General features: G+C 51.3%; 5 protein-coding genes across 6 annotated transcripts in view; 3 read left to right on the top strand and 2 right to left on the bottom strand.

Annotated features, from left to right (window-relative positions):
* qsm (Zona pelucida superfamily protein qsm) overlaps positions 1-7307 on the bottom strand; it is a 24143-nt gene extending 16836 nt beyond the window's left edge. For both annotated transcript variants that reach the window (XM_037226833.1, XM_037226834.1), the window contains exon 1: positions 7144-7307. In XM_037226833.1, coding sequence (XP_037082728.1) covers positions 7144-7204 — 61 coding nt within the window. In that variant the 5' untranslated portion in view covers positions 7205-7307. The remainder of the gene's footprint in view (positions 1-7143) is intronic.
* A 10317-nt stretch (positions 7308-17624) lies between these two features.
* LOC119102745 (chaoptin) lies at positions 17625-28328 on the top strand. Its single transcript, XM_037226203.1, has 8 exons — positions 17625-17771; positions 18836-20932; positions 21253-21353; positions 24020-24215; positions 24402-24490; positions 25818-26022; positions 26837-27065; positions 27253-28328. The coding sequence occupies exons 2-8, from the start codon at positions 18859-18861 to the stop codon at positions 27569-27571; spliced, it is 3213 nt and encodes a 1070-aa protein (XP_037082098.1). The 5' UTR covers positions 17625-17771; positions 18836-18858; the 3' UTR covers positions 27572-28328.
* A 4036-nt stretch (positions 28329-32364) lies between these two features.
* Positions 32365-40256, bottom strand: LOC119102744 (protein OSCP1). The gene is made up of 8 exons (XM_037226202.1): positions 40182-40256; positions 36592-36707; positions 35670-35824; positions 35086-35250; positions 34427-34586; positions 33931-34084; positions 33528-33579; positions 32365-32499 (listed from the first exon to the last, which is right to left on the bottom strand). Exons 2-8 carry the CDS (start codon positions 36701-36703, stop codon positions 32365-32367), a joined length of 933 nt encoding a protein of 310 aa, XP_037082097.1. The 5' UTR covers positions 36704-36707; positions 40182-40256.
* A 17317-nt stretch (positions 40257-57573) lies between these two features.
* On the top strand, positions 57574-63076 carry LOC119103305 (gamma-secretase subunit Aph-1). Its single transcript, XM_037226777.1, has 6 exons — positions 57574-57658; positions 59359-59488; positions 59830-59949; positions 60241-60338; positions 60749-60999; positions 61714-63076. Exons 2-6 carry the CDS (start codon positions 59376-59378, stop codon positions 61894-61896), a joined length of 765 nt encoding a protein of 254 aa, XP_037082672.1. The 5' UTR covers positions 57574-57658; positions 59359-59375; the 3' UTR covers positions 61897-63076.
* Positions 63077-67571: 4495 nt separating this feature from the next.
* LOC119103751 (EEF1A lysine methyltransferase 1-like) overlaps positions 67572-70470 on the top strand; it is a 3259-nt gene continuing 360 nt past the window's right edge. The window contains exons 1-4 of the mRNA XM_037227386.1: positions 67572-67609; positions 67903-68210; positions 69455-69605; positions 70016-70225. Coding sequence (XP_037083281.1) covers positions 67929-68210; positions 69455-69605; positions 70016-70225 — 643 coding nt within the window. The 5' untranslated portion in view covers positions 67572-67609; positions 67903-67928. The remainder of the gene's footprint in view (positions 67610-67902; positions 68211-69454; positions 69606-70015; positions 70226-70470) is intronic.

Genomic DNA, 70470 nt, shown 5'->3' with positions numbered 1-70470 from the left:
AAGGCATGGCGGTACAATGCGACGCACGCGGCATACTGGCCAACACGCTCGCAGTGTGGGAGGCCAACGGGACAGAGGAATCAGCGCCATCAGAATGGCGCCAACCACGGGCGGGTGCCGCACGCTTCATGCATATGTATGCCAACGATATGCATCAACTAACTCACAAATTAACTGAATACCGATATCAAACGGTGACTTTTAAAGTGGGTGGCACAACCCACTTCAATAACTGTTAAACGGCTGTCAAAATAAACAACAGTTTATCACTTCTATGCTAGCATCAAACTCTGAAGCCTATGCCGGGTGGACTCCTGCTAAACTACACCTACGCCTCGTGGCCACAACGGATGGCGAGCGCGGGCGCCGCCACAGCTCCGGACGCGGCTGTTGGGGTCCGTCTCTCCGCGGGCCGCAGGCGGGGCGGGCCGACGCCTGTGCTCAGTGTGCAGCGGGCCCAGCCGGCGCCGCCGCCGCCGCCAGACCGGTTCGCTGCAGCGAGCGGCGGCCGGGTGGGCGGCGAGCGGCGCCGGGCCGAGGCCGCGGCCGGCCGGCCGCCGCTCTCTCATCGGGCTGGCCGCGGACGCTCACAGTATCCCGGGAGCCGCGCCTGCGCTCGAGACCGCGGGACGGCGGACTTAGACTACCGGCGTAGAAAAAGACAGGTGCCCCTGAAGTCTGAGAAGTGCGTAGACCGTCTTTTACTTGTTGGACCTGATATCTATTTTTTAGAGAGAAATATGGCATCTGATGAACCGGCGTGGGTGCAGTGACAGTTCTCAGTTCTTGCCATGTGGCGTTGACAATCCTCATCAGTACGTTCATAGCCGCTCCTGCTTATATGCTAACAAGCCAAGCCATGCCGTGATGGAACAAGTCGTCCTTCAGACTCCGTCACTTTTGTATATTTGGCCACATTGCTCATGGTTGATGTCGCATGCTGGTGCAAGAAAAATGACCATCAGATTGTCAGCAAAATGGCCGCCCGTTGCTCAAAGCCATCCACAGCGGATGCACATGGCTGAACACAAACACCAGACATCTAAGTAATAAACGAAACAAAGGCGTAAACAGGCCTTCACGGCTTGACGCGCCGGATCCAGCCGTGAAACGAATCCAGAACTGGTGAGCAGGATGAGATTTGGCGGGGGCGAGGGTCCGGTGCCTTCTGAGAAGCGTCACCGGCGCTGGCGTCCGTGGGAAGCGCGGGGCCCCCGACTCGCGAGCGGCACCGCGTGGGCGTCCCCGCCAGGTCCGCCCCGCCGCCTCCAGCTCGGCCGCTCTCAGGGCCGCTGACGACAGACGCGGATGTGACCCGCTCGCCGCTCGCACGAAGTCAGTCATCAGCGAGCGCTGCAGCCGGGCCGGCGGCGCCTCTCCGCCCGGCGGCTGGCGGTCGGCGCCGGCCGCCGGCGGGTGGCCGTCCCTTGACGCCAAACCGGGCCACAGAGCGCGGAGGGCAGCGGCAAAAACACGGGCGGCACGGCGTCGTCGTGGGTCCGCGAGCCGCCGCCACTGTCACCCGGCGCGTGCCGCCCGAAAAACGCGGGCGGCCCACCCAGGGCCGCCGGAGCGCGCCGGAAGAGGCGACCGCTCCGGGCGCGCGGCGGCGCCGGCCTGCCCACGCAGGGCCTTTGTCCATGCGAGCGATGCGGAGGCGCTTGTCGTCACGCGCTTGCAAGGTCTCGGGGTTAACTACCAGGCCGCTTTCGGGTTTATCACTGAGGCATATTAATGCAAATTGTTCAACGTAATAGCGGGGTATGGAAAGCTTGATTCTGAGGAAAAAGTCTGACCGTTGGAGGTTTCAGAGCGCAGAGACGCATTTCATTTATTGACACAAGGCGTCGTACCGGCCACCAGTGTTACCCACGAAGAACCGTTCTTTGCTGTCGCTACATCCAGGCATAATGGGGACGCCCATTAGTAATTTGAATCGAGACGGCTTATTTCACAGGCGACAGACCAACCGGAGACTCGTCTCGGAGTCGGTCGCTGCATACGCCGCGGAGCCGGTGGGAGCCCGGCCCGCCGACCGGGTCCGTCTGCAGTCAGCTGTGCAGCTCCGAGCCTCGGTCAGCGCTCGGTCCCGGCTGTGGGCCTGACGCAGCTCCGGCCAGTCATCGGACCGGACGCCGAGCCCGCGCGACCAGGTCTGTTTGTGGCAGGCCGCTGCACCGGGCCTCCGTCGAGCTCAGGCTGGCGAGTGGGTAGGTAAAGGCAGGCCGTGTCCAAAACTGTCCTTAGAGGTGGGAGCAAATGGATTTTGTTTCAACGCTTCCGAATTTGAACCGAACTCCTGCGAAATCGCTCAACATCTAGTGTGAGTCCCTTGGTTGAGGGGAGGACCCATCGACCCCTTGTTCCCCCTGGCTATGTATCTGTGGTTATCTGTGCAGCACATGCTAACAAGTCAAATGTATTTATGGGCACTCGTATGCACGCACATTTCTGGGCGAGATTCTGAGAGCGCAGGATATTTTGACGATATCATTTGCATTTGACGGCTAAGCCTCTGCAAGAAAAAGCAGGGCGTATTACAACACAAGCATGCGTTACGCAAAAACCCTTACATCCAATATTTCTTGCGTCATATGAATCACGACCGATTACGTGACTAGGTTTGGAGGTTCGAGGGCGGGTAGGTACGTACAGGAAATGACATCCTACAAAAAGTACGTGGATAAACAAACGCCGGCCAGTTCACGCAACGATGGTCAGCCCAATCGCTTGAGGAACTGTGGTAGCTCCGCAACACGATTTTGGACTCGTCTGTTTCAAATAAAATCACCATAAAATATGTTTCATGACAAAAAGTCACGGACATGGTGACTTGCCGGGGGGATGCCGATGGCCAGGCAAGAACAGCAGGTGCAGATCACGGGGAATCCGCCGCATGTGCCCTGCACGCGACCACGAGTTATGGACTGCAAATCCGACTGAGCAGACGCATCATAACTAAGCAGCAGCTCCTTTATAGGTCCGCTGGGCTTTCACGAGATGCATCCCATGCAGAAGAACGGTAGAGTGTCGGGCAACGTCAACCAACACAAAGGCATGCCATGAGGTGGAACGGCAGTGTCGGGCAGCGTCAACCGACACAGAGGCCTGCCGTGAGGTGGAGCGGCAGTGTCGAGCAGCGTCAACCGACACAGAGGCCTGCCTTGAAGTGGAACGGCAGAGTGTCGGGCAGCGTCAACCGACACAGAGTGTCGGGAGTAGCCATGAAGTGGAACGGTAGTGTCAGTGTCAACTAACGCAGAGGCATGCCGCTAAGTGGAACGGTAGTGTCAGTGTCAACTAACGCAGAGGCATGCCACGAAGTGGTACGGCAGTGTCAGACAGTGCCAACTAACGCAGGGGCATGTCACAAAGTGTACGACAGTGTCAGGCAGCGTCAACTAACGCAACATGAGGCTGGCTCTTCACCAACTCCCAGCTGATCTTTGTTCCGGTCGACCAAACAATGTCATGTATATTCTGCAACTTGAAATCGTTGTCAGAACAATTGCAATGGGAGATGTGATCTTACCAATGATGAGCTGAAAGCGCCAATGAAGGAACGCTCATGACACGCAACCCAACTGCATCGTCACATCTGGTGTTCGTTTCCTGTTCCTCGAAGCAGAAGCTCTTTAATTTCGCTTCTAGCGGACTCTTGAAAGAATAGCGACTGCTAAAAACATTTTCGTGTGCTGTTGCAAGGCGAGAAGATTGATAATGCTTGGTTACAAGGCCGTATGCTGTTATATGGTTGGCTTTGGGCCCGTGGGAAAGCGACCCTCTCTGTTATCGAAGTGAAGCTACCAGACTGACTTTTGCGTTCCTTTGCACCGCATGGTCCTCTGTCGGTTGACACCGCCCGACACTGTCGTTGCTCTGCGCAGCACGCCCCTCTGTAAATTGAAATTTCCCGACATTCTACCGTGCTTCTCCACGACATGCCCATCGCCACATCGTAGTCAAGCTATAAAGAAATTATGCCTTAATTGTTGTTCGTCTGTTCAGCCGGAGTTGCAGTACGCAGCTGGTGGTTGGACTCGTGGCTCAAACGGTGCATTCTCCATGACATACACCCCTCGTCCAGTGTCGTCCGTGCACTGTTCCAAATAAGTCAGAATAAAAAAGACGCCTTGCTCGTTATACAGCCAGCGCAAAATCTTCCTGGTGATAGCCTTACACAATCAATCATCCAACAGTGGACAACAAAGCCACCATACCGTTCTTTGATGCGCAGATCACCGCGGGCGAACACTTGGAATATCCTGCAATAGCAGCAGAACCGGCAGGGAGCCCTCGAAGCTCAACTCGGAGATCTCGAAGGCAGTCGGTAAATTAATACCTAAAATGACTCGGTCAAACAATGAGACTGTAGGTCTCAATGGCCATTCAGGTAGTGTCATGGGGGCGTTATCCATTAGATCACAGACTCTGTCTCGCCCTTTTACATTCAGAGGTTAATTTCTTTCTACGTAGATAAGACAGTAGTATTAGCCTTATTTTTCGGAAAAAACCAGGGAAATGGAGATAGAGTTGGGTTGATATTTCAGCAACATGATTTTATCGAATCAATAGCAGAAATCTGGCTTCCGCTATTGTTTCGATAAAGGCATGCTGCCGAGATATCAACCCAACTATATCTCCATTCTCCTGGTTTTTCTCCGAGAAATAAGGCTAATAGTACTGTATTATCTACGTGGATAATGTTCCTCGCTTAAGCACTGAACTTCTTTCTGCGTAGCCTCAACTTGACGACTTAAAGCTGCTGGGGTTTGGGTTTTGAGTCACTGGGTTTTAGAGCACCTCTATTTCTTACGATTGCTGTTTGTCTAGTGAAAGGCTTCTGTAATACACACCAGAGAGACGCAAAGGACGAATTCTTCGCTGCTTATAATGCATTAATTCTATGACATAAACCTGCAGTGACAAATAGACCCTCTTTGACCAGAAGACTGCAGCGGCTAAACTAACACAGCCTCATGGGGCTCGCGCGTGTACTATTGTTACAAAGGAAGAAAAGCAACTGATTTTGTCTCTCCTTTTCCGGCTTTATCCTGCGCCTTCTAACGTGTTACCCTCATGCCACAGCTGTAGCATAGGCTCTTCACTACATATATATGCGCTGGTTACGCCATCCGGCGATTCTACCGGGATTTAACCTGACACTCATACCTGTTGACCATGGCAACCCTGACGACACCAGTGATATGCATTTGCTAAGAGAAAATGCAACTTCCTGGCCCAGCAGTCTTAGCTGTCTGCTGGAGTTAGGCTCCAACAGGGCGCGGCGCGGTGTTGCTGGAGACTGCAGCTGAGACTGCAACGCCCAAACATTTTCTGGGGATTCCTAGAGGTCATGTGTTCGACACATGAGATTGAACTGACATTTTGCTTGAGGTCACTTCGTGGTGTTCTGCATATTTTTAAGCATGAAAAGGATGATGAAGGAGCACCCTCATTCTTGATTCGCATTGCTATGAACGTTGCAAAAAGCTGTCCTCGTTTCATTAAGTTGTCTCACGTTTCACGCGCAGGAGAGACCCCAAGCACACAGCACTTTGCCCTGGCCTTTTTGTCAGGCATGACTGCACAGGATATTTCTTGTTAAGTGGTAAGAAAGGGCAGAACGCGGCCAGGTTGACCCTGTGTGGTCAGTTGCAAGCTGACATTCCGTGTGAATCGGGCCAAACAACGCTGCGGTTCTAGAACTCCGACCCAGTGTCGCTGGATTACAAACACGCCTCTTGTTCGTAGACCAGGGAGGTGGCATGGTTGTCTTACTATTCCCAGGACATAGGAAAGACAATGTCACGGGAATCGGTCAAACATCTGCCTTTGATCCAACTTGCACTGTCATCGCTGATCCCCCGATTAATCTTTTGTGTTTCGATATTTTCAGATTAAGAATAAGAATACATTGACTAAAAAGAAAATGTTGCGGCTTCCTATTACTGTGTCTCCCAAATATTGTTCATGATGATACAGCTGAGCAGCCCCCAGATGTACATCGGTGTTAACGCCTTGGCAGCTGCGCAGAAAAGCCTGGACTCTGGGTTAATTCAACACGCCTGGTGTGCCGCTGTCCTGGTTAATAACAATTGCACCAAAGGCCTGGTTTTGAAAACCTGAGTAACGCAAAGTACGCATGGTTAGTCTATGCTTCTCCTCAGATTTCACCAACTTTTCTAGCAAAGCTGAGGGGGAGGGGGCTGGAGCCCAAGTTGGAGGGCTGGAGCCCCCCCCCCCAAACTAAATAGGTCACTACGCCCCTGATTCACTCCATGATGCCGGATGGAGGCCTATGGCCGCATTGGATGAACTGCAAAAAGCATTCGACCTTCCCTCTTCTTGGGGCGTTCCTATCCCCCGGATTTCGTGCACTGCCGTCTACCTTCACAATGTGAACACAGCATCGGCTACTTTCAAGACATACGGGCAGGTATGTGTGCAGGTGTAGGTGTGCAGATGGTGTGAGCGTCTCCGTTAACGATTTGTGACAGCAGACTCATTGACATTAGGTGTCTTCTAACCTCATTGGTCGTTGTGTAGCGCAGCTCCATCATTTTACATCACATTTTTCGCTGTAATACAGCTTCAGTCACCTCCCGAGTGACGCAAACATTTTTTGCAGAAAATTGTGACGCCCACAAATGTCTCCGCACCGCATTGTGCAGATATCACGGGTGTACACGGGGATGGACAATGACATCCGTGCTCAGAGCAAGGGTCCTGAGACTTAGTGTGCCCGAAAAAAAATGTGCAGGCAGGGTTTACATCACGCCTGCATTGCAAAACCGCGACCAGGCTTTGTTACCTTCGAAATATTGCTGCTTTCTCAACAGCAACATCCCTAATCATGAATATGCAGGAATCTGAATCACTCCATGAACTATTCATTTGAAAAAGCCATTGCTGATTGACGCACTCAATATTCTGGTAAACAGCTGCGGTTCATGCTGTCTTTGTGCTGGCGTCATGGCTGCAATAACCCTGACCAGCGCGGGGCCGTGCCCGCATGCAATCCGTCAGCCTGCACCGTGCAACACATGCAGGCCGGTCGTTGCAGCGCAGGCCGCACTCGGGGTCAGCCGAGGTGAAAGTTGCAGGTGTCCATCTCGTCCTGTCCCGGTGGCAACCACGTACCTTTGCCATGGGCCGCAGCTGCGCACAGCCCGACAAACAGCATGTGCGCGAGGGTGATCATGGCTGTTCGGCGGGGGGTCCGGCACGGAGCTGGTGATCGAGCTCTCACAGACACACAGGCACGCCGTTACAAACGCGCGCCCATTCCGCCGCGCAGCTCCGGAGCGACTGTCCGCGCAGCTGACCACAGCAGAAGACCGGCGTAAGGCGCATGCGCGAACTGGCGGCCACCGCGGCGCTGAGGTTTTGTGGATCGAGCAATACCGGCGCCTGGGAGGCCGGCGCGGCCGGTGGGGCGACAGCTGGCGGGTGGGAGATCCACGCGGCCCGGCCGCCGCCTCCGATACGGTGCAATAGTGCGTTACCGCTGTGTGCGAGCCGCACCCGTTAGCGGCGACAGCGCCGCGCCGCCGGCCGCAGCGCGCATCAGTTCCGAATGTCGCACGCCGCGCTCGATACGCTCACACCATTGCGGCGTGGAGCGCGGCGTCGGCTGACGCCACTCCTGCCTGCTGGAATGTTGTGGATGCACTCGCAGCGCAGCGGTGGACGCCGTCTGAGGCTGGAGCATACGACCGCCTGCCTAATGGGCAGTGGCGAACTTGAGGCGCCGGCGACCGGCGATGGTTTTCCGCTCGGATGCAGCAGCGACAGCTCGCTGACAACGTGGATTGCGGTACGGGTGGGATACGAGCCGCTGTTGAGACCTCGGCCGCGGCGCGCGTGACCCTGTCGCTGGGCAGGGCTGAGTCGCGAAGCCGTGCTTGGCGGCCGGAGAGCTGCGACGTGCTGCTTATCCGGTGACTGTCTCCTGTCTCTACATTGTCTAGAGAACAGCGTTCGCTTTGGAATGATTTGAAATAGTGGCATGCCCACAGGCTCCAACGCTTATAAACTGTCCCTTGCCGAAAGGCTGGGGTTTACTGTGTTCCTAGCTATGACTCGCCGTATCCAGTCCTTACAAGTGCCGGCACTGCGGTAGCCGTGGCTCGTCTTTTGTACAGCACGGGGTACAGCCTTTACAGCCGTCTCGTCGGACTGCGGCCATTCCGAACAAAGCAGTGGTACGGTGGATGGCTCGCTCACGATCTTACAGTAACCGAATCTCATGCAATTCTTCCTCGATGGGCTACCGGGACGAGTCCACAGTGACTGGCTGCTGGAGAATGGCCCGTTAGTCGGCGCACAGACTATAGGTAGTGAGAGAGTTCTGGGACAGCTTGGCTAAAAGCACATGAGTGGTGAGAATGGGGCCTGCCGAGAAAATGTGCCATCATTAAATTATTTCTTAAAAAGTGATTCGCGAACTTGGTCACTCGCAATGTGGGCATGGGTTCCATGCGGCTGGCGACACCGATAAACCGTTTGGAATACCTTTGAACACCTTTATGAGCCGAACAGCCAACCATCTGATGAGAACAACAGTCAGGTTTTAGCGTAGATTGTATTTAACAGCTATCCACAAGAACCAGTAAGTTCATGCCGGAAGTCAACGTTAACGCGCACCCGGGTGACCCGTTGAGTACCCTTCGCTCGGGTGGGGGTCAATTTGACCGTCCTGAGATCTCAGGAACTAAGTGGGCTAGAGATACCAAATTTACAGGGTGCCTTGGGCTGTACGTGAACTCACTTAGGTCAAAGTTTGAGGCTCTTAGGTCACGACCTCTGGGTCAAATAAAGTCAACAAGGTCAAGCTCAAAACTGGTCTCCAAAGTTTCCCCAGAGCCTAGATAGCTGTTCTAAGCAAAAATTAAAATGCTTCATTAAGGTCGTTGACCTATTTTACCTTTGGAATGTCATGGTGACCGGAATCATAGAAGACTGCCTTGAGTTTTGCATCTGAATAAGCGACAAAGATTTCGTTAGGCGGTATGTTCCCAAAAACGAAATCTTGATCTGGGCTATTCTAGGTCCAGTGACCTACTGTGACCTTTGAGAAGTCCATGAAAGATATGTTTTCCGGTTCCTGTTATCAATAAATTCGAAATGAGCACCAGAAACTACCCCATACAGCAACCCCTAGAATAACGAGATGGAATTGTTTTGAACTTGATCTAACCTTTATACCTGACCCTAGATCAATACAATTTGGTCATTCAATTGTTGTGTCGCCTAAGAAAGTATCTCACAGATGTATGGTCCCGTCTAACACTTCGTTGTTCCATCAGACTGAACGATTCCCTAGAAATTGACTTCTCTGATTCCGTGGCCAGACTTTAACACGCGCCCGGGTGGCCAGCTAGATACTCTTCGCTCGGGTGGGGGTCAATTTGACCCCGTATGAGCCCAGGAACTAAGAAAGCTAGAGGCACCAAATTTACAGGGTGTATTGGCCTGTACGTGAAATCATTTAGGTCAAAGTTTGCGGTTCCTAAGTCACGACCTTCAGGTCAGATAGAGGCAAACAAGGTTAAATTTCAGGTCGGTCTCCAAAGTGCCCCAGAACTTAGATAGCTTTCTAAGCAAAAGGTCACATGCTCATCTAGGGTCAGTTACCTTGTTTGACCCTTTAGAAGGTCGTGGTGGCCAAAATCATACAAGACTGCTCTGAGTTTTGCATTTGAGTAAGCGACAAAGATTACGCTGAGCAGTATGTTTCTCAAAACAACATGTTGTCCTGGGTCATTTTAGGTCAATTGCCTATTCTAACCTCCAATAAATCCATGGAAGATGTTTTATGCGGTTCCCGCTGTCAATGACTTCGAAATGAATGCCAGAAACTATCCCATACAGCAAGCCCTAGAGTAATAAAACAGGTTGGTTTTGACCTTGATCTGACCTTCGTACCTGATCTTAGGTCAATGTGATTTACTCATTCAATATTGGTGTTGCCTAAGAAAGCATCTCAGATGCATGGCTTTGTCTATCACTCCGTTGTTGCCTCAGATTGAACGATTCCCCGGAAACTGACTTCGCTGAAACCATGGCCTGATTTTGACCTGCCATAGGTCAGCGACCTTACAAGGTACATCTAAATTTTGGACGCCAAGCAATTTATTATTTAACTGTCTGCAGTTATGCAAAATTTCCCGCGGTTATGCCGCGCGTTGGGAAACCATTCCAGAGAAATCCCAAGGGGGGGGGGGTAATTTGACTCCCACCCGAGCGCGTGTTAAATTTAACTTAAACGCCGTTCTGTAACGAGGGGCGGCACTAAAGCAAAAAGCAGCGGTGGGGCGATAAGTTTCTTTTTTATTTAGCACAATTAGCAACAGTAATTCGCAGTCTCCAAAAATGTTAAAGCACCTTGGCATTGCTTCCACTGCGGAGGCAAAATTCAACGAGTGGAGAAATGTCTAAAGCCGTTTGGAGGCACTACGCCTTCACATCAACTGGGCTGAAATAAGTCCTGGGTGAGGGCTGGTCAGAGCCTCTAAAACAAATTCATGTCCCGTGGTCGTCCCATTTTTTTTTCTTGCCTGGATTTCGCCGACGACTTCAAGCGATGAGTTTTGTTGCATTATTCCAGACAGAATTAAGGTCAGAAACTTAAAACTTTGTCGGACAAAAACAACGCAAGAAAAGCTTTACAACAGGGGCAGTGGTCAGTCACAAAACAAACAGTCACAAACCTTCAGATATTCCGCGCCCGAACCCTGTTCCCGCCCGTCGCCCATCGGCGGCCGCCACCCTGGCCCGGCTGCCGCCCGTCGACGCCGGCCGCCACCCACGTGACTGGCTTGCACTTTCCCTCACCTTAAGTAACCAGTTTGATCCTTTTTTGTTGCACGACTAAGGTGCAAACGTTTTTTGGACAGTGCATGTGTCTGTCGAAAGCCTTTAGCGTGACCCAGCATTCTGGGGAAACAGGAAGTCGCGGTGCAGGTAATGCCGACGTGTCACTAAACCCTCCTAAAATTACCATATAGCTAACTGATCACTTAAGTCGCTATTTCAAATGCCTTCGAAGCTGCGGGCATCTCTGTTATCTTCATTCTGATGTTGTTTGCCTAACAGAAATAAATTTATTTTAGGCGCGTCATAAAACGCCAGAGAAGCGTTGGCCGTTTTCAGTAACGGTTGATGCCGAACCGAGCATAGAATGTTTGGCATGCTGTTTCAGGCTTGACGTTCAATGAAATGATCAACGCGTTTCATTGAACTTCCGGCTAACAGAATGGAGCTAATTATCCCAAATCCTCATGCGTTGGCCATGTGCCTCTCATTCGCCCAAGTTTGTGATTCGGTGTTAAATCATCGGAGCGTATATTATCCCACACCTTCATATCTATGCCGGTCCCCGCAGCCATGTCCGCGTGGCTTGGATGCCGACCCCAACGCGTGGTAGGCATCTGGCTTTGGGTCGCCGAGGCGGTGGATTGTTTGCCCGGCAGATGCCAGTTGGCGGGAGGCGAACGGGTCGTCACAACTGTACCACAAGACTGAGTCAAATGGTTAGAAGACACGTGAAAACGCTCCCCGGACAAGCGCAGGTTAAACAACATGTGCAAATTGGCGAAATGGCAGCCTTAAATAGCCATATCTATACACCGTTCTTCCTACAGCAAAGAACAAATCGAAAAGTGACAATAAAGTATGGCACTGAAAGGAAGGAATATACATTCTATAAATATATATTCTAAAACAAGCACGACTTAAGGATAATCATGGAATGGCAAAAACTTTTTTAAAATGTTTGTTAGTGTGTGCTCAACAAACACCGCGCGGCACTTGCGGCTCATGGTACTTTACTGTTTTTAGTCCCTGACCAAACAGGTGCGTTCCCGAAGCGATAATTTTTCACGGAATACCTTTCCACACTCATGGGTGTCTGACCTTTGTCGGCGGCCGCGGCCGCTGGCGAGTGCCGGCACGTGCTCGGTCGTGCCGGCACTCTCCTAAAGACTCACTCTGAATGAGCCGTGCGCTTGAAATGGCTGAGAACCACGTGGCCGGCGATGAAGAGATGGTTAACATTTAGTTACGCCCTATGAGGTGAATGCACAATGAACAATAGGCACTGATTTTTCAGTGAAAACCAAGTATTTAACATTTAACAGTCAAAACGTAAAATGTATAGTTGGCTTAGTCAGGCTTGATATGATACGTTCAATGTTCTTCTAGGAGTTTCATAGAATATCCAGAAATAATGTATATGATGATATAATATGATATCATCACCATATCATAATCATATAATAATAATCATAAATGAAAATAAGATAATCGTAAATAATAATGAATAATATCATATCAGTCATATATAAAATTATATATAGAATATGCACGCATATATGTACACATAATGTATATTGGTACGTATATATATATATATATATATATATATATATATATATATATATATATATATATATATATATATATATGTGTGCACATATAACTATCATTAAAAGCAGGCATTACACGAAACGTCTATTTGTTCCTGAAATACTGAACTACGGCCAACGCTATCGACACACATATCCTGAGCTGCATTATGCTCAATAGGTAAATAACATAATGATGGTGCCTGCGAGAAACGACCGCGAGCTCGGGGTCACTTCAAGTAACGCGTGAGGTTTTGAACCAGGGACGCAATAATTGTTGTTTTACGAAGGTTGCGTGAGACACCAGCGTCACATCAGACGCCTAGTTTTTTGTTAATGGCCGACCACCCCGAACGCCTACGATGTATCCATCCTGAACATCACGGTCCTATCCTGAAGGCACGGTAAGTGGGCAGGCAGAATAGCCAAGGCAGTGCACAGTCATAACGTGTCTTTCGGTACTAAGACGTGGCGGATTTCGTCCCAAAATATATCCATTCGACCGCCGTACATGGTAGTGAATGATACTGTCGTTTGCAAAATGAAACAATCTTACCCAGTGCGTATGGAGGAAGTTCTGATAGGCTGTATAAATCAACATCTCGTATTCACTGATCGATTCTGAAAAGGTAAGGGAGTCGGCTCCCATTGCCGGCCCAGTAGCCTTGAAAAGTGAAGGCGTGGCCCCCTGGGCCCCGGTTCCTACACCCGTGCCTAGACATACATATAGAATTGTCATGCCGTGTATACCATCATTTCAAACCACAGAGGCTCGTGGTGTCAAAACAGGACATAAGTGTATGCGTACAAGACCCTAATTCAGTGCCTTGTATTCCAAGATGCCATAAATACGTTGGTAGGTGGGAAAACGAACGCATCTCACCCTGGTAACCTATTTTTCACGCCAAGCCCCAGTCATAGACGCGTATGTAGAACGATAACGGAAATGTAACGATATGATCGGCCACCGTACGAGGCGCTAGCGGTCACATGATTAGATCTCAAATGGAGGCGCGTATGTCAACCACGAAACCGGAAAATTGACACACGGAGTCCCAAGGCAATTCCGTCCGCGTGTTAACTCAATGTAGTAGTTCCAAATACTCCCAGCTCCCCCAGGTGTTACGTATCATTTAACCCATCGTCTGATATGCCTGGGGGGGGGGGGGGGTTGATACGACCCCGTAAGTTTTCTGTCTGTGAATATCTCTAGCCTCTGGGACATTCACTGGGCTTGTTTTGACGCCAAAATGTTTCTCTCGCATTTCCGGCTTCCGAGAAGCGACGGTTTCTTAGGAGCGCTGCACGGCGCTGCACGCTCGGCGCGGGCTGAGAACGGAGCGCCAGCGGCATCCAATGAACCCTCGGATTGTACGCGGCGGGCCGATACTGCTGTATTAGGGGAGCCCTACATCATAATAATGTGCTCAAAGTGCATACAATACATATCATTGTAAGTAGAATCAAACAAGAGATACGCTTGCTCTCGTTTCATGGCACTACCGTACAGGGCTGGGGACATATGAACATGTTAAGATGGAATAGCTCAATTTTTGGGAAATTTGAAATTTGGCCTGGCTTAGGGGGTCAGTTATTTACCAAGTGACATAAAACTTGCCGCCCATTGTGTGATAATTATTGATACAAATCCACGGTTTGCCTCTGTTGGGTTTTATCGTTCCTAATTCAGAAACCCGACATCAGCTCGCGTTATGAAAAAAGCCCATCCAAGGCTAGGGTTAGGTGTGCACTACTTTTCGGCGATGCCTTGTGTCTGTCAGCGAGGGAAGTCGTATTCAGCTTTACTAAGCCATTGCGCCATTGTTGAAATAATTTTTGAATAACCCAGTCATTTCGCAGCAAAAAAAGCAATGACACACCATGATAAATGGTTGAACTGCCTACCTAATACTATACTACATTTTATTATATGTAAAATATATCATGTAATGCATATAAAATTATACAATTAAAATATAAACATATCACACTTACATATATTATAATAAATATATAATTAGAATACATATAATACATAAAATTATACCATACTTGATCGACGATACCTGAGAAAACTGGTAGCAATCAACGCACAAACAGTATTTAACAACGTTCAGGAACTCTTTTTCATCTGGAAACTCCAGAGACTTCAGGGCCTCCAGGAAGTCTTTGTTTCTTCTACAAGCGTCATATATGTCGGGCCAACCAGGAGCTCTTCGCTGCTTCTGGAAATGCAGTTAGACATTATGAGCTTCAGGAAATCCTTGCTGTGGTAACGCCGTTCAATGGAATAGAAACGCCTCCGCTGCTCATGAAAATGGCATATCCCGGCATGCATCTCGGCTCATCTCCTGGTGGACACTCTCTGAGCGGGTGACGCTCTAGGCGGTGTCCATCAGCCGTCGTCCTTCGTCGGCGACCACTGACAGACGGTCCTCTCGCCCGAGCGCCGAGTCGGAGCCGTCGGAGCGGACCTCACCGGCTGCGGCGTCCAGCCATGCACCCGGCGCCGGTCGTCCGGCCGCCTGTCCGCGTGCAAGCGGCCCGGGGTCGGTCAGTCGCGCCGGGGGGGGGGGGGGGGATGAGGAGGAGGTACCGCTGGGGCTGACCGGCTCGTGACGTGGCCGCGGTCTGGTCCCGGCGTTCGGAGACGTGTTGCCCCAGTCGTCATCGACCGCCGCTCATCACTGGAACTTCCGTTCAGCAAATCACGGTAACGCTGCTGAACTGAGTAGGAGTCGAGACGAGAGAGAGAGAGAGAGAGAGAGAAGAGATCAGAGAGAGAGAGAGAAGAGAGAGAGAGAAGAGAGAGAGAGCTAGAGAGAGAGAGAGGAGAGAGAGAGAGAGAGAGAGAGAGAGAGAGAGAGAGCGAGAGAGAGAGAGAGAGAGAGAGAGAGAGAGAGAGAGAGAGAGAGAGAGAGAGATAGAGAAGAGAGAAAGAGAGAAGAGAGAGAGAGAAGAGGGGAGGCGAAGAGATAAGAAGAAGAGAGAGAGAGAGAGAGAGAGAAGAGAGCAGAGAGAGGAGAGAAGATAGAGAGAGAAGAAGAGAAGAGAGAGGGAAGAGAGAGAGATGAGAGAGAGAGAGAGAGAGTCAGGGAGAGCTGAGACTCTCTCTTGGTTTGGTTCTAGGATCTGAACTTTCGTAGGAGAGCTAAGCGAGAGAGAGCGAGAGAGAGAGAGAGAGAGAGAGAGAGTTGCGGGCAAAGGACATCTTGTGTCTACCGATTCGTTTGCGGTAATTAATGCTTAGTGAAACAGAGTTCACTATCAAGTTGCTGACAAGTGGGGAAGGCTCAAGCATGCTAACACTTAGCAAAAACAATCATGTTGCAATGGTAACACACTCCGTCCAGTTGTTGTCCAGCAGTCCGCCAATGTCTGCAATGGCGCCGGGTATGGTTCATGACATGGTATGACATGATGACACCATTAGCGGAGAGCTCCGATCGCAACATCATAAGCCACAGGTACAAACACGGAGGGGAAGGCGATAGTATGAGGATCAAGCTGCGCGTGTGGAAAATCAGAGATATGGGGTACGGGGTTCGATTCCCCGCGGTGCCCGCCCTTCCTGTCAGGGTGACAGGCAGGCGGCGACGTAGAGCCCCAATGGCTGAGCCCGTCGTAAAGCCCCAATGACGCAAAAACGGCATTCGCGTCTTCCGAAACGGGTTGTGGAACGGGACCCGAAGTCCGTATTGTGCGTCGGAGGCGCCGTGACCCGGTGTGACGTCACTGGGGACGGTCTGACGGCCTCTGCCGGCGCACGATCGGCGATGACATCATCACGGCAGACAAAGCGTCTGGCGGCGCGGCGCGGCCCGAGAGGTCTTACACCACACTCTACAGCATGTGCCAATGCGGTTCTTTCCGGTGGGGTGACCCGGCAAAGGCCGCATGAACCCAGACATGCGGCGGGTGAATCTGCTCCTCATTTGAGGTCGGCGCCGTGCTAATGGGAGTGATCTATCCCTGGTAAGATTGGACCCGAACCTGGAGCGATTACAGTTTTGTTGATGTAACTGGCATCACATATGATCTCCCCGAACCCGTACGTATAAAGTATGTCGGGTCAGTACACAAGTCAGGGAACATGATCCAGTAAAATAATACACATGTTGCAGGTCATTTGCGGCAAGGACGTAATCAAAGGGGGTCCTACACGGGCCAGAAGCTCCATCAGACGGAAGCTTTGCGAAAAAACAGATGGAAGGAGACAAATTCAGCATTTGATCCCTCCCTGAGGCGAGGTCTGGTTACATTCTTTATTCGCTGGTAGCACCCGATGTAGAAGAATATATAACAGAGCATGTGATGTCAGTCTGGCACGCAGCCAGAATTTTACTAAGTCATGGAGAGGGGCAAACACCAATTTGTATCCAGAATCGCGAGGATTTGGACAGAAATCCTGCAAAATCACACATAGACCTCTTGACTCAAGACGGGAGATGCCCCCGTGTCCTCTCCCCGTTCCCCTATTGCCTGCGCCGCTGATTTCAGAATGCCACTTTATTTGTCTTGAGTCGGCGCACTGATGATTTTTCTCGGTGCGCATGGCTACATTCCATTGTGGACGTCATTACATTATTAGAAGAATAAATCATCCTGCCATATAGCAGGCACTGGGAGGGTTCTGGGATGGGGATGGGTTCAGGCCTCTAAAGTTTTTAGTTTTGCCTAGAAACTACCCAACATTTTCCAGGCCCCAACAGTGTAGGTGAAATTTTACCAATCACACCTGTCACTGCAGATCCGTAGGTAACCGGTTACTACTGGAACCGATTCCCGTCCCATCCTGAGCCAAGCACGGGTCTGCGAGCTGTGATAGCGTGTAACAGCCACATGAGGTCGGCGTAGCGGCCCTCATTTGCAGGACATCACAATGTCATGGCGCAACTGTTCAGCGTTCCATTACTTCTAACCGCCATAGCTCATTCACCCAGCACAGTTCAGGCATTAGTCTAAGTCAATATTCCGAACCAAACGAACGCCTCCGATGTGTGACGTTTGTTTCATCATGTCAGCTAGCCCCACCGCCTCAGCTGGGCGTGATCAGGGTTTGATGTGTCGGTGGTGGAGGTCCGACCTCGGTCGCTTCACTTGTTCACCTTGGATCCCTCTCTCGATCCGCCCAGTCGGTGGCGATTGCAGCGCCGCCACGCGGCCAAAACCGCGCCGCGGGCGATTCCACTTTCTCCGGCCGCCGAGGCGACTGAGAGTCGGAGCGCACACTGGTGGCAATACAGCGCCGTCTCACCGCAGAAACCGATCGTGATCGGGTGCGTGTGTGTGTGTGTGTGTGTGCGTGTGTGTGCGTGCAACCGGAAGCGCCACCGTTGTGACAGGAGGTCAGCTGAAAAGGTGGGGCCAACAGCGTCCCAGCAGACGACGACTGCTCTGCAGTGGGGCCGTGACCTTGATTTGGCTTTTCACGTGCGTCATCCGGGTTGCTGACGATTTAGAAACCTGGCGTTTCTTAGTGGCTTTTCAAAGCCAATTCTTGCGCATCGGAAGTGGCATATGTTTATCAGTTCAAGGCCTGGCGTGGCATTCGTCGGTGAGACGTTTTCCTCGTGCTCCTGTCTCAGTCAAGCTACCTAACGATCCAGTTGTGTTTGCAGCCTGTACCCCTGTGAGTGGTTTCCGGTGGTCATAACTTTTTCTCTTTTATCTAGACGTGTAGTGCTACCCAATTCCACGGTCTTCCGTTTACATTCTGTGAACATTCAGTATCCCTTTTGCAGTCTGTGAAAGTTGACCATTGGCTCTGACAGCCAACTTGAGGCACATTTGAGGCCACCCCAATGCTCAACCTGTGCGACACTTGCATGATATTCCCACTAGCACTGCATGTCACAACACCAGACAATATGTCTGCATTGCGAATCAGAACAGTTGTGTTAAACAGTGCTGAAATGTACTGCCTTCTACTGCTGCCGATGGTGTATAGGCACGCGTTGCAGCTCTGGTCAGGATCCGGCATCATTGAAACGCGACACGTCAATCACAGCCGTAGGCCCTGCCTCATGTATAGCAATCACTATATCCGACTCACCGCTCGATGCTTGGTAATGCCACTTTTCCTCCCTTTTAGTAGCTCGCACATTAATCACGCCCTAGTATTCAGAAAGCTCACATCCTCCGACATAAAAATTCGACATAACTTATATCCGATACGGCAGACCCTCTTCGTGTTTGACAACTCAAGTGTGCCGACCTCTCTGGTCGTGCGTTGTATACGCCTCACTCTGGAACAGGAATCCCTGCGCTGGGAAAGACAATAGCGTTTTTACTACGGTACTGCGATGTGCGAAATACATCGCACGACATGGATACTGGCCCAAGCACCCCCCCCCCCCCTCCCTATGCTGCTGAAAGCACATCTCTGATGCGTTCCCGCTAACTGTGATCACTCCTGCCCACAGTCGGGTGCCAGTAACCCGTCGTCATGCAGGCCCGCTGGCTGACGGCGCTGGCGGCGCTGGCGGCGACGGCTGCGCTGGCGGCGGCCAAGTGGGAGCCGCCGCCGCCTCGCTTCACCTGTCCGGTCCGCGCCATCGTGCACTTCCCGTGCGTCTGCACGGCTGGCGGCGACGTGGGCATCCACATGCGCTGCGACAACACCAACCTGGCGCAGCTCGGCGTGGCGCTGCGCAACGTGCGTGTGCCGATCGACTCCCTGACGCTGTCCAAGTGCACCATATCGCGGCTTCACGGCGGCCTCTTCCACTCGGTGTCCGCGCGCACGCTGCGGATCGAGGACACCCCGATCCGCAGCATCGGGCCCGACACGTTCGCCGGCATCAACAGCACCCTGCTCAACATCACCCTCTCCAACACACGGCTGGCCGAGGTGCCCGTGGAGGCGTTCGCCCTGCTCACCAACACATCCGTGCTGGAAATTATTGGCTCCGACATCTCCTTCATCCCCGAGGCGGCGTTCGGCGACATGGGCAAGCTGACGGACCTCGTCATTCAGAAGGCGAACATCAGCTCGTTTCATCCGAAGGCGTTCGTGGGACTCAGGAGCCTGAAGAAGTTGTCGCTGGCTTACAACAACCTGACTTCGTTGCCAACAAAGGCCCTGAAGTTCAACACGAGACTGAACAACTTGGACCTGGCGCACAACAACTTCGAGGAGCTTAAGTCACACTTTTTCAAAGATTCCAAGCAGCTCGTTTGGTGCAACATGTCACACAACGCGATCAACAGTCTGGGGCGGGGCACATTTAGCAGGAACGGCCAGCTGGGTTACCTAGACATGGGCCACAACAAAATGACGAGCATTGGAGCTAACGAGTTTCGATCGATGCGTCTCATGCGGCGACTATTCTTCAACGACAACAACATCACCCGGGTGGGGAGAGGCGCTTTCAGGGCCATTCGGAGGGTGGGTACTTTGGACTTCGCTCGGAACCAGCTGAAAGTGATCGACTACCAAATGTTTTACGAGCTGGAGTATCTCGAGGTGGTCAATATGCAAGAGAACCAAATCACCGAAGTCCAGGAGAAGTCGTTCAAGGACTTGTACTTGACGTCTATAAATATCAGTCACAACCAGATCACGGAGATAAGCGAAAACGCCTTCATCAACTGCAACAACATGACGTTCCTCGATTTGAGTTATAACAACCTTACCGGGCTCCGTGACGATACATTCGACGATACCTCGGACCTGACCGAGCTCCGGCTTCAATACAACTTCCTGACGAACATGTCGCAAATACCGTTTGAAAAGTTCTCCCTTATTCGAATTCTGAACGTGTCGCACAACATGATTCAGGAGATACCAAGACGGACGTTCCCGGACCTGTACGAACTTCATACGATAGACGCCAGCCATAACCAAATCAGTAAGATCGCCAGCACCGTTTTCACCACGCTTTTCTCGTTACGGCACCTGGATCTCAGTCACAACCTGATGGAGGAGATGAAGGGCTCCACACTGGGCACGCTGCCCTCCCTCCTGGACGTCGACGTCAGCCACAACCGGTTGCAGAAGGTGAGCGCCGCGACCTTCCGCGAGCTGAGCTCGCTCCGGGAGCTGCACATCGAGCACAACCTGCTCGACAAGGCTGTCAGGATCCCGCAGTCGCTCTCGAAGCTCTTCATGTCCAACAACCTGATCGCCAGCATCCGGCCGGGCCGCATTTGGCCCACGATGAACTCGCTGATAGAGCTGGATCTCGACAACAACCTGCTGGCCGACAACCTCGAGTCGCGCTCGTTCGAGTCGCTGCGCACCGTGCGCTACCTGCACCTGCGCAACAACTCGATCACGCTGCCGCCCTGGCAGGCGCTCGCCGACCTGACAACGCTGCAGCATCTCTACTTGGACGACAACAACATCACCACTATCGGCCGAGGCGCCTTCGGAAAGATACTCGTGTTGTTCGAGCTGACGATGCGGCGGAACGGCATCACGAACGTGGCGCAGCGGGCGTTCGAGCAGAACCAGCAGCTCATCAACCTGACGCTGGCCGAGAACAACATCGACTTCATCCCGAACGAGGCATTCAAAGGTGATTATCGATGACTGTGACTTTGCTTTCTTACTACATTTCTCTTTCTCATTCTCATTTCATCTCTTCATTTCTCATTTCTCACTCTCATCTCTCTTATCCATTTTCAAGCTGTCGTTCATAACACGTTGAAGAATATGATTTTGACCCTAAACCCCACAGTGCTAGGCAGTTAAGTCACGCTATTGCTGCAACAACCCTGCTTCGTATCTCATGTGAGAATGCATCCAATGTAAATGGACAGCATTGCCCAGCTTATTCCGTACCATTTTCTGAGAGCATGATACGGGTACTGTTTTACGCTATTCTTCCGTTCTCAGGTCTTGTTGCGCTCAACAAACTCGACCTGTCCCATAACAATCTGGTCCAGATGAACAACAAAACGCATGGCCTTTTCGATGACTGTCTTTCTCTCAGAAAGGTAAGCCATGTCGACCGCAGAGACAGTCTAGGGCGTCTACTTTCGCTACACATGACTTAGGCTGTCGCTTAAGATATCTGTAGATGAAGCTCAAGGACGCGGGAACCGGGGGGGGGGGGGGCAGCTCACGGGCCCCCAAACTTGAAACCTGGGGGGGTCTTTAAAAGGCCAGAATAATCCTCTATGAGCTAGAGTGGGCCTTCCAGCCAATAACGAACCATCTACAGATTACAATGAGCTTCTACAGGCGGGAATCGGCCCTCCATAATAAAAAATTGACCATCTTCAGGTCAGAATAAGCTTTTAGAGGTTTACATAAACCCCATAATGCCCCGGAATGAGCTTATAGAGGTTTACATAATCACCCTTCAATATGGAGGGCCTGTTGATAATCCACTCTGGTATGTTAAGGGCAATTCTGAACAGTAAGGGGACTTCTGAACTATTGACAGTCGAAGGGCCCTCGACAGTCAGTTCTGAGAGGCCATCGGGCCTATTCTGGTCTGTACATGGCTCGTTCTTACCTGTAGAAGGCTCGCAGGGGATTAAGGTAGAGATAAGGTAGCTCGTAGAGACTCAGGTTCGTAGAGGGCCCATCATTTTCTGTAGTTCTCATGATTATCACCATTATGGATTTTTGAGGGCCAATTTCTGACTATCGAGTGCCATCTTTGACCTTTGGAGGACCCGTTCTGGTCCGCAGAGGGCCCATTCTGACCTGTGGGAGGCCTATTACAGAGGGTTCGTTCGGGTATGCAGAGGGCCTGTCATTGACTGTGGAGAGCCCTTTCTGGTTTGCAGTGGACCCATTCTGACCTGGAGATGGCCCATTACTGACTGTGTAGTGCCCATTCTGGTCCATAGACACCCATTTGGGTCTGTCAGCGGCATCCCATTGAATGTAGGGTTCACTCCGTCCCGTAGTAGGCCCATTCTGGCCTTAAGAGTACCCATTTTGGCTTTTAGAGGACCCATTCTGTGCCATAACCTTTGCCGCGCATTCTAGACAAACCTCGGCCCCAAACTAAACCAGCGGGCGCACACCTCAAGGCTTGTGCCATGGGTGCATTTAGCCCGCGCGCACATGTGATACCAAGATAGGACATTGAATTTATCAAACCTTCTACCCCTTCTCGTTTTTCTTCTTTTATTTTCAAACCCGTTTCAATCACTGACTCACAAATTATACATTTATTATCTTTTTTAATATCATTTCTTCCCTTGTTTGCTCGATTTTTCAACCATTTTATGCATCACCTTGTTGGCTTCCACGATACAGCCGAGGCTATTTGGTCGAACATGCTTGCGCTTGAACGAAGCGGTGAGTCGCATAAATGACGTCACGCATGTTGTGCCTAATTACATGCGCCGTCTTTAAATCCAGCAAACTTCTGGAACAAAGCGGAACCTTAATGACTAATAGTAGAACCAGAAGAAGGATGATTTGAAAAACCAAAAAAGAATGCCAGAAAATATGTTCCCGCTCTGTCAACGATTTAAAAGACTGCAGAAGTCAGCGCTTTCAGGCCTCCACCACCACTGGAGCAGCACCATTTTGACAGCCCTTTTAAGCGTGGACGTAACACCAACACCACTGGCGTTGTTGGGGCGTGGATCCTGGTATCTCTGACGCAGATTGGGCTAGTTTTGTGTTTTGACGAAACATAATGTCCTGGGAACAAAAATGAACCTTTTTAATATGTAAATCAGAGGTACGTTTACGCTTGTAATCACGCAAAACGCGACGGGGTCTCCGTGACCACTGTGAGGTTCTCAGGGAACAGTTTTACAGGCACTAAACGCACAGCGCTCGGCGTTACAGTAACCAAGCTTTCGAGACTTCTTACGTCTCCCGTGAAAATTCGAAGCCCTATCCACCACGGGGTTCGAGTGGTACCCATGTTCGTCGCATTCCACGTTCAAGCGGCCGATATCATCCGCTTGTTGTGCAACATGCGTTCGAAAGGGAATACTTACACCACTTTTCTTGTGTATCTTTCCTAATTTGGAACTAATGATGTTGACCCATATTCCAGCGACAAAAAGCTGAAAGTTTTTTCGTCCTCCGTAACGTGGCCATGCCATAATGTCACAAAATTCGAATTCTTCTTGAAAACAGCCCATTAGAAGAAACGACAAGACATATCCAAATTTATGGCTACTGCCGGACAGTCAACGCAGGCGACACAAACCACCATTGGCCTAGGTCACGTGCCTGGAGGAGCTAAGCGCCTGTGTTATGTGATGGCGTAATCTTGCCGAAACTGCGACTAGTCCATCCACACTCACCGCGGCATCACCAAACCAGGCCACTGGCAATGGTGTGCAGTGATCTATTATGGGGCAGTGCCGGGTTCGTTAATGCTTCACCCAGTGCCGTTCGTGAGAAGCTCGCCGCTGCGTCGCTTGTCGATAGTGCGTACCATACGTCTCGGTCGGGCACCGACCTCCTTCAACAGCGTTTCATCACATCGGCACATCTATTCGTTATTCATTACGCAGCAGAATGAGAGGTGAAAAGTTCTCCTCGCCCATTAGCAAATGACGAAACTGGACCGAGCTTCTGTCCAAGGGCCATCACATTGTGTGTGCGATGTGTTATGACCCGATCGGCGAACAGACACGCCGGACGGTGTGTCTCATGCGGCCCCATTGGTCTGCCGCAGCTGAACCTGTCCTACAACAAGATCTCGCAGATCCACAAGAAGACGTTTCCGTACAGCAAGTGGGTGCCGTATCGTCTGGAGGAGTTGGACCTCTCTTCCAACAGGATGGCCGTCATCGGCCGTGACTTCACCACAGGCCTGAAGGACTTGAAGAAGCTCAGTTTGGCCAACAACTCACTCATCGAGACCAGACAGTGTGAGGCGCCGCTCTGCGTTTATGTCTGAGCATGAACCACCAGACTACAATAGCTAGTTGGTCACACTTTCTGTTAGACATGTGACATATTGTGAGAGATGTTCAAACGCCAGCGAAATGCAGGTGAGCTGTCTCATATGAAGTGTTGACGGGTGTATGACTGGATCCCGTCGGCTCCGTTCACAGATGTTATGGGTAACCTGACAAAGCTGCAGGAACTGGACCTGTCCCACAACCAACTGACTCACTTCCCTGAGAACTCCATCGGACCAAATGTACGTATCATCTAACAACATCATAGCATAGCTGTGCGATGGCAGTTGCCAGCCGGTCACATTTGATGATTCCAACAGCCGAGAGCTCTTTCTGGGACGCGAGTTCACATGGTCAAATGACGCGAGTTAAATGGCCTTTCCAGCGCGCGGGTGTGCCGCGCCCCATCGGCTGAGTCACGAGAGCGAGTCATCTTCTGATGTCAATGTTTGTTCATATCAGCCATTTTTGGTGCGAGCCGTGCTTCCTGCTGAGGAGAAAATTGCGGTGCTCCCAGCAAACTGTGTGAAGCACGCCCTAATTACACCTTGCCACTCGGTATGTCACCGATGCCGCCAAAGCCCACCCCTGCATGTGAGTGTAACAATCCTCCCCGCCTGGCCAGCCGATACAAGACTGCAGTTTGTGCCACCTCTTGGCGCGTTTGGATGCTGAGTGGACAATGCCGCGTTCGTTATGCGCATTAAAAAGGGTAAAGTGAAATTTGTGCCCTGACAGCTGCTATGTACTGCGTCGCCCTTAAACAGAGCAACTCTAGTGAAACTAGTGAGTTCTTCGCGCCATTCCTGGTAACATTTTCGGTAGTATTTTATGACTGAAGTAAGTTTATCAGCCTTTAAGGTCAATTGAAGCCTATGCGTAGCATGATCTCTTGTGTTTTTTTCTAGCTAGGTATGTTGATGCTAATGTAAGTATGCTTTTACTCCGCTACGCCAGCTTTGGCGCGGCCAGAAAACTCTGGCCCACCAAAACTGGGGCGGCTGAATAAAAACACCCTTACACAGGCAAGATCTTTTGTCTATGACCGATTTCAGACTACCTTTTGCACTCACCGATCGGAAACCAATTTGTGGTCTTTCCGCTAGAAAGATGACCTAGTTGACCGCAGATAGGTCTGCAACTTGCTTTACTGCGTAACTATTGCCTGGACCGGGAAGGTCACAATTGACCGCGTGGGGTTGACAACGGACTTGATCATGCGATTGAGTAGCATGCCCCTCGGGTTTTCTATCCATACCGCATAGCCTAGGGGCTCCGGCTCGGAAGGCTTGCGGGTGCACGCACCTCCGTCATACGCGGACCGTATGGGCTCGGAACGCCCACGGGTACATGCATCCTCTTTATACGTGGACTGTATGAGTTGGACAGGTGTTGCCCCACCTGTCTGCCGAAGGCTCAGCAGGCTGCACATTCCATTGGCGTTGGCAGTTTCGGGCCAGTTCATTCAAGCTTACTAGACTCATGCCACATCGTAAACTATAATTTCACATGTCAGAACAAGCGTCTCGTATCTGCGATGTCATGCTCGTGAATTTCCGCCCTTTCCAGCCAGTCCATGCTGAAGCTGAAGCTGAGCCACAACTTCTTGCTCATGCTGCCGATGGAGGCGCTGTCCACAATGAAGAACCTCACGCTGCTCGACGTCTCACACAATCGGATCCGTCGCTTCTACGACCAGCTCATGCCATGGATCGAGAATGGCACGCGCGTACTATACCACGGTACGCTGCGCTGACCAAAAAAACAGATGATCGCTAAATGATCTGGGGTGACGGCCGCTGGAGTGGCGGTCGTCCATCATTCCAGAGATCATAATGGCAGGCTGTCAGTTCAGTGGAGGCGTCCCTCGGCGCAGATCATTGGCTTTGCGGCCATTTGAAAATGGCGCGCAGAAAAGGCCAAAAGGTCAATAATCTGAATGGTTCACTGGTGTGCAGGACACAGGTAACAAATGATGGTCAAACCGGCTTTTTGCTGTACCTAACGCGCATGAGCAAGCATGAAGTAGTTGTTTTCTTGCACAAAACATGCGATACTATTACGTCCCGTTGGTGCCACAATTGAAACGTTTCCACGACCACGCTGAAAGTCTTAGAGTGTGGTGAAAGTTCCTAAGAGTCCGTGCCATTGTTGGGATATAAGCACGTCTTTGAGTACATGCCATTTCTGGCATGCTCTTGAATTGGCAAGTCATGTACGTTGACATGTTATGAAACATACATTTTCGTGCCCTGAGTGTTACGAGCGTGTTACAAGGAGACACACGAGTACCTTGTTAAACTTGCGACAGTTTTTTTGTTTGTTGTTGTCTGCTTTGACCTTGAAACAGGTTTCACTGTTTAGTCCCTGCTATCGGTAATAACGTTTATCTTATTGGTTTGTTAACTACGAAGTGCATTACCGGGCATTGACGGCCTGAAGCGATTGCATTCGACTAGCGTGATTTAAAATGGGGGTGCTTAGTAGAGTTCATGAGAACGGCAAATCTCCCACTATCATGCCCGGGACCACATCCAACACGCGCGCGTCTCCCGTGGCGCGCAGGTGACTCCTTTCCCCATCGCCAGGAAACCAGATGCGCTGCGACTGCAGCCTGCGCCCGCTGCGCTACTGGATGGATGACCGCATCTTCGACCCGAGCTCGCCGTGGCACCACGTGACCTGCGACTCACCCGAGGACGTGCGCGGCCAGACGGTGACGGCGCTCGACGTCAAAACGCTCACCTGCATCGGACCGGAGCAGGGTGGCCAGCGCTATCGCCAGAAGCCCGACATCATCTTCCGCAGGGTCGACAGGTGAGCGCCGAGAGCGGCCGACCACCCGCACACCCCGCCGTCGGCGCTAGCTGTCGGTGCTGCTGGTGCCACCGCGAACAAACGCTCAGCGTGGTGCGCTCATGGCTGGTGTATTCCTCACGCGCCGTGCGCCGAGGCACCCCCGGCGGGCTGCGAAGCCCACTCTGACACGCGGCCGCCGTTTCAGCCGCGAGGACGGCTCGCTCGACCTCTCCTGGTACGTCAACACACGCGAGGACATCGGCGACTTCGTGGTGCTGGCACGCGCGCTCAACGAAACGCGGCCCAGCTTCACGGAAGCCGTGACGTACATGGATCGGCGTGCGCACGTGGCGCGGCTCGGCGCCGGCCAGCGACACCTGGTGTGCGTGCGCGCGCTCACCTCCAGTGGCGGCCTGCGGCCCTACGTGGACGGCCAGTGCCGCACCGTGTCGCCGGCGCCGGCGCTCCGCGCCACGTTCGCACTCGTGGCGGCAGCGCTGGTGGGGTGGAGGGCGCTGCTCTAGCCAGCTGGACGACCCATGCAGCACCAGCGTCCCCGGCAGCGCAGCGGCCAGGCCTGGGGCTGCTTGCGCGGCACGCTCGGATCGAGAAGCTTCGCGTGCCGTGAGTGGAGGGGTCTGCGCAGCGGCAGGTCCTGACATCTCCCAGAGAGTGCTAGTCGTGGCACAAGACGCGCCCTGAGGTCCGGGGTGCGCCACGCAATGGCTCCTACACTGTTCGAGCCTAATATCACGAGACAGACGACAGACGCATTGAGCACGCCTGACCGGACGACCGAGCCGAGGCGCAGTTGGCCAAGGCTCGGTTTCGGCGGGGCCAGACTGGGCTCCCGCCTTCGGTCCACGTCCGATCTGAGGCCGTGGGACGCCGACCACGCGGACCGGGGTGCCAGTCATGCGGCGGTGGCCGAAGTGTCGGCGGCCACGGCTGGCAGCCGCGAGGTGGGGAAGCGTGGCGTCTAGTCATGATTGGCGATAGAGTCCTAGCACAGCGACAGCAATGCTTCGATACCGAATGCTCTTAGCGAGCTCCCCACTGCACACCATCTGGCACTTGACGGTAAACAGTGAGCGACATGTCAGTAGAATATTTAGTAGTGCTATTGGACCAGGTTGTTTACATGACTGCAGTACCACGCAGCTCATTCGTTGAAGACCGCTGCGCATGGCTGTCAGCCTAGCTGCCGTGTTACAAGAGCAGATGCTCAAGTGCAATTCGTAACGAAAATGTAAATATATGTTACAAATGCATAAACGTGTGGCACAGCGTTTATGGCACGGGATACGCCAGCAGACCACGAGACTGATCCAGTCTCCTATTTGAGCCGCACGTCATGAACCGGCATGCGAGCAGCCACTTTATGTACATTCAGAACAGGACGTCACCACCGCAGACAAGAGCTGGATGACCACCGCGGCCTGAAGCAGATGATGCCAGCTGCCCAGCAGACGGAGCGGGACGTGACCCGTGCACGCGAACACGGATGACCACCACGGCCTGAAGCGGATGATGCCTTGCAAACGGAGCAGGACGTGACCCGTGCACGCGGACACGGATGACCACCGCGGCCTGAAGCGGATGATGCCAGCTGCCCAGCAGACGGACCAGGACGTGACCCGTGCACGCGAACACGGATGACCACCGCGGCCTGCAGCGGATGATGCCTTGCAAACGGAGCAGGACGTGACCCGTGCACGCGAACACGGATGACCACCGCGGCCTGCAGCGGGTGATGCCAGCTGCCAACCAGACGGAGCAGCACGTGACGCATACGCGCGAGCCAGTTGGTCCGCCACGCGCTGCCAATGCGGGGTGGCCATGTTACGACTCGCGTTGATCAGCAGTCTGCAGACTCCCGCCAAAGGGCGGGGGTGACGCGGACTGCGAGTGAAGATCGTTTCTGCCTTTAGTGTACTATTGCACATTAAGGCCATGGCGACGGTTGAGGTGGTTTTAAACCAAGTACGTTTAAACCAAGTTTCGCCGCTGATGCTAGCGAAAAAAACTAGATTACTTCATACGTTTCAAGCCAGGTTAGGCAGCCTGAGCGAACAGCGTGGAACGGAGGCATATCAAGGATGTCTGCTTTCACATGCCTTGTTTCCTGTTCAACATACCGCACACAAAGTGTTCTTTAATGCGTGCGTTCCCACTGTAGGACCACCTCACCTGGCATTGATTCTGTGACTAAACTGTAAAGCCTCCAGCACTTCGCTCTCACGGTACGCACAAACCAGCGACTTGTAAAAGGCCGACGCTCAGTCATTTGAGATGCCTCAGACAAGCTGAGGTGCCCTTTATGCGCATGAGGTAGTCATGTTGTACTCTGTTGACGATATTTCTGCGTTTCCACCGGAGGGCCGTGGAGCTGCATCCCAGTTCTCAAGATATCTTTCTTGTTTCGGTCTTGGTGTGGGACAAGACACTGACCGGCGCTCCGTGGAGCACGTTTAAACGCGTCTGGCTTCGCAAACCAACACCGATAGTCAAACTTTATTGTTCTGTCCTGCAACCTAGCGTGAGACGACCAGAATGTGGAAGATGCTGATAGTGTTTTTTTCTTTACAATGACGCTGTATCATGAACGTGCAACTAATATGTATAGCGCTAAGTTACGCTCTATGTCATGCCATGCCAGACCTATCTCCCAATGCACTAAATGGAAAAGATCTTTACCAGTAAGGATTGCAAACAAGACGGATAAGCTCCAGCATTTATATTCGACCATTATTACGGCACAACAACTCAAAGCCACATATAAGTTCAATTGTCAGTGCATGAAGTAATTGACTAGAGATGTTCACGGCAGCATAAGCACACACCAGACCCTACATGAGCATTCTGGACGGACTAGTATCGAGCTCACAGCGGCCGGCATCGCACTGCCTTTGTCTTTTTCACCAGAAACGTACATGGAGGTTAAGGGAGCGAAATCTCGACCCTGAGATCATGCGAAGATAGCCACATCACAGCGCAAGCACCGGCAGCAGCCAGCGGCAGATGCTCCCCTCTGGTGACGAGATCGGTAAACACGGCTCCATCGGTAGCAACATGGCCGCCTCAACCGATCAGATCGCGAGACCTAATGACGAGGAACACGGCAATGCGCCCAAGCGACATCCAGTTCATCTGCGGTTGCCATGGAAGCTGAGAGAAAACACAATAAGCCGCACGGAGAACGAAAAACAGCGCTCCTCAGGGCGCAGCATACGAGACAATTAACAGATGTACAACAGCCGACAATACCGCGAACTCAAACAGGATGACAACACAGCAACGACATTTGAGTAATATGGTATTCGAGCAAATACAACTACCTTCAAAGCATGCAACTCTCATTTCCAACGTACGACACACATCGACAAATAAAACAGGACATCTAACGGCCTCCGAAACGCATTTGCCTGATTATCATGTACCCGTGACGAAGATAACAGAGACTCCGCTGGCCGATGTACAGCGGCAGCAGGCGTGGACGGAACTGCTCCGGATGCTGCGGATGGAGATTACAGAGACTCAGCTGGCCGATGTCCGGCGGCAGCAGACGTGAGCGGGACTGCTCCGGATGCTGCGGACGGAGATTACAGAGACTCCGCTGGCCGATGTACGGCGGAATCAAACGTGGACGGGACTGCTCCGCATGCTACGGACGGAGATTACAGAGACTCCGCTGGCCGATGTGCGGCGGCAGCAGACGTGGACGGGACTGCTCCGGATGCTACGGACGGAGATTACAGAGACTCCGTTGGCCGATGTACGGCGGCAGCAGACGTGGGCGGGACTGCTCCGGATGCTGCGGATGGAGATTACAGAGACTCCGCTGGCCGATGTACGGCGGAATCAAACGTGGACGGGACTGCTCCGGATGCTACGGACGGAGATTACAGAGACTCCGCTGGCCGATGTACGGCGGCAGCAGACGTGGACGGGACTGCTCCGGATGCTACGGACGGAGATTACAGAGACTCCGCTGGCCGATGTACGGCGGCAGCAGACGTGGGCGGGACTGCTCCGGATGCTGCGGATGGAGATTACAGAGACTCCGCTGGCCGATGTACGGCGGAATCAAACGTGGACGGGACTGCTCCGGATGCTACGGACGGAGATTACAGAGACTCCGCTGGCCGATGTACGGCGGCAGCAGACGTGGACGGGACTGCTCCGGATGCTACGGACGGAGATTACAGAGACTCCGCTGGCCGATGTACGGCGGAATCAAACGTGGACGGGACTGCTCCGCATGCTACGGACGGATATTGCAGAGACTCCGCTGGCCGATGTACGGCGGCAGCAGACGTGGACGGGACTGCTCCGGATGCTACGGACGGAGATTACAGAGACTCCGCTGGCCGATGTACGGCGGAATCAAACGTGGACGGGACTGCTCCGCATGGTACGGGCGGAGATTACAGAGACTCCGCTGGCCGATGTACCGCGGAAGCAGACGTGGACGGGACTGCTCCGGATGCTGCGGACGGAGATTACAGGGACTCCGCTGGCCGATGTACGGTGGCAGCAGACGTGGACGGGACTGCTCCGGATGCTACGGACGGAGATTACAGAGACTCCGCTGGCCGATGTACGGCGGTAGCAGACGTCGATGGACCTGCTCCGAAAACTGCAGAGGCAGCTTAAGTGGAATGACTGACTGACTGACTTCATTGACCAACACGGCGATGGGAGACCTGGATAGAGCCTGGGTGACCGATGCAGGGGTAACCGATATTAAAAGAATCCCACTGAGCTTAAGCACTACCTTGCAGGGAGGGTGGGAAAATATCCCTCCGTTGCAGAATTCGCAACGACCTCCGGTACCCATCAGGTGTTGGTCACAGAGCCCAGCAGGCGGAGCGGATGGCAGGCTCATGCACACCTCTCGAATGGTTAGGACTAGTTCCGGGATCGCAGCTCGGATATCGACTCAGCGCAGCTGGTCCAGGTGTACATAACGGAGAAGACAGCGATGCATCAAAACAGGTTCCGAGCTATACCCAACCATTCTCTTCGACAGGCAACATCAAAGGATCGGACAGCAAAATCAGATAAAAAGAATGACAATACAACCACAGCAGAAGAAATGGTAGCCGGCTGACGCAGATCATAGCACAACGTCATTACCGTAACGGCAGTCAAACACAGCAACCAAGGCAAGCAGGGATCCGAGAAACCGAGGCAGTCGCTGTGACAGAGCGCGGGCAGCCCGCGGCGCCGTCAGCGAGCAGCCAGCACGCGCGCGCTGGCGGTGCCCGTGCCGCTCCGGACCGACTGGCGACGCGTCCGCCGTGTTCGGTGCCGGTCACTCGGCGGTGGCGTCCATCATGTGCAGCAGGTCCGGCTGGTCGCCGGCCGACACATCCACCGTCATGTCCTGCATGACCCGCTCCAGGTGTCGGCAGTGCTGGCGCGTGCCCACCACCGGCGCGCCGCCGTCCTCGGTCGGCTCCCTACGGCCAGCCAGCGCACGTCACACGCGCCGAGTGGGAGGGGGACAACCGGCGGCGGACGGCACAGACGACGCAACGGAAACGGAGACCGACGAGCCCAAACTACGGGCACGAAAGACAACGGAGACAACAGGGATAAGGGACAGCGCAGACAGGACACGGAAAAGACGAGCGATGCCAGGGGTGGTAGACAGCAGCACAAGCGGGACACGGAGGACACGAGCGATGTCAGGGATGACAGACGTCAGGGACCGCAGACGGCGCAGACGGGACACGGAGGACACGAGCGACGTCAGAGATGACTCACGCCAGGGACGTCAGGGACGGCAGACGGCGCAGACGGGACACGGAGGACACAAGCGATGTCAGAGGTATTAGACGTTAGGGACGTCAGGGACGGCAGACGACGCAGACGGGACACGGAGGACACGAGCGATGTCAGAGATATTAGACATCAGGGTGTCAGGGACGGCAGACGGCGCAGACGGGATACGGAGGACACGAGCGACGTCAGATATATCAGATGTTAGGGACGGAAGACGGTGAAGCCACGACGCGACAAAGACGAGAAACGGAAAACAACAGAGAAGGGAGGTACGCACGTCAGTCGCGCGGCAGTCTCCAAAGACAGCAGACCGCTGTACACACGTCAGCGAAGGGAAAACGAAACCACATCCCTAAGTACAGTCCTACAACAACTGCGACAGACAATCGCCTGCAGACACAGCCGGTGCACGGCACGGTCAGCAGACGGAATAAGCACATATCAGCGGATTCGGCAGGCTCGGGCGCTTTTGCCAGACCCCACCGGCCGTATGGGTCCGACCCCGCCGACTGACCCGGAGCCGGCGGCGGCAGAAGCAGCAGCAGCGGCGGCGACGGCGGCCGGGCCCGGCAGGCTCAGCCGGATCTCGCACTCCTTGGCGGCCGTCTGGCCGATCAGCTGCGCCAGCAGGTCGAGCGCCTGGGAGGCGCGCGCCGCCGGCGGGCCGTGCTCGGGGCCCGGCGGCGTGACGGTCGACGGTCGCGACCCGGACGGTGCTGCCTCCCCCTCTTCACAGCTGTATCTGCGCCACCAGGAGCCGTCGTCAGAGGGACGGCTCAGGAGATACGGCGCGTCAAGCCACACGTAACGCCGCTGACACTCAGTGCTGAAGCCGTTAGTTCCGCAGCGTGGCGGGGAGATGTACGCCACACTGAGAGTCACCCAATTTCAGAAGTATACGGCTCGCAGCCCGCGGGCGAAACGCCTCACGGGGAGCAGAAGCCCCCCTCCCCCCACAGACACGTGATAGATAATGACCATCCCGTGGGCAACGCGCACGAAAAGTGTCGTCAGTATCCAGCGTCAGCTGGAGACGGCCCCTTGCCGTCCGGTCCAGTCCGGTCCGGTCCTGTCCGAGAGCCTCCGCACGCACATATTGGTTCCGAGCTCCGTGCCGCGGTCGGCGTTTTTGGCGAGCGAGGCCGGCTTGAGCGGTGCGCTGAGCGCGTCCTTGAGCGGGAAACTGCCGGCGTCGCAGATCTCGCCCCGCTCGTCGAAGTAGCGGATCTCCCCCGGCATGGGCACACCTGCGGAACACGGGCGCGGCGTCGGGCCCCGCTCAGCTGCCGGCCAAGCCCACCACCTTGTCGCCCAATGTAAGCGCACCTGCCGCCTCAGACCAGGACGACTTCTGAGCACACTCAGACTGAAGGCGCAGATGCGATCTACACAAGTCTTACGTCAAGGGGCCCCGTAGAATAAACAATAAATCTGAAACAGACGCATGTGGACTACATAAGAACTCAAGCAGGACGTCGGGGATGTTTTTTTATTGGTCATCGCTACACACCGATCCCACAAAGCACCGCAAACAGTATCGCGGTTAACACCAAGCTCTGTTCTCCACATCAATGCACGACTATCCTTACCTTCAGGCAGAGGGCCGGAAATGTCGATAACGAAGTTGCCGTTCGGGTTTTGCCGTTTGTCCTTGAGGAAGATGGAGACCTTGACACGGTAGTCCAGAAAGAAGTTGAGGATCTCGTACCGAATGTCTTGCATCTCTCCGGCCGACAGATTACCGTAGCACTGTCAGGAGCCGAGGTCCAGTCACAGCCGGCGCGCAGCTTGAGAGGGAGCTTACGAGTTCTCCAGGCCCGAAGACATGCCAAAGCTCTCATGGTTAGTCTCCACGCCCCGCCCCCCCCCCCCCACACACGCACGCACGCAAGCACGCACGCACGCACGCACGCACGCACGCACGCACGCACGCACGCGCACGCACGCATGCCCGCGCACGCACACGCACACGCCGGCACGCACGCACACACCAGCAATTAGACTCAACCGACGCTCTAGCCTCGGCAGACGCCAAAGATCACTACAGCAAACCGTGCGAGCATGTGCGGCTGAAATTGTCCCGATTCGGAACAGCCACAGAGCCTTGCCAGAACCTCCACAACAGACACAGCGTTAAACGAGTCATATTTCAGGCCACAATCCGTGCTTGTCGAAAAGCCGTGACCACGGTTTCCGGCACGACGCCCTCTGTCGCCGCTGCGGTGCCACGCAGCGTTCGTGGGCGTACCTGAACCAGCAGGTGGTAGGCGGCGTCGACCTGGCGCTGCACGCGCGGTGCCGTGGCGTACTCCGCCATGCGGTCCAGGTGGTTGAGCGTGACCAGCAGCAGCTGCTGCGGCGAGGCGCACTGCTCCACCTGGTACTTGAACACCATCACCATCAGGTCGTACAGCTGCGCCGGGCAGGGCAGGGGGGGGGGGGGGTTAGGCACGCCGGCGCCAGGCGGGACGGCCCGCCGCCGCGCCCAGAGCGCCGGGACACTCGCAGCACAACCCCGATTCGCTTCAGCTAACCGGATTCAATACGCTGGCTCGCAAGACGCACCTCACATCCGACAGAATGAGACCGAGAAGAGGTTGAGGCAGCCCATTTACTGTGTGGCAATGGAGATAAAAAAACAGCTTGCGTGCTGAATCTAGCGGAAATATCTATTGATAACTTTTGATATTCCAGTAAACAAACACACCCAGAAATTAAACCAACAGAGAAAGTGCATTTGAAAGTTGCCTGCGGCTGCGACGACCCCAGCCCGGCGTGACCGTCTCGCGCGGCAGGGGGTGGCTGGCGGCCGGGCTGCGTCGCCAGCCGCACCTTGTCCATGCTGGACTTGTTCAACCGCATGATGGAGCTGTGCGCCAGCCGGTAGAAGATGGTGCGCAGGCCCTGCGCCGAGTACAGCGGCTGCGGCCGGAACAGCTCCTCCACAAACCGGCCCGTGTACATCAGGCCCAGGATGTCGTCCAGCACTGGCGGACAGCCGACGTCAGCGCAACCCGGGCGGAGCCTCGTCTGGCAACGCGCCAACGTCATCAGACAAATCTGTCGGGCTCACTGTGTCGGCACACGAGCCGGAAACAGGCCAGCTTCAACGCAGACTTTGATGCCTGTGTCTAGGTTCAGTTGGAAGGCTGGTTAAAGAAGGCTGTTCATGGTCGACCGGCGCCTGCTTGTGGCAGCTTAGCTCCAGGAAACTGGTCGCATAAGGGAGCCGTGCGCCAGTCCGTAGAAGATGGTGCACAGGCCCTACGACGAGTACAGCGGCTGCGGCAGGAACAGCTCCTCCACAGGAAGGAGCCGTGTTTTGGGGAAGTGCGGTTTTAGACAATCGCCTGATATTTGGACAAATATAAAGAACATTTCTTCAGCCTTTCAGTTCAGTTGTTCGAGGTCCCAGCAAAACACCCCATAAGATATTCGACCTGACGGTAAAAACTTATTTTCTTTCGTGAGCTTAACCTTACAGAATTGAGTGCATTAACTGCATTTTTTACTTCATTTGCACCTGTGCATTTGGGGACATGGCCTCAGAACATTTGCTCCCTCTATTTGATGAACTAGGCATGCCAAAAGCAAAAAGGCTATGTACATGACAATTTGAAACTGTGTTATCCTCTCAGCTAAATTTACGAATCGCACTCATCCCACAAACATGCACGCACAGCAGATGCTTCAACCACAGCTACCATATAGAGCCTAGAGTTCCCCACCAACTGATATGATAGATTCTTCTAACCTTTCTCGGCTTTTCCCTGATGAATGTCTTGAGCTTTCAGTCGCTGGTCCAGTATGTATATCATCTCTCCTCCCATATTGAGGAAGAGCAGGGGCATCGCCTTAAGTGACATCCTTCTGGAAGATTGCAAATAAGAAATTGTCACCCAGTGCGACCATGTTGAGATGTTGTGTGGAGACTGTCGTATGGCAGACATGGACGAAGAGTTTGATAACAATGTCGCAGAATATTCGTTGATCGAACTGGCTCGGATCAAGCGGAGGTGGCAATATAAAACATGAACAAGTATGGAGTACTAATAATGGCGCTGATAGCTTGGTAATTCGGTTCCAGCGGCAACAGCCACATTATTGTAAAATTCACCTTGTTGGGTGAGTAGGATGTAAACAAATAATGCTGCCTGATTTTTAGTTCCCAGCGGACTTTGAACACAAAGTTCCGTTGGCCGTTGACCTTGAACCCTTACATCTGGCTTGTCCAGCCGATTTACTCGACCCGAGGCACCCGGACGCTTAGATGACGACCGTCCGGCTCGATGCCGGCTGGTTGTTCCTGAGCGAGCAACAGGACGGGCAAAAGACAGAGACGAATACCCGAGCTTGGGGTGCAACTGCATGAAAAATTGACATTCTGCCACCCACATGGCCGAACATCGGCGAGCGTAGGCTCTATGGCGTTAGTGACCTCTCAACCCGACAAGAAGGAAGGCCGCCGCAAGGAATCAAATCACTAAAACTACCGTTGGCGCGTCGAAGCTTGCAACCGAAAAAAAACATCAGTTGGCAGGAAAGGTTACAAAGGTGGATCATTTCAATGCGAGTTGCCACAACAACCATACCACGGCATCACCTATCAAATGAGTGAAAACAGTGATAAATCAAGGCATGAGCCCGAAAATGTGTGCGGAAAAAAACATGTGTGCGGAAAAACTCCAAAAGTTGTGGAGGGTGAGGGCGACGGTAAAACAGCCTACCAAGTGTGGCCGAAATCCGAGGAGAAATCAAATTTTGGGTTATGTCAGGTCAAGTCATCAGCCCCCCCCCAAACCGATTTGAGAAAGTGACGCCCCTGTCCCGATCCCCCTGAAGTTGACGGCACATACGTGACAGAAACATGCTGGCATGCAGAAAATTAGAAGGTTGTGGCGAGTTTTGCAAACAAAAACTCCGGATTTTTTTCTATTTGTCTGAGACTTTCTGTGAAAAATAGCTCGATTTTATACATCCGAACCTCAAGCTTATTTCTGTCCAAGTTGGGGGAGAGGACTGAGGACTGCAGTCCTAGACTGCAGTCACAAGATGAGGACTGCAGTCCTAAAACTTCTTCCATCACTCCTAAGACATTTCCCCACCATTCCACAATACCCTGATGACATTTTCTTATCACACATGGTTTATGCAGACAAAAAGGTGGCATTGGTTTCGCGAACCAAACCACACCCGCGAAGAACTTTGCAAGCTAGCTCTGACTTCAGCTCCGGCCCTGAGATATCAACCTCATGGGTTTGGTTTTGCCTTTAAATCTTCCATGCCCCAAGGTGCTGACAACGGCTTGGCGCACAAAAAAATCGGGGTCACTAACTTCCGATTTAGCTTTGCGTACCACGTATTAAAGATACACAGCTACAGGGTTTGTATTCATTACTGCAAACTGTAAAGCCATGAGCTTTGACTTGGACTTTGGCATTTTATTACTGCCTTGGCTTTTGATTTGGCTTCAAACCCAGAACCCTGGCATTGTTCTCATGCTGGGTTACAAGGCTCAGTTATCCTGTGTTTGATTGTGTTGGATCTGTTTTTCAGCCAAACAATGTAAGCTTCTCACAAGGAAGGCCACAGGCTTAAACTGACTGTCATTTGGCTGGACAAATTTGTATCTTCAACACCCCTGTGCGACCAGGTCAGTCAGACTTCTGGTGTATCTTTCCAGACAATGAGAACACCACATAACAGTTTTCAGTTCTAAGTTGCCTTTAGGGCTTTTGATCCATTCAGCAGCTGAGATTAAATGACATCACCTGCCCCTTACCCTTGCAAAAATGACAGGACATTACAGCTTTGAATCACTTGTACGTGAAGCTGACCAAGGCTTCTCCCACACCAGCTCAGTGTTTGACCTAGCCCACTTCTGCTTGGACTGTTCATGTAAGCTGGATGGGGCCAGGTTAGGCTGGATGGGTCAGGTCTGGGAGGGTTGATTGCATGGACGTTATTTGAGAAATTTGCTTCAGTAAGCTGATCAGATGCAGCTAGTTTTGGACAAATATTTTCAGCATAGTAAATGCAGCTGTGGCTTTTGTTGCATCAAAGACTTCACTGGAAGTTGTTCTTTTGGAATAAGTATATAATGACTGTTCTATCAAGGTTTAAGCATAGAACATTCTGGTGCGCTCAATGTCTTCAGTGGACTAAAAGTTAAATCTACAAATACTCCTGGCTCCACTTGGCTCCACTGAGCCAAATGCCTGCAAACAGTGATGCTCTGAATATGACACACATATCTACCAAACTGACATCAGGCCAAATTATGCTGATAGGCCAAAAATTTCACACCTGAGAAATATTTTGGATACTTTGCTTGAAAGTATAGCAACACAACTCATTGAATCATTGCCTCTTTGTGTGCTTTAAACAGTAGCAACCATGCACCAAGTTTGCAGGGTGCCTTGATTTATGGCACATCCTGATATTATTGCTGCAATGTTGCTGCTATGCCAGGCATCCATTAATGTGCTGATTTTCAGTCTGGCTTTAGGCTCACTACATCCCAGAATCATGCCCATGACATTGGGTAATAGTAAGGTTAAGGGGAGCATTCCACATTTATATGGGACTTTTAACTGAAATAGTCATCTTGAAAACCTTCCAGTGCTATTCACAATCCCACCCTTCTTAAGACCTCAAGACCCTTTAGTTTCTGAGCTACAAACACATGAAAGCAGGGAATGGCATATTGGGGAAATTATTTAGTCCCCTTGGCCATGCTATCATAAAAATTTCATTCAAATCCTGCAATTTCACAAGCCATACAGTGAGAAATGCCAATTAAAAATGTAAATGTCAAGGAATTTTCTCACTGGTGTTCATGTCAGCAAGATTTTAAGATATAATGGCCCTCAATTGGCTCTCGATCAACATGGTGTAAGGTATGATGACATTATCAAATTGTAACACCTTGAGGAGCATATTTGAAAAAACAGAACTATTGAGTCTAGGGCACTCTCTACTACTTAAAACATATCAATGGTTATAAGTGACCTTACTTCCATCACATATCATATTTGCTTCATTACCTTCAACTGTGAAACATTCATTTTAATAGAATTCCATGGAAGCTAAAATGGTGCAATCCCAGAAGCACTTGAAGTCTTAAGAGTGATTATATCCCAGCAAATCCCGTGTGATAAGCCTGAATAACTATCAATAACAGTGTAGGGTACGTCGTCCACCAGACGCATCGTACTGTTGGGTGACCGACGAACGATTGGACAACTAACAGGTTCACGACATCGGCCAATGGTTCTCAGCTATTTATCTTCAAAGTTGATAGCCTTCACATGCAAAAAACATATATATGAATAACAATATTACCTTCAAGAATAGCACCTCCCACAATCAACACGCAACCATCCAGAATTGGTATTGTATGAAAGAAGCTTGAAAAAATAGCCATAGAAATGACTGCGGTTCGCCGGAAATGTCTTAACGATCCGGAGCGACCTCAAATACTGCCATTTCGGGGAGAGTTTGTTGTTTTTGATCGGAGTTTTAGGGCGCGCAGACTACTGAGGTCATTTTGCGCCCTAACAGCTAAATGACTTCCTACGAGTGTAAATGGCTAAAATTCCTATATCAGTCAGGAATGAAAACCGCTGAGTCGTGGCAGGAACGAGAGAGTCTTCACCAATGGTATCCGGATTAGGTGAGCCCATACAAATGGTTAATAATAACTTTTCCACAGCCTAAAAACTTCCTACACGCGGTATGAACTCTTCAGGCAGGTGTACATAAAGTGCAGAATTTAACATGCGATATGAACCTGAGCATATGTCCGATATATGGTAAGCTGTCACATAGTAAATCGGAGAGCATCACGGACGGCGCCGCCGGGCTAATGTACCTCAGACGCTCGACGTGTGGTATGGGGCAGCATACGAGCACATGTTCCACTGTGAGCGAGGCGTTGCAGTGGCGACACCGTGGTAGTTCGTCGCGACACAGTAGGTATCGATGCGTGGCATGCACATGGGCGATCCCCAAGCGACACAAAATAACTTCCTCCCGTCTAGACTTTCGATAGGATGACTGTCATTCCTGAACTTAATGGCCAAATGGCTTGATGCTTGGTGCTTGATGCTTGATGCTTGGCTTAATGGTTTTCAGTTTACTGGTGCCTTTGCATCCCATGTGCTCTGCCATTCCAAGCGCAAAACAGTAGAGATGGCTGAGTAAAGACCTGTAGGCGGGTATCGGGAACGCTCTGCGACAGGGACGAAAAGTAACACGTTTTGCGGCAACGTCAGTCAGCTCATTTCCCGCAATGCCAACGTTGACTCGGAATCCAGCAAAGTACTATGCTCCTGCCAGCTCGACACAGAGAGTCGAGACGTAGTCAAATGTCCTGTATTAGAGGATTTACCGGATTAAAACGCCCTGATGCCGAAAGGGCACTTACGGAATCCGACAAAATCACGTGCAGACTGTCTTTGATCGCGTCTATAAAGCAAAGCACCTTGATGATGGCCACAAGCTCTGCAATACACACGGACGCATGGGCTGGCAGTGTAAATGATCGCGTAGCAGGGCCACTCACAAAGGCGGAACCAACACCCGTATGCGTTTTGGAACCGTCAGTATACGTAATTCTGAACCTCCGATATGTTTCGACGTGTTTCAGAGCTGTTGATCTGGCAACACACGGAATCTTATTTTACTTCCGAACCTCCGACAATGAGACGTCGACGGTTGGCGATACTATCCTCCACGGAGCGGTTGGCAGGCTCCATGGGCGTGCCACACCCCGAACGCTTAAGCCACTCTCACGAAGAAAATTATGAAAACGCACACAGAACGGCGCCACACGCGATGTTTGTTCGCTTTGAAAAACATTAGATGTGTGGCATGAGAACACAGCGTCATGTGTTGGGTGGTTCGGGAATTGCGCGAGTTTGCAGGCGTACCGCATCCCCAACAACTTTTTTCGGGTAACCAGCGAAGGTGCGTTGGCTTCCACAAGCAAGCTGGCTGTCGGAGACGTACGACATGCACCGGTAATGATCCTCAACGCAGCATGATGGACCACATTCAATGTATGTTTTAGGGACTAAGAGGCGCGATCATACACAATATAAGTATAGTCTAGCTAGGCGCGTATCAGTGAACGGTATAACAAAAAAAGTGTTTTCCGATCTGCTCCGTAGGATGTTCGTGCCACGCATTTCAATATGTTCAGTGTCTTAAAACACTTGTCATGCAGAATTGTAAGATGCTCCTTGTAGGCCAAGCGCTTATCAAAATATAACCCTAAAAACCGTACGGCCGTATCGCAGGGGATCGGCTGTCCATAAAGCTTAAGCGCCATGTTGGGACACTGACGCCGGCGTCGACAAAAATGGACGGAAACTGTCTTCGAGATTGAAAACCGTAGCCCATTGAGTGTGCTCAACCTTTCTAAGCCAGTATCGGCGCGACATGGACGCTGTCGGGGAACTGCTGCACCAGATGGCGAGGTCATCAACGAAAAGCGCGCGACCAGTCGCCTGGGGAAGACTGTCCCCGACATCATTTATCATGACAGCGGACAACGCAACACTTAGAACACTGCCCTGGGGTATGCCGTTTTCTTGGGTGTATCTTTTCGAGCATATGGAACCAACACGGACTCGGAAGAAACGGTCAGCAAGAAAGTTCGCAAGAAAAGTACCCATAGCTCCGCGTATGCGATACTGGAACAGCTTCCGTAAGACGCCATATCGCCAGGTAGTGTCGTAAGCCTTTTCGATGTCGAATGACACACAAAGACAATCGTGTCTGAACCATTCGCTCCAGAAGTATGCATATAGAGAAGGTAAGCGCAATTGGGCGCTAGTCCGACGGATCCATCCCATTGTTACCAGACTTCAGCAGTGGAACTATTAGCGAATCCCACCAAGGCGTCGGGAACTTTCCCGTCCCCCAGAACTGGTTGAATGCCACCAGCATAGCTTGTGTTGCTGTTGGTGGCAGTCGCTGAAGCATATCATTGTGAATGAAATCCGGGCCTTCCGCCACGCTGCGCAGAGTTCATGGCAGACATCAGTTCAAGCATTGTGAAAGGTTTGTTATATGGAACCTCCTCAGCTTTATGAAAGTTTATCTGAGCTGCTTCGCATCGAGCACGATAGCGTATGAAATCGGGAGCGGCAGTTGTTCGCCCACAACGCTCCGCAAGCGCACGAGCCATTTCATTCGCCACATCAGATGGGTGCAGTATCTCCTGGCCATTCAGACAAAGCACGGGGTGCGGCACTGAGCAGTGTTAGCCTGCTATGCGCTTCACCCGCGCCCAAACCACCGAAGCCGGCGTTTGGCAATTAAACTGGCCCACATATAAACGCCAAGACGTACGCTTGGCCTCCAGGATAGTACGTCGGGCTGCCGCCGGAGCTCGTCGAAATGCAATTAAGTTGTCCGAAGTGCTGTGCCGATCGAAGTTCCGCAGGTCTTTTCTACGCGCACGTATAGCGTCGCGGCACTGGTCCGTCCACCACGGAACAGGGGGACGACGTGGGGCACCGGATGTGCGTGGTATGCTTTCTTTTGCCGATCGTAAGATTGTGGAGGTAAGTTCCTCTGCCGATGCAGGCACATCCACCGAAGTGGAAGCCAACCTGGTTTCCACCCGTGCCCGAAATTCACTCCAGGCAGCCTTTCTAAGATTCCACAGCTGTGACCTGGAACCGAGAGATGCTCCGTTCCGGTAACGCAACCAGTTGGGGTAGTGATCACTTCCAAAGGTGTCAAAGTCCAACGCTGATGTCTGACCTGACGGCAGAGTCACGTGAGTCCGGGTCCCGGTGCTTAACACGCGCTCGGGTGGGGGGTCAAATTGACCCCCCGCCCCCGAAGGTTTTCCAGAATGGTTTCCGAACGGCGCGGCGTAGCCGCGCCAAATTTTGCATAACTGTAAACAATGAAATAGCGGATCATTTGGGACCAAAATTTAGATGTACCTTGTAAGGTCGCTGACTTATGGCAGGTAAAAGTCAGACCACGGTCTCAGCGAAGGCAGTTTCTAGGGAATCCGTCAATCTGTATCCAACAACGGAGCGTTAGACGAAGTCATATACCTCTGAGATGCTTTCTAAGGCAACACAACAGTTGAATGAGCAAATTACATTGACCTAAGGTCAGGTATAAAGGTCCCACCAAGGTCAAACCAACCTGATTTGTTACTCTAGGGCATGCTGTATGGGATAGTTTCTGGTGCTCATTTCGAGTTTATTTAAAGTAGGAACCGCATTAGACATCTTCCATAGACTTCCTAAAGGTCAGAATGGGTCATTGACCTAAAATGACCCGGGTCAACATTTTGTTTTAGGAACATACTGTCTAGTGTGATCTTTGTCGTTTAGTCAAATGCAAATCTCAAAGCAATCCTGTATGGTTTTGGTCACTTTGACCTTAAAAATGTCAAACAAGGTCACTGACCTTGAATGAGAATGTAAGCCTTTGCTTAGAGCGGTTATCCAGGTTCTGGGGGCACTTTGGAAACCAACCTGGAACTTGACCTTGCTCGACCTTTTTTTACACGAAAGTCATGACCTAGGAGCCTGAAACTGTGACCTAAGTGAGTTCACGTACAGGTCAACATACCCTGTAAATTTGGTGTCTCTAGCGTCCTTAGTTCTAGAGATCTCAGTGGGGGGGTCAAATTGACCCTCCCCCACCCGAGCGAAGGGTATCTAGCCGGCCACCCGGGCGTGTGTTAAAAGACAGAGAGATTCATCTGCAAAAAGGTTTCGCAGTGCCTGCCGTGAGTGTTGGGCTGGGCGCAACCCCAAGATGTGTGGTGAGCACTGAAATCACCCAGCAAAAAAAGGGGCGTGGGAAACTCGGCCACCAGAAGTAACATTTCTCCCGTCGGAAACGGAATGCCAGGAGGTAAGTAAAGCGAGCAGACGGTTATTGCGCGACGCCCGAAAAGTACCTCGGCTGCGACAGATTGCAGGTCAGAATGTAAGACGGCGCGTTGGACCGAGGCACTGTAGTACTCAGCCAAAAAAACTCCGCCGTGTGCAGTTGAATCAGCTGGCATATCCCGACGCATTACGGTGTAGCTCGTGATACTGAACTGAGTGCCAGTTTGGTCTCCTGCAGGCAGGCGATGGCCGGACGACGCTGATTCAGAATGACTCTGAGATCGTGTAGACTAGTTCTCACGCCCCTGCAATCCTACTGTAAGATACCTGTCATAGAGCTAAGAAGTGAGGGCAGCCATCACACACCTAGCTCGCCAACACAACGCGCAGAATATCGCAGTCAAGACGCCTGCAAGGGGGCGTACTAAAAAAGAGGTCAAAGTTACACTTTTAGACCCGCTACGATTTAAAGGAACTTGGCTGCGTCTGTTGCCGGACCGAACACCTCGGTCTGGGAGATACGGTTCGGTTCCGTAGGGCGGTGCTCCACTCTGGGCCGAATCCTTGGGCTTCCTCCGTCAGATGGAGACGGCCGGCCGGCTGGGGGGGGGGGGGGGGGGGGGGGGGGGGGGGAGGCGCTTTGTGCCAGCGTGCCCAATTTTGGGTGGCGGAGGGAGAGGACCCATGGATCGGGCCCTGCCAGGCATCTGAGGACCAGTGGAGGGCTCTACTAGTCTTCTGGGCGATGGAGTACTGCTGCGGGGGACGTACTCCTTGCCCACCTTTACTCCTCGTACTTCTTGCCCGCGAACACACGGTTCGCCCCCTTTGTCCATTCTTGTTCGGCCAAGCGCGCCTGCTTGGCATCGCGGACGCGCTTGTCCGCCTCGTGCCGCTCCAACGTTCCTATTGCCCGCCCGCATGTGTTCGCTAGTGGTGTCGGAGGTGACGAAGACAGCGGAGCACACGAAGCGGAGATGGAAGAGGGTGGCGAGGAAACCGACGCGGAAGTCGGTGGAGCCCACGGGCCACGGCCACGCCGGACCACCGTCCATCCCTCCTCTCCGGCAGGAGGCAACGGCGCCGGGGGAGTCGACAACACGGTGGGCGCCGATAGGCCCGGTGCCGGGAATGGAGCAGGGGGCTTAACCCGGACGCCAACGTCCGCTATAGACTTGTCGGCTGGCGAGGAAGGAGTTCGGACTGCCGGCTGCGAGTCCGGCGTATGTGCTGAAGGTATAACAGTAAGACCAAGCGCTCTCAAGAGTCCCACGAACCGAATGACAGTCATCTGCTCGATGACGTTGTTGTGCGGCAAAGCAGTTTTTTTTCTTTCGACGCGTGCAAGAGGTTAGGATGACTCACGTCATACAGGTATCTGGCCTCTTGGAAAGATATGTCTTTGGACGTTTTTAACGAAAATGTCTCCTTTCCTCTGACGAACGCTCGACATGTGCGGTAAAACACAGTGTGTGGTGTTTGGTCCTTACCACAGTTGACGCAATAAGGCTGGTTAGCGATGCAGTTGTCGCTCAGATGGGTTGTGGACGAACACTTGCTACACACTGGCTTATTGCGACAGTGGGGTTTCGTATGGCCGAACCGTTGACATTGAAAACAGCGCATTGGGTTGGGAACAAAAGAGCGGACATTCAAGCGGGCATAGCTCATACGGATATCTGATGGCAGGTCTGGGCGACTGAAAGTGAGAATGATATTGTTGGTAGCATTCAGTTCTCCTCTCCTGACCGGGATCCTGCGCACGGCGGATACGCCGAACTCCGAAAGCTCCTCGGCAATTTCGCTCTCAGTTACATCACGAAGACCAAACCAATTTACGACGCCTCTAGATGAATTTTTGTGTTGTGTGGTGTAATTGTCAAGGCTACGGTTTTGTCAAGTTTTCCGTTCTCATCAAGAATACTATAAATAAACTCCTTCGCTTCTAATGCAGCTTTGCCTCCAGACTACCGGCGAACTCTACCTCGATGTTGCCATCCCTCAGCTTGTCACATCTCGTAATGTCTCCAAACTTGTCACAGCCGTTCCGTCGTTGGAACGGTGACAGGGTGGAAAGCTTTACATCTCCGCTGGAGAAGATCAGAATCCGAGGATAAGGGGGGCCGACTACCCCTCGCACCCGGACCTCAGCGCTGTCCGACCTTTCGAGGGCCGGGTGTTCGTTGAGTTTTGGTAAGCCATGCGATTTCTACCAAGCATTCGGCACCGGGGCTCCCCACCCACCTCGGAGCCTAAATGGGGGACGTTCCAACACTTCCTCGGGAGGTGGTCGCCGCCAGGACAACCCCGGTGCTATACAGGGCGAACGACGCATCCTACACGGCCAGGTGTAACCTGGAAGACCCCTTCCCGTCCTGACCGTGGTTCGGCGCCGCCGCCCCTTGACCCCTTAGGCCGCTGCGCGCGCTCAGGCGCCCAAACGGAGACCCGCACGGAACACCCAACCGTAGCGTGAGCGACAGGCCACTAGACCCATGTGGGGCGCAGGGGTCGGGGGTCATGTGGGGCGCGGGGGCGCGGGCGAAGGGGAACGGCGACCCCGATAAAACGACGATAAGGAGTGGAGAGTGGGCCGGATGCGGGAAAGCAAATGATAGGAAAGAAGCGGGCGGGGCAAGGAACGGGAGCTCACGTACCGGCAAGGTCGTTACGCCCTGAGACGAACAGCTTGCGCTGTCCACCCGTTACCGGAGCTGGGACCCGAGGGGGCGCTAGTCCCCTACACCGGCCGAAGCCGGTGCCCCTGCGGGGAACGGGGAGAGTTTCAAACCCGCAAAGCAAGCATTTACTGGGAAGAAAATGCTGGTTAAAGTGCAAATATAATACAATTATTTGCTTTGATATAAGCTCCGAATTGTGTTTCTACTTCGAATGACCGCCTTAAACTGGGGGTTTCGGTCACTTTTAAACCGGAATTAACACGGTGCGCCAAAGCAGCCATCCGCCCGGGCCGTATACCATGAGTCAACTGCGATTGTAAATATTTTCCCGGGCCGCCGTGTGATACCCCGTTAGGAGAGCCATCAAAACGTTCACGATTGCAGTGTTCAGTGCTAGGGGTGGATCTAGAAGAGGTGACCACGGGCCATGCATCCCCTGGGTCCCGAAGGGGCCCATAGACTCCGAAGGGGCCCATAGTCGACCGAACAGATGCATATTTTTTAAACATAAAACGCAATGAAAATGGACATCTTTGGATTTCCAGGCCAATAAGAACAGTTGCAAGCAAAAGCGAAGGGCCAACGAGAAAAGAGAAAGCAATCTTCAGCGATTAAAAGTTGTTAATTGGAAATTTGGGTCTTATTACGCTGTCCAGGGGCCCTATGCTGTTTGCGGGGGACCTATATACCCACTTGCAGGATCATTCTGATCGTTAAGGAGTCTTCCAAGTTAGCCTTGACTTCTTTACGGTTGCTCGGAGGGTCCTGCACTGTTGCTGTGCTCTTTTCGCTAGCGGGCCGGGACGCTCTTGTCAACCAGGGGCCTTCCACCGATTCTCCCCATTCGCCCGAAAGGCTCTCTGTGGGGTAGAGCCTGGGACCCATATGTTAACCTGCCGATTCTCTGTTGCTCGGGGGCCCTTTACGTTGGTTTCGGTTCACCTACCGACACGCTCGCGATTTGGGCCCTCTGCATTGGTCTAGGACATTTCCAATTTTATGTCACTTGCCTACGGCCCTACGCTCTTGTCGGGGGCCCATCTGTTAACCTGCTTATGTACACTCAGTCGGTCGGGGCCGTTTAAATCGGGTTTTGGGTACCTTCTGATTGAATGGAGTGCCCTGCACACTTGTGGGGGCCCCAACTTTTAACCTGCTCCGGCACACTGGATTGTTTAAGGGCCCTGCACATCGGGTATTTTAATGTAGGGACCTACGCCCTTGTCGCGGCCATCTGATAGCCTGATTGGATACTCTTGATAATTTGGGCGCCATCTACACGAGGCCTTGGGTACGTTTCATTTGCATTTATTACGCTCTTGTCGGGAGCCTATCTGATCAGCTGCTCGGGTGCATTCGATTGTTGGGCGACCTCTACGTCGAGTGTTGGGTACTTTCTGTTTGAATGGAGGGCCCTGCGCTATTGACTGGGCCCTATCTGTTAACATGCTCTGGAGCACTCGAGCATTCGGAGGCCCTCAAAATCGTGTCATGGACATTTTATATTTGAACGGAAGGCGCTACGCTCTCGTCGGCGGCCCCATCTGTTAACATGCTCGGGCACACTCGGTTGTTCGGAGCCCCCCCCCCCCCCCCCCCCCCACATTGTGCCTTGGATACTTCTATTTGAATGAATGGTCCTACGCTCTTGTCGGTGACTCCATCTGTTCACCTCCTTTGAAGTTAGGGCCCTGCGCTCCTGTCGGGGACCACCTGATAATCTGCTCGGGTACATTCCGTCTTTCGGGGGCCCTCTGCACAGGGTTTTGGGTACTTCATATTTGAATGGAGGACCGTGCGCTCTTGTCGGGCTACTTCCGGTAAACTGCTGTGGTGCATCCCATCGTTCGGGGGCCACTTACATAAGGTCTTGAGTGCTTCCTACTTGAGTGGAGGGCCCTACGTTCTTGTTAGAAGGGTTAACTGTCTTGTCTAACTTGTCTGTTAACTTATTTGGACCCACTCGATCATTCGGGGGCCCTCTACATTGGGTCTGGGGGACTTCTCATTCGAGTGGAGGTACCTACGCTCTTCACGTGGGGCCCTATATAATAATCTGCTCGGGAGCTGACCTGCGCTTTTGTCAGGAGCCCCATCTATTACTTGCTCGGGCACACTCGACCATTTCGAAGCTCTCCATGATGTGTTTTGGTTACTTCTTATTTGCATGGATGGCCCTATGTTCTCGGCGGAGCCCATCTGTTAAGCTGCTCGGACCGGTGGTGGATACAGATGGGGAGGGGGAATACGCGGGACCATGCCCCCCATGAACCATGCCGAGGGGACCTAAAGGATCCAACGGGGCTCACAACCGGCCGAACGGGCGCAATTTTTTAAGAAAACATTACACACAACGCAATTCGACGTCTTTGGACCCACAGATGAGCTAGCCATGTACTAGCCAGTGAATGCTTGCGTAGTTTGGTGAGCGCCGCTTAGAGGTGCTCGCGTTCCTCTCCTCCTGCCCCAGGCGCCCCATGCGAGGGACGCGGACGCGGCGGCCAGGAGAGGAGGCAGTAACAGGGAGAAAACCGAGAGCCGCCGACGCGAGGACGGACGTGCCGGCGGGACGGACTGTGACCAGCGTCTGTGACGAGTGCCAAATACAGCGGTGACTTCGGACGTACCGTGTGTACCAGCGGGCCGGCGGCGAGGCACCAAAACAGCAGAATTCACACGAACATGTCTCTAATGTATCGCGTAAAATCGCGCGCTGACCCCTGCCTCATTGCTCTACGCCTTTCAATGAACAGTCTGCAGGGAAGTAGCCGATTAGGGGATGTTGTGAGGCCTGAACGTTATTCCACGAGGCAGAACGCGTCGTGGTCAGGTCCGTGTTCGGTGTAATTTCATCTCCCCTGCATAGTTCATATATTGCGCATAGCGTGGGGGCGACCATGAATTTTACACGAGTTCAATTAAATGTATTTTGATACAACGGTCCAAATGCGGCACGGGTGCTTAACTCAGTGACTGCTCGCGGGTAACGACGGAGGTAGTCCTGCGCACCACATAGGCAAGGGCTCCTCACGGGTAGCCGCAGGAATATTGTGAGCCGATGATAAATGCTCCTCTTTAATATGACCGGTGAAAAAACATGCATGAGACGCTGTGAATGTACGGACGCTAGTTGCGTAATCCCAGCAAAGTGACGTTTGCTGCCCATATTCGGACGAAGGCATCTGTTTCGTAAAACCTTGTACAGTCGGTGAGCCAAAGTGTTCGTCACAGTTTGTAATCGCTCCCAGATAGCCAGCTTATGACAGGGAATTGCTGGATGATGATTACCTGCGAATCAATACAGTGGGCCAATTTACCAGCAGCCGCCCTTAACGATGGCATGCGTAATTGATCCAAGCAAATATGGTCATTGCTGGTAGACGCATTTCTCCCAAGGAGCCTTTCTTTTGTGGGTTCAATTATTAGTGGGTACAGTCACTATTTCCTAAAAGATATTCACGGCATTACGCATTGCACTATACCATGTGCGAGTACGTGACTTCAAAACCATACAGGAACCTCGTCTGAATTATTGAGTTAATCACGGCGCTTGTTGCTTTTATGCAAGATGGGCTTTGGGTAGCTCGTGATTACCGTTTGTCGTCGGTGAGAAATTCGTCGAGTGAGCATGGTATTACAGTACGTCACTGTTCGGTTGCGTCATCGTACTTTGCACAACATTGATCCGGAGTCAATTGACGGCTGTCATATCTGGAAATCGTGCTCACGAACTCAAGATGTGAACATCTCGGTCATTATGTTGTTCTTGATCTTGCTCACCGCATGATTCATGGAATGGTAGGATTTGAATGACGTTATTATGCTGTCATGAATGCCAAGATGACTTTGAAGTGCTCTCCCAGAAATATTCTCCCCTATTTGCGCGGGCGTGTAGCTAAAAAACTAGAAGAACTTAGCTCTTTAGGGCAGGATTGTGAACAGCACCGAAAGGTCTTCAAGAATGCTGTTTCAGTTCAAAACCTCATACAAATGTGGAACGCTCCCTAGAAACCGGATAAAAAAGTTGCCCTAATCCGACAAGGGTGTTCTTCTGGAGGCTGGTAGACATTAGCAGCGCTCTCGAGTGCAGTCACAGTCTCGCGATTATAAAAAAATTTCCCCGCTCAAGCATTGGTAATTTTGATGTCGATCGACAGCGATAGTTCTCCAACATTGATACCGTGTGCACCTTGTTGCGTCCGCCGTGCACGATTAAAAGTATCTGACATTGAGCGTAATAACTTTGCGAATCGCCTGTGCTGTCAACCACCTGGATGGAATACACTTGCACACAATTCAAGGCCGTATAAGATGATATACGTTGCAATTTTTTGCAGTTAACCATTACAATGAAATTGGTGTGGAAGCTATGATATTGACAGCTAACTTAGTCCAATACTAGCGTGGACATCAGACTGAAAATTATAGTGGGATGCTTGGAAATTATAAGGATGAACATAGCCAGAGATGATCCAAATGCCAAAAGACCGCATCCAAAGAACTCCATCCCAGTCATTACAGTCACCAAATCATCACAGAACTTCATTGTCTCTGCGAGCTTATATTCACCAAAGTCGTTAAATTCAAATCGGGATGGAAAGTGCCAGTGCCTGCGCAGGACCTGGGTTGCTAGGGAGGGGGATGAGTCATTCAACTTTCTTAAAACTAAGCATTGGCTCCCCATGACGGCTGACTGAAAAGAAGTAACCAACAGGGCTTTCCACCAACTTAGCAGAGCTTGCGGTGCCCCTGCGCCTATGCGGAAGCCGGCTTGCATAAAACGTTGAGCGCTGATCGCAAATCGTTTTTTGCGATAAGTAGTACAGTGTCACAAGGAGCTGTATGAAGAAGGAAAGCCTATCTTTTGTCGTGGTCGTGGCCAAACACACTATGCCTAGGGTTGGACTGCATGAGATTACTGGACCGCTCTGCCATTCAAATGTTTAACCAAGCAGCGCTTCCTCTTCATGCTGACAGGCTGATAAAAAAATCCGGGGCCGTGTTCGATCTCCCGTCAGCATGTTTGTCAGCACCAACCATGGGTCAGTATTCGCCCTACATCACGTCATGTGAATACAAGGTCACGTGGCCTGTGACGTCACGCGCCGGCTGACGATGATGCCAGTGCCGCATTCGGTCTGTCGTCAGCACGTTTGTCAGCACCAATCAACGCCCAGCACTCTCCCAACGTCACGTCACGTGACCACAAAGTCACGTAACCTGTGATGTCACGCGCCGGCTCACGACGATACCAAATTTTACTGCACGGCGATATACGGCCGACGCGTATGACGGTCAACAACCGATGATGCCGTGGAACGCACGCGGCGGAACGACAGTGTCCCATTGACATAGCGATATATCGTAACTGTATGCTCAAAACACATAACGAATACACCAATGTACTCAAAATGGAACAAGATACACGTCTGTTAAGGTTTTTGGCGCTGCAAAAAAACTTCATTGTATACATAATGCTGCAAAGATGGAAAGGTGCGATTTTCTGGGAAGTTCTACCTTTGACGTGCCATAATGGGCTCAATGATAAAAAACAGCTTAAAACTATCACCAAAACGCGAGATTTTGTTAAGACCAAACCACTGGTGTTTTTTCGCCAATTCTGATTGGACATGCGAGTGAGGTCGCATCCTCCGCCCGTAAGTCCGCGTTAGGAAAGCGGCGAACCAGGGCGAGGATTAGGAGCCCTTCTTTTGATTTGATGGAAATGCATACAAGAATCGCGAGCAACGTGAACACGCGCATTGTCCGCCGGTGGCTTTGGCAGCGATCCTCTTGAACTAGGTCCACCTGCCGAGGGCATATTTTAAGCAAAGTCGCTCCATTTACCGGGAGCCGCATTGCTAGCAGAACACATTCCACACATATCAGCTCAAAACCCTGAACAAACCGGCTTTCCGAAGAAGCGATAGTCGCGTAAAAGCTCCCATTTTAGGGATGCATGGAAACAACCGCAGTACCAGCAGCCTTCTTTTGCAGAAGGGCAGAATAATGCGCGCTAATAGTGCCACCAGTAATAATGCGTTTACACGTTAACCAGCGATGGATGCCACGGTCACAGCGGAGCGATAGATGGTCTTCTGTTAAGGAACCATCCTAGCTGATTGAAGTTCTTCGTGGTGCCCCATGCTAAGGCTTGAGGCTCAGTCCTGGTCGAATTTAGGCCAGCGGCGTTTTAAAGCATCTGACCGCCCTCGCCAGATCAGGTAGGGTGGGGGATGATCTCCTCGGTTACGACAGGCCTCCCTAGCCCTTCGCTGCGCAAGGCGGGGGAGCTGCACAGGCCGCCGTGCCTGGAACGATCGCCTCAGCCCCCGTGCGTTGGCCAAACGCCATGAACAGCATGACTGCCAGACGGATGCAGTGGGAATGATTTCGGGGTTAAAGTTTTCTTTGATGATAGGTCAGATCCTGTCAAATCGTACCAATTAGACCTAACATTCGTTTCTTCTATAAATTGTGGACCGATTCGCAACAAATTTTGCGCAAACGCGTTTTTTTGCGCATCGGTTCATTAAAGATTGATGAATTTTGCGGCCTTAAACGTCCAATGGGGTGTTTATCAAATGTTCGGGAAGATGAACACGTCTGATGTGTTCATATTCGTGCCAGTTCATCCCAGCATGTTTCCACTACATCTCAGCTTGAAAGGCTTGATTAATTTCGTTCGGCATTCGTAAACTCTTCTTTAATTGCAAATGAACTTGGAATAATAATCCCGGAGATTAGGAGTTAAGTAGTGGCGTACTTTCATAGAAAAGACATCAGGCAAAGGTAAAAAGTTTAATCACACTTTTCTGTTGTTTAAAGAAAAGTTGCGGAGCTCTGTAAATCATGTTACCAGGTTCGTGTATTGGGTTGTATTTTACGTCAGTGCCAATGCCTGCTATGCTGCTGAAACGCACTAATAAAAATCACTTTATCATTTGTAGTCTCGTAGACTTAACACCGGCTTTGCTTTTGGAAACCCAATTTTCTGTGGCGACTCGCTGAATTTTAGAGCTATTGCAAGATCTTGACAATCGCTGGAAAGGTCGGTGCAGCTTTCTCATCCCATATGCGCTATCTGTGAGTGCCGAAAGCGCAGTGGTAAGCGCAACTGGTAAGTTCCTGCGCGTCCGAGAAACCAGAGGTACGGGGTTCGAGTCACCGCGGCGCCCGCCCTTCCTGCCAGGGTGAGAGGCCGGTGACCCCATATAGTCTCAGCAGCTGAATGAGTCGTAAAGCAACAGTGACGACGATAATTACCTATGATTTATCCTAACGTACACAGAAGCGTGATGCTTTTGTTTCAAGTTAGTCATAACTGTACCATTTTTTACAACTTCTCAATTTTTACACAACTTCAACTTTACTCTCCAACTTTTCTCAACGACCAACTTTGTCAGCCTATGGATCAATACGTTGAGAATGAAACAACGATTAACGAACAGTGCTGAGCAGCCCGTCCAAATATGTGCTAGCTGCGTGTCGACAAGTAGCAATCAAAGGATTTTTTTAAAGCTGCTTGCCTTTTTTGGTAAAGTCTCTTTTAATGTTGTTTCTTGGTTAACTCAGTTTTGGAACGAGACAATCACTTGAGGTTCATGGTAGCTGATAAATGCGAGCAATGTCTATGTTTCTTACGAAACACAGCAACAAGTTATATCGCATCATATAGTAATGTCGAACTGAAGGTGCAGAGATCGCCGGAAATGTAATTGGCTTGTTTTGCTTTAAGTTTACGCTTAATATAATGGCAACTGGTATGATATTGTTCGTCGCTTTCTACATCACGTGACATTTCATTTTCCTCAAATGCACGGCTAAAAGCACTGTATGTCGGAGTTCCGTAGACCTGTTTAGATGCTAAACACTTCAGGTGGAATATTTGGAGCACGTGTTTCTCTAATCAGCCGATGACTTCGACTTCTAACATTATAAAAACACTTTAAAAGCTTCCAACACAATAGAAAAGAAAACGAAAAAAGTAATTTCCTCTTGAAATCTTACCATGTGGCACAAGTCTCGCTGCTTTTCATTTTCGCACCTGAACGTCAAAAATTGGCCTGTTTGTGCTACCCTACTAATGCAACCCCACCTAGCTTAAACCGTCGACGTGCCACTTACTTTTCACAACCGACTTCTTGCAGTCCGTCAAAATGTGTGGCAAATCATTGACGGTAAGTGGAAATCAACGCATTTTTCGCGTTGCATGGTATATTTTGATATCAAGTGACAAGGTATGATTTACGTCTTAACTCGGCTTTTTATTAGATGGAATGACGCAAGTGGTTTCAATCAAAGGACAGTACAAAACGCTATCTTTTGTAAGAAACATGACTAGAAATGTTGGATGATTTGCTTTACGATGTTCAAAAGACCTATAAAACACGCATAAAATGCCTCCAACAGTTCTGACTAATGTCAGAATGTGAAATCTACCACAACAAAGCATGTGAGTGTATTATCGTGCTTTACCTTTTGTCACACAATGTCATGCACGTAACATGATGAGTCAACTTCCAGAAATATGGCTCTGATCGCCTCATTCCATTTTAAAGCAATTTTGGGACCATGAATGTTGCTTAACCAATAGGCTAATTTCCAAATCATTTTTTCGAGGTAGATTGTGCAAGACAAGGCACATCATTCCAGAATAGACGTCCAGGAACGACCGTGATCATAATTTTTCAGAATAAACGCTTCAGATGACCATTGTACGCGAATTTTGTGTTTTGCCGGCATCTGATCTTGAGAGTTAACACAAAGGTGATGATTTTATCCTTCTCGGCGGTGAATTTGTTCTCGCTCGGAAAGTCGACGCGGTACATTCATCCTCAATTTAAAATGCCCCTTCATGTCAATTCCGGTTAAGCTATGGTCATGAAATTAACCATAGTACTAGTTCGATCCATTATGAATACAAAGTTTTGGGGACCGGAATCAGCAAGCCGATATGATATCTTATCTCTGTTCATTCGTATATAGGCTTCTGTTGAAACGTAGGGTTGAACCTTAATTTAAGTTAGCAGGGGAGGGCTCCTGGTCAACGGATCTTCTCTTCTTAATACGTAGATATAATACGTAATGCGTGTTGAAGATTAATTTAAGTTAGCAGGGAAAGGCTGTTGGTCAAGGGATCTTCTCCTCTGAATACGTAAATATGCGAGACGCTAGAGTCTAATTTTTTAAAACGTTTGAAATAGTTCAGTTATGGACCGAGCTGCAGTCAAAAACTAACTTTCACGTAGCACTATGGGAAAACGTTTCTTTCCTGTCATACATACGCAACGAAGCCTGAAGGCTTACAACCGGCTCTCCAATATGCCCATTATTGCTTGCAATGTGCTCGGCCCATTGTGACGAGAGGGGCGCTTCATGTTGATATCATGATATTGGAGATGGGTGGCCGGTCCCAGATAATTACCAGTGCCAGACATGCACTGTGATCTAGTTTCGTGAAGCGGGGGCCCCGCAGCGTAATGGAATTGGCTTGTTTTGAACATAAGCAATCTTATGGGTACTTTCAGTAGTACTCTGGAAAATGGGAGGGCTGAGTTACAAACTGGACCAGGTTCCACAATACGTCAGCCAGTCCGGAGCTAACTCAAGACATTTGAGTTAAACCCAAGTCTGGTGCTAACCGCTACATCTCGAGACTAGTATCCTATTCTCCGCACTGCCGGATGCCAATCTTTCCCCAGGCCCTGTAGTCCAGGATACATCAATATCATACTCAGCCTGTAGATAACATTGTCCTGTAAACTACGTGCAAGAGTTTCTCCAGGCATGTTTCTTAACCGCTTCCCCATGCCTCCCACCGATCACCGACCGACCGACCCTGCTGCGTCCCAGGAGCAACTCGCAATCAAATGAGAATTGGGATCCCAAAGTGGTGAAGGTTTCCCACTCTCGTCGAACAAAACGAAAGTCATGATGTTCACCTCTAATTAGCCTTATTTCCTCTGTTCAGCGTTGGTTTACCGGGCTGTATTGTTTAGTATATATGTGTACTAAACATCGCCGGTTTTAGTACGAATCGGTACTAAATACCGTTCCCTGTTAGGAAGATTTCGTACTAAATATTCCCGAGGATGTTTTTGACATTTCGTCAAGAAAAGTTTCAAGCGACTTGGAAACAAACGCTACCTTATCGCGCTTGCCCTGATTTAGCGAAATACCCATGGCACTACGGCCGCGGTGACGCAGTCTGGGCGGTAGCCGCGTGGAATAGGGGCGGTGGTGAGGATTCGACGCGGCTTGTGAGGTGCGTAGTGGATTATATCAGTTAATGTCCCTGATTTGTATCGTAATGGTTGTCATGCTGGGATGGGCCCTGAACTGCAAGCAGCGATAAATCCAGCATCTGCGCCGGACGCGTTCAGAACGCTGGTGCGCTGGGCGGTGTCGATAGCGCAGGCCGCAAAACTCGCCCTTACATGCAATGAATTCTGCCCAGGCCAAATTGCGCTGAATTTTCGAATTTATTGTGCATCTCAAAGTGCTCAGTAGGATTTTCCGAACTTTTCTTTGCAGCAGCACCATTTGTTGAAAACAATATTGCTGATAGGCATGCAGACAGCATGTATTGTGTAATGATTTTTTTCAAAGTTTGGCTTGAGAGAGTCATTCACAAAGTAGGTAATGATGCCCTGGATACAGTGTTCTAATATTTGGCCAGTTGGGTGGCAGGGATGTTTATCTTTGTTCATGCTGTAATACCCTGGCTTTGGGCTCACTGCCTGTGGCCCCCACCTTGCTCAAAATCAGCCAGTCAGTATTGAACTGAGCAGCTGTCAAACCAGTGTCTAGGGATGTCAGACTTGACAAATGTCAGAGTAGGTCAGATGTCCGGGTCAGGGTTAAAGGGCAATGGATAAGAGCCCAACTGCATGGGGGGGAATGCTGAAGAGCCTGGATTTGTGTACCATGAATTCACATTTACATCCTGCGCAACCTGCTTGATGATTTTTGGAATACTGTTTTGGTACTTCTATCAAAGAGGTGAATGGCCAAGCTCCTGGAGTAGGTGTGCAACAGACTGTTCAAGTATTATAAAATCAGTTCTGCTTCTGAGTAAGGAAAAAAGTTTCTCCTGGCTAAAGATACACCAGTGTGCTTCCCATGGATCTGATCAACTAGCAAACTTTGTTAGCTGGAGCCCCTATCTGAATATGAAATTTAATCTGCAGTGAAGAGGGAAGTCATTAATTAATAATGGGGAGTCATTTCTGTAAAACACTTTAAGGTACACACATCCTTGGTGCTTGAAAATCTTATGCCTTGGCTTACTTGGCCTGATCATTCACCCTCCTTGCCTGGGAATGAGGTTGGACCTTGGGGGAGAGGCTAGGGCTAACAGAGCCATCAAGGGAACTTGACCATATGGTTTCCCTAGTTGGTCCAAGTTGGAAGAATACATATCTTGTAGCAAAGTAAATGTAAGCAGCTTTACTGAAGGAAATTACATTTTAGGCCATTTCTGTAGGTGAGAAAGGAAAACCTTATTGCTGGTAAAAAAGTAAGATGACTTGTTAGACCTTGACTCATTTGAGCCACAGTTCATCCCTCAAAGGAGAAGTGTCAGGGTGAGCCACAGTTCATCCCTCAAAGGATCTGCCCTTGTCAGGGTGTGGCTCACTTTTCAGGGGGTGGGGGTTATTCAGTTGGTGTGCTTCAGCCCCATGAGTTGAGCTCTGGACCCTGAATTTTAAAAGAAGTTGGGTGAAATTTGAGGAGAAATTTGTTTTTTGGCACATTTTGTTGGGAGGCTGCATTGTTTTTTACTACTCAGCCCACTAACTTATTTTGTGAAATAATTATTCACAATATCAGTGATGTGTCACATCTAAATGTGCTGTTCCCGAGACACTTGCCATTCTGCAAATGCATATGAGGCTTACAGGAATGTCAAGCTATTCATTAAGTGCATGAATGTTTACTCATTGTCTTTTCTTTCTCTTTCAGGAAGCCTATTTGCAGTCATGACTGTGATGGAGTTCTTTGGATGTGGCCTTCTGGCATTTGGACCACCTCTGGCTATGTTCATCATTACCATTGCCAAGGATCCTGTGAGAATTATCATTCTGATGTCCAGGTTGGTATAAGACTAAGCTAGCTGGCGATGCCACCCCAGCATTAAGATCAGCATGTGACTGCCTGGTGTGACTGTGGCAGTGTTTTATAAATTAATTATTGCAGGAACTGCCTTGTTCAACTGCTGCAGTGTTTTACAAGTTGATTATTGCAGGAGTGTTTCTGTTCTTCAGGTGGATCAGGAGCATGTTTGTGGCTACAAAAACAGTTGGTAGTGCATAAATGCAAGCTACTGAGCTGCCATTTATACGCAATATCCGTGTGCACAGACGTTCTGATATGGCAATATTTCTAGCACATGATGAGATTCTGCTGAACTTTGTTGACCTGGTGTCTTTACAGTGCCTTTTTCTGGCTGCTGTCACTACTCTTCTCATCACTCATCTGGTTCGCGGTTGTGCCACTCAGAAGTGACCTGGCATTTGGCATGGTCTTCTCCGTTCTCTTGCAGGAGCTCTTCAGGCAAGTCAAAGTGCTAAACAATGTGAGGCTTTCAGGCTTTGGGTGCACTTAATTTGTGTATGTGAACAATAAGAATGTGTTTGAATTAAAGCACTCTCATAATTTTATTACTTGTCCATGCTGTTGCCTGCATTTTGATTTACATTGTCAAAGCACGGTCATTGTGCTGGGTGATGCTATTCCTTGATGCCAGGTGACTATGTGTGTATGGCAGCCGCACTGTGGGTGGGTTGTACTGCTTCAAATGGCTGTCATTGTCATTGATCCATTTATCTCATTTGTGATCTGCAGGTTTCTGCTCTACAAGTTGCTGCGCTTGGCTGAAAATGGTCTGAAGAAAGTCACAGACAATGACCAGGTGGTCACCAATCCACACATCATGGCATATGGTGAGTTAAGATGTTGGGAATGGTGGTCATGAAGAGTGCATGAGGCTTCCCAAGCAGGCACGTGGGAAATTTATTTTTTATGGACAATGCTATATGATGTGATGAAACAGAGATACAAGATAGTGGTGGGAGACCATCATATTGAATAATTCTGTGAATTTGGCCCTAAAGATGGAAATATGTACTGTTGTTGAGGAATTTTAGCAGACAGACCTTGCATTTGGAGTAGAACACACAGAGCCTAAGTACACTTCCTCATCACCCACTTTTAACCTAAAAAACGGTGACGGTCGTCTTCAGGCCAGCCATGTAAAGGGTGGGCTGATTTCATCAAGTCTGGCCAAAGCTCTTGCTAGATGGTGGACCACTTCACTTTTTCGCGTGCTTACTTCCTCGGTTGGCATTTTCAGTGTGTGGGCTTGGATTCGGCATGATGTCGGGCGCCTTCTCGCTGGTGAACGTGCTGGCGGACGCTGTCGGACCAGGCACAATGGGGCTGCGCGGCCACTCGTCCTTCTTTTTCCTCGTCTCGGCCGTGCTCACCCTCTGCTTTATCCTGCTCCACACCTTCTGGGGCGTCATCTCCTTCAGCGCGCTCGACCGTCGCCAGTACCTGCAGCTGGCGTTCGTGCTCGTCTCTCATCTCGCCCTTTCTTCGCTGGTGAGATGGTAACAGATGTTTCCTGTAATGCACAGGAGTGATTGAGTTTTTGTGGTGGCCAATGATGTTTGCTTTGCTGGTGCTAGGGGTTTACTGCAACCCAGGAGAGGAACTTATTGCCATTGTGGTGAGATTGATGAAATTGTGATAAGATTGATGTCATGGTGGTTAGAGCATGGTTTGATATCAGTTTTCATTAGTAGGCTTTCCTGCATGGTATTTTTCTCTAACACTATGTTTCTTGGTGCATCTGATATGGTTGAGACTGAAGTTTGTTGCACCTTTTATATGTTTATAATTGTTCCCACCAGCTGTATGGGTTTGCAGTCTCTGCATTTTGCTTTTATCAACATTGACCTTCATTCACATCATTGGTCATGTCACCAGTCTGCTATATGTCGTGCCGTAACGCCGTACGACTGCTGTGTGCCGGACCGTCGCGCCGCACGGCCGCTGTGTGGTACGGTGACGCCGTAGGGCTGCTGTGTGCCATGCTGTGACGCCATAGGGCTGCTGTGTGCCGCCCTGTGATGCCGCACGGCCGCTGTGTGCCGTGCTCTGACGCCGTAGGGCTGCTGTGTGCCGGACCGTGACACCGTAGGGCCGCTGTGTGCCGTACCGTGACGTCGCAGAGCCGCTGTGTGCTGTACCGTGACGCCGTAGGGCCGCTGTGTGCCGGACTGTGACGCTGCGCGGTTGCTGTGTGCCGGGCAGACGTTGCTGAACGCCAGCCAGCTGTACGCGGCGACAGTAGTGCCGGCCGTTGTGCTGACGCTGGTGACCGGGTACGGTGCCCTGCTCATCACCGGCGGCTCCGGCGACCGACTGCTGGCCTGTCTGCGGCCCCGGCCCACCCAGCTGCAGGTGCCAGCACCGCCGCCGCCCGACAGGGAGTAGGTCCGGCCGCTGCCGTTTCATGGAGAGTCTGTCGGTCGTGCTCTGTGTCGCTACCCAACAGAGCAGGGCGGACTTCACTGTTGCTCTGCGGTGACAGGGCCAGACCGCACCGCTGCCGTGCGGTGACGACCAGACCGCACCGCTGCTGTGCGGTGACGGCCAGACCGCATCGCTGCCGTGCGGCGGCAGGGCCGGCCCGTACCACTGCCGCCAGGGAGCAGGACGAGCGCGCCCCCCCTGAGCGGTGTGACCAGGTCACTCCGGGACGTGGCCCCGGTCACACCGTCCGTACACCGTCTACCCCCTTGTTCCGACGCAGCTGTGGCCGGACCAGTGCAGTCCAGGTACGCCTCGGCCCTGACCCGGGGGCCCAGCCGCCACACAGACGTGTGCTGGCTGAGGTCTGGCCCTGCTGTCGGCGCCACACTACCCTCGTATTGTTCCGGCTTATGTCTTAAAGGTGATTCCATGTATCGGCGCCCATAGGCAATTAATGCTAATATGATCATTGCAAGTAGTTTAAGTACATGCTTTTCAGAAATGTGTTAAGTCAGCTTGTCCGGTACCTGCGCTGTACACATTTTAGTGAAAAATAATGCTTTTCTGATACGGTCCGGGGTGGAAGCGTGTAAAATGTATGTACCATGCTTATACTGTGTGAGCGTGAATGATGCAAGATAATTGTGTGATGAACTGTGATGTCATATCTTGTATGCTGTCGCTTGCATTGCATATTTATTGTCACATTTCTCTGGTCTCCAATATAAAATTTGCGTTTGGCGGAAATGTATCGCCCCTTTTCCCGTAATAGGTATTAATGTCGTCACATTACTTTAATCACAGACGCCGGAGGCATTATGCTCTGTTGTGCAAGAGTCCGTTGTGCTCGTTTCAGACCCCCCTCGTTCCTACCGCGTCTTCATGTGACGTCAGACTGGAATATCCGGCTGACGCGCACCCATCCTGAGCCATTCCTCCGCATCCTTCCGCGTCTTCGTGTGACGTCATACTGGAATATCCGGCTGACGCGCACCCATCCTGAGCCATTCCTCCGCATCGAGCAAGTGGAGCCGGTGGTGGTCGTGAGGCCCAACCGGCAGCGCTGGCTCTCTGGCCGTCACTGTCTGGCGCTCGGACGTCAGGATGCTTCTTTCACGTGTGTTGAATACACTCTTATGTATTCGCTGTGTTGTGCGCGGCTCTATCTCTGCCCGGCCGAGAGCTGGGTACGGAGGATATGATACCAAAAAAAATAAAAACGCTGACAGTGATGACGTAAACACCGATACCTGATTTTAATTATGGTCCGTTAATGTTTCGCCCAAACAGCTTTGATTCCGCACATTAAAAGGTAGTCTACACGTGGCTTGAGCACCCGTTATCAAATGGCTTACTCTCGACCAGCTTCATCCCGCATCGGCACCACGCGGCCTCGCTGGTGGGGGTCAGGTGGCAGTCGTTACCACGCCGGTGGAGTGAGACGGACCCCTGGCGAGCAGGGTCTGCCCACGCGCCGGCCGGCTCCGCGAACGGGTACGTGGACAGCACGCTGACCTGGCCGTGGTTCGGTCGTCGCCGCCGGCCCGAGAATGGGCAGACTGGCTGGGCTCCGTCTGGACGCGGCCACTGGCTGCCGTCATAGGGACGGGCCGGCACCCGCGGCGTCAAAGGCGCCCTGCGTCGGCATGAGACCGCACAATGACGGCTCGCGTTAAAGTTGTGGGCTCAAACAGCTCGTACGTCATTGGTCTGAGGCCCGGCAATGTGACATTGCCAATGCACGGTCACTTGGCTTGTATGGAAGTAATGTTGGGCATACCTGGTGTCGCTCAGGTGTGGAGCGTGATGGCGCTAGTTACGGCAGCGGCGTCGTAAGGTTGTCCAGGAACGTATTGCCCTCCCCGACCCTAGCGGGGTCGCAATCCTATTTTTAACGGTGTTGATCCCAAAGCAGGTTTCGTTCCCTCACGCAGATCATCCGTTCACGTGGGCGTCGCATCGGTTGGTGCCGTGCGTGAGCTCAGATAATCGGAAGAGTACGACGCACTGATGCGTCATCCACTAATGGGCTATCCAGCGATCATGCTCATATCAGAAAGCCTGTTAGTCCATCAGGAACGTAGGCAAGGAGGGGAAGGGGCTAAGGTGGCTACGCGCATGGGCGTAGGAACAGGGTGGGGGGGGGGCAGAGTGGCCATGCCCCCCCCCCCACACTTTTCAAGGTGGGAGCCAGCAGTGTTACTGCCCCCTCCCCCCCCCCCTCCCACACACTTTTCAGATTAAGGCTGTGTTTGGCTTACTTTTGTACTACATCTAACAGATGTGCCGATTTACCCAGTTCATCAGCCATCTTCCTCAAGATGCGCCGTCTTGTCATCATCGGTTGCTCATTAGTCACCACTTAGTGTTACAGCCGCAGGGCTGACGCTGCGCGGGCTATGGAGACTGCAACGCCGGATATCGAGACTTGTTGCTGTCTTGCGAGCGCGCATGTTCAAACCATGCTATATAGCTTTTATCAGTAATCAGTTCTGACTGAATCTTAAACATTTTAAGACAAGCATGAACTAGCTAGGCTAATACAAATTTGGGACCCCATTTCATCTACAATCTACGCTCAGGGAGTGTTCAATATCGCCGAAGAACACAACAAAACATGGAACTAGAGCCTATGTGACAATTATTGGACCACCTTCGGCGATCACGGATGTTGTTGCGTCAGTGAGGGCTTCTGTACTGATCCAGGGCCAACTGCGCGGGTCAGAAGGCCTCCCGTATCAGGGAAGGAAAGAATTTGTTACGGTATGTCCTTCCAATGGCCTCCAGATCGATCAGGAAATACCGCGTCGTGTCGCCAGAATGACAGCCAAAAGAAACTTTGCGATGGGACGGAATGGTCCTTCAGCCCTTGACCTGAAACGTTAACGTGTCCCGGGTGTTGCAGTCAAGGGGCTCCTGCCTGTAAGGTGATAAGGGGTCTCAATATTGTCGAGTGGAGTGGTAGCCTCATTAATGCTGAATAGGGGGTTTAAATGAGCTTAAAAAACGAACAAGGCCATCGCACGTTTGCACGCATGAGAACGTTCATTTTTCAGAATGGATTAGTAAAACAAATTACATCGGCATGGTTGGACATGCCCGCCCCAACTTCGAGTGCAAGGACAGCGATGGCCTGGGTTGCAGCTTCCATAAAACCGAACGATATCGGGCACTGCAAGTGTCACCAGACAGCGGGCACCGCGGTAATCTGCCCCCTGGACAGATAAATATTTACAGAAACACGGAAAGTAGAGATTCTAAGTTTTACTTTTCCAATTCCCCCACCAGATTCCAGCATCACTTTGTGGTGCTTTAAGGGCCAGTCCGTTGTTATCATGTCTGAAAATCGCGCTCATGAAATACGCGCCCAGACTGTATTGTAAATGTAAGATTTGATGTCCTGAAGCGTTCAAAGGTGCTACTTTCAGAAGCGTCATCATTTTCGGACACCCGTTGGCCACGGCTTAGTATTGGCTGTTGTGCCGACGCCGTGCGGCCTCGGGAGACTGCAACGGCTGGCGTCAAGGTTTTTCTTGTTGAGATTTGCGCGCGCGCATGCTCAAAATTATGTCACATAACTTGTATCCCTAATAGATGCAAGTGTCTTGAGGTAATAAGTTCAGAAGTGTCATCATTTTCGTCCACCGATGGGCAGCGGCTGAAAAGTTAGCCACTTGACTAAAGCTCCATGGACTATGGAGATTGCGACGCCTGGAGTAGAGGCTTTTATTGTTACGATTTGCGAGCAAAAAACCACGTTACATAAATCCTATCACTAATCGATTCTGACTGGATGTTGAACATTTGCAGCTACACATGGCTTGGTCATGTTAATAGACATTGTTGACCATTCGACCTACAATCAAATTTTCATCTTTAAATTTCGATTAAACTAACGATCTATCACGTACCTTCGCAATGGCCTTAGTGTTTGTAGAACCCAGATACAAATTTTAAGTTTCTAACTTCTATCGTTTTAGGAGTTCAAAAAGCCATTGTAAATTCAAGGCGCCGGTGATGTATTTCATGCGGTTGTTCAACACCTGATTTTTGCAGTTTATTGACTTGAAAATACAAACAGAATTGATCTCACAGTAGTTTCTGTTTTCTTTCCTGGTTGCAAAGTAAAAATGGCAATAATGGGAAGAAAACCGTATCCCTTGTTAACAAGTAAGCTACATCCGTGAATCTTTTAGAGGGGGGAGATCACCATAGGAAGGGCTTTTTTCAGCACCGTGTTCATCCTTGGCAAGGCTCTGGCCACGCCACTGCCTTCATGCAAAAGAAGGTCAAGTCATTTACGTTGAATGATGGGCAATAAAATGTCCGTTGGGCCAATTCATACCTACGGCAGGCAGCTTCCCGTAGGGTTTTCTGCAATGGTGGGGTGTAAGGGAAAATAATTCGGAAAGAGATACTGTTGCAGGTGTTTTACATGTGTCTAAAAGACCAATTAGTAATAATGTTGATCCAGAAATATGCAGCAAAGCACCCATACGATCAGTTCGCGGTCAGTTATGCGGGAGACAGCCGGCCCAGGGCAGTTGCCGCCGACGGCGGACGGTAGCAGGGCCCAAGTAAAGAATATATGACAGAAGTGTCTTCATTCTGTGGCTTGGTTTTTGAATGAGAATTTCCAGTTGCTTCACTTCTGCCACACTGCTTTTGGCAGTTTCAAGCTCCGACTTTGTTTCCGTCTAAAACGCTGCGATCAGTCTCATCTTTTGAAAATCATCCAGCGAAATGAAGGCGCATAAAATATTTGTCGCACTGTGAGCCATCGATTCGCTTTTAAAATTTTCACCAACCTATGTCCAAGCTGTATTTTGGTATTTACCCTGTGGAGGCAGATGCCTCCTCAATGACCCAAAATGCCTACCCGCGGGTGGAATTTCGCCTCCCCAGAAAAGCCAGTGTTGAAATGGACGAATAGTTCTGGGAAGCTGGACGGCCTCATTTACCGAACGACGTAGACGAGTTAAGCAAGCAAGATTATGCACCAGTGAGAAACAGCTCCAGGTGCAAATCTAGCCAAACAGCCATGGCATTTGAATAAAAAACGGCAACAACCTCCATCTCTAACCCCCCTCGGTCACCGGACTTGCTTTCCAGAAAAAGTTCGTGAAGCACGCCTTGAGCTTGCCCATCCCCCCACTTTTTGAAACGTTCCTCCGCCTATGGCCATGCCTCCCTCTCCATCAGCCAAGGGTCCACAGTTTACAATATATTTAGCAATTTAGCAGGACTTTGATCCAATTTCGCAGGATCTCGGAGAGTAATCGGCGTTTTACCCGCCACCCCCCCCCCCCCCCCCCCCGCCCATGAAAGTCCCGTTTACTTATCTGAAGTCAGGAAGACCCAGGGAGAATTCTGAGCAGTCCTGGCCTCAGAGGCCTTCCTCGAAAATCGCGGTGAAAGACGCTAATCCCCTTTAATATGGATACACCATGTGTCTACAAATATGACGCATTGCATTCAATTATATGCCGTGAAAATCTTGGGCACCACGTCGCGCGCTGACACGGGCTCACGCACTGGTGGGCGCCGCGTAAGTTTCCTCCCTGTGGTTCCTATGTGGTGGATTCTGTAAAAGTGAAGTGCTGATTAGCATCACGTCAGTCATCAACGAACCGTGATAAAATCTGAGCTGTTTCCCTCTTTTCAGTTGTTCTGGGTGGGTAAAATGATGAGGTGGAATATGACCCCAACATCGAGTAAAACCCTTGACGTCCCTGGGCTACCCTCTGAATCATTCCAGGCATGTTCACCAAATTGCTGAGTCAGTAGTGAAACTTGTGCATTGATTTGTAGCAGTGCTGTGTTTCTGAATGCAGTCAATTGCAGACCATCGCCTGTGATCGTTTTTGCAGCCATTGGCAATGTTTATTGCCACTCAGTTCAGCTGTCTGGTACTACAATTGTGCATGGAAACTCTGATCACATGTGCCTGCTTTTCTTTAAAACCAGGAAATCAGCTCCAAGGCAGGAATGCAATGTCAGAAGCAGAGAAGAAGCAATCAGAGTCAGACATGTGTGCTGAGCCTGTGGGTAATCAGCTGAAAGCAGATACTACAGACCAGACACCAGGGCAGATAAAGAAGGCGATAGATGCAGAGAAGGAAACTGAGTCAGATGAGGATGTGCAATTGTCTGCATTCACGATGTCTGCATTGCAAGAGTTTGTGTCGGAACAGCTTGAACGGGAGCAGAGGAGGCAACAGGTGGAGAAATGCACATTGGATGCAGGTGCTGATGATGACTTTGAAGAGGACTGGGTAAGTACCAATGCTGTTTCAAAAGCACAAATAAAAGGTGCTTGGGGCCGTAGATTATTATTAGCTACCATGTAGTTGCCATTACTATCACCTCTCCCAGGGGGTCAATTTGACCTCCCTTAAGGTTTTTTGGGGAATGGTTTCTGAATGGTGCAGTAGCTGCACCAAATTTTTGCATAGCTGTAGAATATTGAAAGGTGGATCATTTGGTATGTGAATATATATGTTATTGAACAATGGCAGGTCAAAGTCAGGTCATAGATTCTTATTGATTGATGATAGGTGATTTCCAGGGAAACATTAATCTGATGCAACAAGGGAGTGTAAAAGTGTAAGATGAACTCATATGTCTCAGAGATATTTTTAGGACACACAACAATTCAATGTGCAAAGTCCATTGACCTAGGGTCAGCTATGAAGGGCAGACCAAGGTCTAAATAAACCTGTTTTGTTACTTCAGAGCTTGCTGTGTGGAGTAGTTTCTGGAACTCATTTTGTGTCTATTGATAACAGAAACCACATAAGATATATCCCATATATTCTCAAAGGTCAGGATAAGTCAGGGCTGACTAAAAATGGCCCAGGTCAACATTTTGTTTTTTCAGAACATGTTGATAAGCATAATCTATGGTGTGCATTGAAATGCAAAATACAAAGCAGTATTGCATGATTTTGGTCACCATGACCCCTGCAAGGTCAAAGAAAGTCACTGGCCTTAAATGAGTGCCAGTAATTTTTTACTTGAAACAGGTATCTAGGTTCTGGGGCACTTTGGACACCAATATCAGGAGTGTGATGTTGTTTGACCACATTTGAGCTGAAGGTCATGACCTAGGAATCCCAAATTTTGATGCAAGTGAGTTCATGTACAGATCAATACACCCTGAGAATTTAGCATCTCTAGCTCTCTTAGTTTCTGAGATCTCATGGGGTCAAATTGACCCCCACCCAAACAGAGGGAATTCAGTTGGCCACCTGGGTGCAAGTTATGACTGTTACAGACTGATGCCAGTATGTAGGCTGAAACTAGTGCTTATCTGCTGGCAATCATGGAGGCAGAAGAAAATTCCTCCCTGGAACTTGTGGCATACCAACCTGTGAGGTTTGTCTGCCTTGCTGCCAAAGTTCACCTCACCTGCCAGTTACTTCAGCAGACAGTGAACCACCACTATGCCTGCAGTCGTCTTCGTCCACTACTTCGTGGCCGTGCTCTCTGGGGCTCACCGTGCCTTGTTCCACTGCAGCAGCTGAGCCAATTCTGGTACGATGAGCGCACGTGCCGCGTGCTGGGCGCGGAAGCGATGCGGTTGGCGGGACCCACCGGCCGCGTGGCCTGCCTCTCGTGTCCCACCCTGTACCGGCATCTGCGCAAGGTGCGGCCTGCCGGCCTACAGCGTGAGTACGCACACGGCCATCAGCTGGGAGGGGAGGTGCAAACAGTGCACGGAGTGGGCGAAGCTGGCAGCGAGCGGTTGTTTGTGACGTCGGAAAGCGCGGTGCCGATCACGCTGATTCATTTGGCGCCGTGGCTTGTCTCCGCGAAGTGACACCTTGTGCGCCTGTGCGGTGCGCCTGCCTTGCTGTACGTGCATGTCTCATGGTGCCCGCACGGCGCGGGGACGACAATCCCAGTACGTCGCGGACCGGATGTGCCTTCCTGACCAGTCAGACGAGGATGATTCATGCTTCGACCTGTTGTAACTGCTTGTTCTGTGCGGACAGTGCCGGTTGTGCCCACGGGTTGAATGGCTGCGTCCGCACCTGATCACCGCTCTCAGACTAGGGGACGCCTCCTTGGTCGGCAGTGACGCTGCTGGAGTATGACCAGCGGTTCGGCGTGTTCGGGTCCGACTTCGTCCTCTACGACTACCGGGCGCCGCTGGAGGTGCCACCGGCGCTGCGTGAGCAGTTCGACGTGGTGGTGGCCGACCCGCCGTTCCTCTCGGAGGAATGCCTCACCAAGACGGCCGTTACCGTCCGCCTACTGGCCAAACACCACGTCCTTCTGTGCACAGGTGCCGCTCGCTCTGCCGAGAGACTGTCGCCAACTCAGGTCGCTCTGCTTGAGGGTCTGAACCCGTGGAGTCAGATTTATGTCGTCACTGTATTCCGTGATGGGGCGGGTTTTGGCAAAAAAGGGCCTGCGAGATCAGTTTGCGATGTAGGGCACATCTGGCTTACGTCCATAGTGAGGCCATCACCAACTCTCAACCGCGGTTCCGTATGCGAATATAGCTTCCCCACCCGTCCACGTTATTGA

Source organism: Pollicipes pollicipes, unplaced genomic scaffold (assembly GCF_011947565.3).
Source record: "Pollicipes pollicipes isolate AB1234 unplaced genomic scaffold, Ppol_2.1 Scaffold_5724;HRSCAF=6776_pilon_pilon_pilon, whole genome shotgun sequence".
NCBI lineage: Eukaryota > Metazoa > Arthropoda > Thecostraca > Pollicipedomorpha > Pollicipedidae > Pollicipes > Pollicipes pollicipes.
The sequence above is the reverse complement of the archived record's forward strand: the minus strand, read 5'-3'. Positions and strand labels throughout refer to the sequence as shown.

Bases quoted from the DNA above. Each gene is read 5' to 3' on its own strand.
- LOC119103305 (XM_037226777.1), top strand. From the start codon at position 59,376: ATGACTGTGATGGAGTTCTTTGGATGTGGCCTTCTGGCATTTGGACCA. The intron at 59,950-60,240 runs GCAAGTCAAAGT...TGTGATCTGCAG, and splicing joins CTCTTGCAGGAGCTCTTCAG to GTTTCTGCTCTACAAGTTGC. The intron at 60,339-60,748 runs GTGAGTTAAGAT...TGGCATTTTCAG, and splicing joins TCCACACATCATGGCATATG to TGTGTGGGCTTGGATTCGGC.
- LOC119102744 (XM_037226202.1), bottom strand. From the start codon at position 36,703: ATGTCACTTAAGGCGATGCCCCTGCTCTTCCTCAATATGGGAGGAGAG. The intron at 34,587-35,085 runs GTACGCCCACGA...GGCTCCTGACAG, and splicing joins CCTACCACCTGCTGGTTCAG to TGCTACGGTAATCTGTCGGC. The intron at 33,580-33,930 runs GTGCGTGCGGAG...CTGGTGGCGCAG, and splicing joins ACGGAGCTCGGAACCAATAT to ATACAGCTGTGAAGAGGGGG.
- LOC119102745 (XM_037226203.1), top strand. From the start codon at position 18,859: ATGCAGGCCCGCTGGCTGACGGCGCTGGCGGCGCTGGCGGCGACGGCT. The intron at 24,216-24,401 runs GTGAGGCGCCGC...CTCCGTTCACAG, and splicing joins ACTCATCGAGACCAGACAGT to ATGTTATGGGTAACCTGACA. The intron at 26,023-26,836 runs GCTAAATGATCT...CCCCATCGCCAG, and splicing joins GACCAAAAAAACAGATGATC to GAAACCAGATGCGCTGCGAC.